This window comes from Oncorhynchus keta, chromosome 17 (assembly GCF_023373465.1).
Source record: "Oncorhynchus keta strain PuntledgeMale-10-30-2019 chromosome 17, Oket_V2, whole genome shotgun sequence".
Classification (NCBI taxonomy): Eukaryota; Metazoa; Chordata; class Actinopteri; order Salmoniformes; family Salmonidae; genus Oncorhynchus; species Oncorhynchus keta.
Genome location: NC_068437.1, coordinates 45,567,081 through 45,639,169, shown reverse-complemented (window position 1 = coordinate 45,639,169; position 72,089 = coordinate 45,567,081). Strand labels below are relative to the sequence as shown.

Genomic DNA, 72,089 nt, shown 5'->3' with positions numbered 1-72,089 from the left:
AGATGTTTGATGTTTATACATTGTACATTGTATGGAAAATATCCAAATCAAAGAGAATGTTTTGGGGAAAATGTTAAGTTAGTTGTCTAAAATTGGATTTGAATCAAATCTAGACCTTGCCTCATTAACTTTGTACGCCCAGAGATTTGCCCTAAAGGCGGTTACGCCCACTTCTGATCCAAGGGTATAAAACCTGTGAGTATAGAATTTACAGGAGGACTACGTGACCCCAGCTCCAGCAAGGTCTAAAAAGTCAACGAACCCAGAACGCAACGCAAGTTTGAGGACAAAGAAATCCTTTTCTACCCAAATTACGGATGAGTAGCTGTGTCTAAGCGGGTGAATTCAAGTCGAACCACCTAGCCTCTATCTTCCATCGAATCGTGGTATCTAAAGGATTTCATTCCTATGCTGTGAGCTCTGAGCTACAGAGCTGTCTGTCCTCAGAAGACCCCTTCCAGAGCAAAGGGTGAGGGAACAGACTCCTAAGCCAAAAAGGACACTTACGGGAGGACTCTCAGAGAGGTGCACGTCATCGAACAGCTGAAAGCCTACGCAGAGAATCCTTGGAGATCATCCCCACATAATTACATCATTATTTTCTGACCTATAAGAGCAGCAGTTTGGGGCAAGGCTAGGGTTAGAATAGCATAGCTGACAAATTCACCCAAATGTATATTTATCTTGTGTACTTTCTGTTTTCTCTCTCTATTGAAATCCCCATCATGGGTAACACATGCCATAGTGTGTTGGCCCGTCATACTAAGTTCTAATCAATATCTTATAATGTGTTTTGTCTATGTGTATCTTTTTTCATCATTTTAGCTTTTTAGTAAATAAATATTCAACTAAGATTGGTGTGGTATGAATTCATTGGTGAGACCCCCGGGTCCGTGCAGATTCACGGGCTATCTGAATGAGATTGGTAGAGGCAACTGGTTAATTAGCGGCTGTTGTAAAATCGATATTCTGATATTCTTTGAGTTCATTTTGGAAATAGAAACTCAATAAAACTAGTTTTCCCATGGTGCCCCAGGTTAATGAGTTAATAATTGCTTGATTCAGTTAATCACACAATTAGAAACTTTAATCATTCGATGAACAACAGTTAATAATAATAATAATATATGCCATTTAGCAGACGCTTTTATCCAAAGCGTCTTACAGTCATGTGTGCATACATTCTACGTATGGGTGGTCCCGGGAATCGAACCCACTACCCTGGCGTTACAAGCGCCATGCTCTACCAACTGAGCTACAGAAGTTGTCACATTAACAATGTCACGACACCACCAAAGGACAATAAATCCACATCGGAGGCCTACTCCCCACCAAACAAGGAGACAGACATGGCAGAAGGCACAGGTAACAATGTGACACTTACAGAACTTACCCGGGCTTTGGGAGAACTACGTGTTGCCTAAGCTGAGGATCTTAAGGCCACTATTGCTGAACTGGACACCAAAATTAAGAGCACCATTCGAACGGTCGCTTAGCAGGGCCAGAGTATTGTGGACCTTGAGAAAGCTTCTGATTTCAACGCTGGTAGGATCGACGAGTTAGAGACGCTATGCACGTCATTGCAGGATAGTGTGCAGAGGCTTTCGGTGAAAGTGGTCGACCTGGAGGGCCGATCCAGACGTAATAACCTTCACGTTGTTGGTCTGGCAGAGGGGGTAGAGGCGGGCTCTCGCCCCACCGACTTCTTCGCCATGCTATTGAAAGATGCAATGGGATCGGATGTTTTGGCTTCGGATCCCCAGCTGGACCGTGCACATCGCGCCCTTGTCCCAGTGCCTGGACCGGGCCAACGTCCTCGCCCAGTAATCATCTGTTGTCAAGACCAAGGATCTTATCCTGTGCGAGGCTCGAATGAGGGGCAACCTGTTACATAAAGGGCACCCCTTCCGTGTCTATGAGGATTATGCGCACGATGTGGCAAAGCACTGCGCCGGCTACAGAGATGTCATGACCAAACTCGACAAACTCCATCTTCGCCCAGCCTTTCTCTTCCCTGCAAGACTAAGAATTACCCCGGTTTCCGGTGAGAAGATTTGGCTCTCCTCGGTTTTGGACGCAGAGAAGTTTATCCGGGAATATACGCCAATCCCCCGTACAGGTTAGAGTGCCTTGTCATTGTGTGTTACGGTCTGCTCATGGACTCGAATCCATACTATACCATAACGGGTGAAACCATATTAAACGTCTCAGCAAGGGCTACCGAACATGTAAGACGCTGAGACAACCAATGGAGGCGGTCAGAGCTCTCATTTAACTTAAGTTCATTTTCATTCCGGCTGTGTTCAGAGAGATGCCTATTTGGGAGGCCTTCCAGGTTTGATCATTGACATTTTCGGTTGGATATACTTACATTCCCCCATTTTTGTTTTGTTAATTATTTTTCAATTCTTACATTATTTTTATTACCATACCATTTATTTATTGCTTGCAGGGGACTGGCGGTGATGGTTGGGAAGGGGCAGACGCAGACACCTGGTTAGCAAGTTGATGTTTTGTGCGGTTCTGCCTTTGTCATAGCCGTGGGCCGCTCTCCCGATTAGATTCCCACCAACCCTCTGTAGTGCTTGTGTCTGTACATATAATTATTATTTGTACTCTATTATTATTTTCTCTTAGCATTTTAGTATTATGTATGTGTATATTTTAAATTAGTGTAGATTATTATTCTGGGGTATGAATATTTGTGTATGTAGATGTAGCTATGTATGTGTATATATGCATATGTTGTCAGGACCCGGTTACGAACCCGGGTCTCCGGAGTGAGAAACAGTCACTTAACCAACTGAGCCACGAATAGTCGGCAGAACCCAGAAGATGAGGCAGACACAGCAGTACTTGAGACAGTGTATTTAATTAAGTAAAAAATTAAGTTCTTCAGGAAAACATGAAACTCCACAACCTCAAAAGGAATTCCACAAGAACAAAGGTAATCCTCCAAGACAAAAAGGTAAATCCACAAGGTGGTAGGTATAGCATAAAAAGCCTCAAAAGATACTCAAAAATAAATAAACAAGAACAAAAAAAAGAATTCCACAAGAGAGTCCACCGGGATCAACAAGAGTTCACAGAATACTCCAGAATACTCCAGTTTCAACTGTTCTGCCTTACTATTATTCGACCATGCTGGTCATTTATGAACATTTGAACATCTTGGCCATGTTCTGTTATAATCTCCACCCGGCACAGCCAGAAGAGGACGGGCCACCCCACATATGCTCTCTCTAATTCTCTCTTTCTTTCTTTCTCTCTCTCGGAGGACCTGAGCCCTAGGACCGTGCCCCAGGACTACCTGACATGATGACTCCTTGCTGTCCCCAGTCCAAAAAAATCGGAGCAGTAGATCTCGACTTGCATTTTGACTCAGAAAGTGATCTTGACTCAGAAAAGGTTGGGGTTAAGTTTTGTATCAGTTCCGATAGTACCAGTTATGTCCTCTGGGTGGAGACTTATTCAAAGGATTGCAGTATTGGTTGGCCTGGGTATTTTGCAAACAGCAATCAGTCAGTATCATGGGTAGCCTACTGGTATTGTTAAAATTGTTTTCTTCTGGTTTGTTTCAGGACCTCAATACGCTAAAGCAGAGTGAATATTAAACAATGAGCACAGCTATATATACATATATCCCTATACATGACCTTATACATGGACAGCACATTTGTTCTGTTTGCAAAAAAGAATACATGCACAGGGGTGTCTGGACCATTTCATTGTTGTGTAGACAATGCCATTCACTCTACCCTTCACTTGCATAGTGCATTTTTAAAATTACATCATACAAAGAAAAGTGCATATCTATTCTATATAGAGAATACAAAGACAGATACTGTATGGACATGCCATATGCATGTGTGTACCGAGCACTCATCCATCAAACTTTACAGCTGTCATTATGCATGGGGCAGGTAGCGTTCTCCTGGCATCCGCCAAACCCAGAATTGTCCATCGGACTGCCAGATGGTGAAGCATGATTCATCACTCCAGAGAACGTGTTTCCACTGCTCCAGAGTCCAATGGCGGTGAGCTTTGCACCACTCCAGCCGATGCTTGGCATTGTGCATGGTGATCTTAGGCTTGTGTGCGGCTGCTCGGCCATGGAAACCCATTTCACAAAGCTCTCAACGAACAGTTCTTGTGCTGACGGTGCTTCCAGATGCAGTTTGGAACTCGGTAGTGAGTGTTGCAACCAAGGACAGACGATTTTCAGCACTCGGCGGATTCTTATTTACAATGACGGCCTACCAAAAGGCAAAAGGCCTCCTGTGGGGATGGGGGCTGAGATTACAAATAAAAATAAATAAAATAAAAATATAGGACAAAACACACAACACAACAAGAGAGACAAGACAACACTACATAAAGAGAGACCTAAGATGACAACATAGCATGGCAGCAACACAACATGACAACAACATGGTAGCAACACAACATGCCAGCAGAACAACATGGTAGCAGCACAAAACAGGGTACAAACATTGTTGGGCACAGACAACAGCACAAAGGGCAAGAAGGTAGAGACAACAATACATCACACAAAGCAGCCACAACTGTCAGTAAGAGGGTCCATGATTGAGATAAAATTGTCCAGTTTGAGTGTTTGTTGCAGCTCGTTCCAGTCTCTAGATGCAGCGAACTGAAAAGACGAGCGACCCAGAGATGTGTGTGCTTTGGGGACCTTTAACAGAATGTGACTGGCAGAACGGGTGTTGTATGTGGAGGATGAGGGCTGCAGTAGATATGTCAGATAGGGGGGAGTGAGGCCTAAGAGGGTTTTTATAACATGATTCCATATATGTTATTTCATAGTTTTGATGCCTTTACTGTTATTCTACAATGTAGAAAATAGTTTAAAAAAAGAAAACCTCTGGAATGAGTAGATGTGGCTACCCAGACGATTTGCATTGCCACCCCCCCACTCCCCTTTTTAACACTGCTGCTACTCTCTGTTATTATCTATGCATAGCCACTTTAATAACTCTACCTACCTGTACATAATTACCTCAATTACCTTGACTAACCAGTGCCCCCGCACATTGACTCTGTACCGGTACCCCCTGTATATAGCCTCGCTATTGTTAAGATTTGATTTGATTTGAAAATAGTACAAATAAGAAAATCCCTTGAATGAGTAGGTGTCCGAACCTTTGACTGGTACTGTATGTACATATATTTTATTTATATATTTGCTAAATATATTTCCCCAATATATTTAAATATATTCATATTTTATTGAAATATTTTATTTTTCGTATGGGCCAGGTTGTAACATCAGATCCATCTCCAGCTCAGATATGAGCCAAGTTCCAGTCAGTATAAACTGTGAGACTGACACCAACCAGCATCCCTTTATGAAACGATGCAGTGTCTGGCTGTCCAATACAGCCATAAGCACATAAATCAATGCTTGTGAGGAAAACAATGGCATTTCAGGGTCTATTGTTTCACCAAGCAGGCCGGGATGCTTTGGATTTAATTATTAGATTTGATGATACATTTCTCTCTGTTTGTACCAGTGACAGTATAATTCACTGTTTGTTCTGAGGCCAGTGTGTACAGTGTGCAATAAAGACAGCTGCGAGAGATGAGTCTCTTATTGGGACTGTTAGCCTGCCAGCTGAGCTACTAATGCAAGCTGCCATTTGAAATGAGATATCAATAATGGGTTATTACTAATAGGGTATAAGTCGTGAGCAGTGCGCAATACTCAAATGTAAACAGTTATAATCAATAACAGCTTTTTCAACTATATTTGTCCCACGTAAACTGTAAGATCTGATATAGATCTTCATCTCATCTTGAGTTAGCTGTCTGTTGAGAGATAATAATAATGATAATAAGCTATTAGTTATGTCAGAGTGGGATGATTTTACATGACAGTTATCAGCTTCTGCCAACTGATGGGGTTAAACCTGTGAAATCAATCAAATCTGATCTCTGGCCAGTCTCTCTGGGTGCTAAAACATTCCCTTTATTATTAACCAGAAATGTCAGACCCATTTTGAAAATGATTGGTGTTAAATTGAATACATTTTATGTTTATGAACACTGTAGGCCAATTGCTAATGGATAAGGCCTTCACCAGAATAAATGTGCACGTTGGTGCTTGCCATCTGTATTCATGGGAGTATTGTGTGTTAATCCAAAACAAAAATCTATCAACAGTTTCTAGTGTGGGCTGTATGAAAAATGTCATGGTCAACTGTTAAGAGAAATGTCAAAGTAATTAGTGCAGTCAATGGGAAGCCATCTTGTCTCTTAGGGCTGTGGTGTCTGATGAGTTATATGCGACAAGCTGAGCGAATCTAAGGCTTTCTTGGCTAGTAAAATTTCTGACTATTAGCACAGCTGGATGAGGAGTTTATCAATGTATAGAGACCATTTTTTTATTATAGGGGAATTAGGTTAGTGTTTGTCATGTGTATTAAAACATGTATGCATTGATATGGCTCTAGCTCTGCATGGCAATGTGAATGGTGTGTCACTCATAAATTGTGAAAACAGACGTACTTTTCCCTGGCAGGGCGATAATTTACTCCAGTTGAGCACATATCTGTGGAGTGCACGTATCTAGGGCTTAGTGTTGTAAACATGGTGGGTTTTAAGACCTGACTGTCAGAGATTGACAGGATAGTATAAACTCCACCGGTCATTTAAAGGAAGCATTTGGTCTTGTTTGTCTTCCTTCCTTTATTTTAATGGCATGATTTACTATGTCACAAACTCCATGTTTACCTTTAAAACAAAACTGTACATTTGGTGAGCATTATGCTAGGAGGAGCTACAAAATACCCTGGGTGTTTAGGTTGGGGAGATGGTTCAATTTGGTATTTTTATAAACAGGAAGACCAACTTGACCAAGGTTGTTGTGTTGTCAGCATCAATATCCAGCTGTCAAATGACATCATCGCTATGGAAACAGAGCTCCTGTGGAATATTTTTCAGAGGGATTATGTGATCATATTTTTTATTATCTTTTCTCACTTTTTTCCAACTCTTTGACCCTTCTGACAGCCAGAAGAGGACTGGCCACCCCACATCGCCTGGTTCCTCTCTAGGTTTCTTCCTAGGTTTTGGCCTTTCTAGGGAGTTTTTCCTAGCCACCGTGCTTCTACACCTGCATTGCTTGCTGTTTGGGGTTTTATGCTGGGTTTCTGTACAGCACTTTGAGATATCAGCTGATGTACGAAGGGCTATATAAATACATTTGATTTGATTTGATTTGACTGCCATCTTAGTCTTTTCAATTTTGTTTAAATAGAACTTTACAGATCTCTTTTGTGCTTCTTGTCCATTCAGATGCAGTGATATTCCAAAGAAAAGCCTGTCACAACCACATTTAACTCCCTTTCTAAACCTCAAGGCCAGATTAGGTTAAATAACTAACATTGTAATCAGCAGAGAGCAGGAAACGTTCTAACAATCCCTTGCATTGTTGCACAAAAAGCATAGGAACATGAAGCAATGAATGATTGAGGATGAAATCAACAAGCTGGGTTCAATACATCTTTCTGTCGACCACATACCTTGTATCACTAATCTGACATCAATGTTTTGAAACATTCATTTTTCTCTCAGCTTTACAATAATTTCTTTCAGAGGAAAATTTGATTTTAGTTTGCTGGAGAGAAGGAACAAATGATTGAATATATTATTAAATTAATAAAATAAATTATTGAATTGAATATATACAGTGCCTTACGAAAGTATTCGGCCCCCATGAACTTTGCAACCTTTTGCCACATTTCAGGCTTCAAACATAAAGATATAAAACTCTATTTTTTTGTGAAGAATCAACAACAAGTGGGACACAATCATGAAGTGGAACGACATTTATTGGATATTTCAAACTTTATTAACAAATCAAAAACTGAAAAATTGGGCGTGCAAAATTATTCAGCCCCTTTACTTTCAGTGCAGCAAACTCTCTCCAGAAGTTCAGTGAGGATCTCTGAATGATCCAATGTTGACCTAAATGACTAATGATGATAAATACAATCCACCTGTGTGTAATCAAGTCTCCGTATAAATGCACCTGCACTGTGATAGTCTCAGACGTCCGTTAAAAGTGCAGAGAGCATCATGAAGAACAAGGAACACACCAGGCAGGTCCGAGATACTGTTGTGAAGAAGTTTAAAGCCGGATTTGGATACAAAAAGATTTCCCAAGCTTTAAACATCCCAAGGAGCACTGTGCAAGCGATAATATTGAAATGGAAGGAGTATCAGACCACTGCAAATCTACCAAGACCTGGCTGTCCCTCTAAACTTTCAGCTCATACAAGGAGAAGACTGATCAGAGATGCAGCCAAGAGGCCCATGATCACTCTGGATGAACTGCAGAGATCTACAGCTGAGGTGGGAGACTCTGTCCATAGGACAACAATCAGTCGTATATTGCACAAATCTGGCCTTTATGGAAGAGTGGCAAGAAGAAGGTATTTTCTTAAAAATATCCATAAAAAGTGTAATTTAAAGTTTGCCACAAGCCACCTGGGAGACACACCAAACATGTGGAAGAAGGTGCTCTGGTCAGATGAAACCAAAATTGAACTTTTTGGCAACAATGCAAAACGTTATGTTTGGCGTAAAAGCAACACAGCTCATCACCCTGAACACACCATCCCCACTGGCAAACATGGTGGTGGCAGCATCATGGTTTGGGCCTGCTTTTCTTCAGCAGGGACAGGGAAGATGGTTAAAATTGATGGGAAGATGGATGGAGCCAAATACAGGACCATTCTGGAAGAAAACCTGATGGAGTCTGCAAAAGACCTGAGACTGGGACGGAGATTTGTCTTCCAACAAGAAAATGATCCAAAACATAAAGCAAAATCTACAATGGAATGGTTCAAAAATAAACATATCCCGGTGTTAGAATGGCCAAGTCAAAGTCCAGACCTGAATCCAATCGAGAATCTGTGGAAAGAACTGAAAACTGCTGTTCACAAACCTCACTGAGCTCGAGCTGTTTTGCAAGGAGGAATGGGAAAAATTTCAGTCTCTCGATGTGCAAAACTGATAGAGACATACCCCAAGCGACTTACAGCTGTAATCGCAGCAAAAGGTGGCGCTACAAAGTATTAACTTAAGCGGGCTGAATAATTTTGCACGCCCAATTTTTCAGTTTTTGATTTGTTAAAAAAGTTTGAAATAAATGTCGTTGCACTTCATGATTGTGTCCCACTTGTTGTTGATTCTTCACAAAAAAATACAGTTTTATATCTTTATGTTTGAAGCCTGAAATGTGGCAAAAGGTCGCAAAGTTCAAGGGGGCCGAATACTTTCGCAAGGCACTGTATATATATATATGTGTGTGTGTGTTATTTTACTCCACCTAAGAATAACTCAGACACTTTCCTTCTGAGAACTTTGTGAGACAATAAGAGATTAGGGTTTGACGGCTGCACCTTTCAGAAGAGAAGGGGGACAGAACAAGAAACCTTAACTTTTGAAAAGCAATGGAACCTAAAGGATTCTGCCTGTCATAGTTGAGGAAGGGGAAATATGGGGGAAATGTACAAAAATAATAGAATATTTCAGTCATCCAGTCTTCAAAATGAATGATTGTCCATATTTGTTTATTAAATGTAATGGTTTGTAATGGTTTGGTGTTCAAGGGATGTCTATAGGGAACAGTGTTGACCACCACCAAGAAATTCCACTTAAAACTTTTACCTCAGTATTCAGCACTTAGGCCAAAAATGCATCCTTACATAAAAGCATAATGACTCAAGACATTGTTGTCTGTTTCTAATGTTGATTCATACACTGGCTCAAAGTTGTACCTGGCGCATACAAAGGCAGCCTGCACAGCGTTGGTCACAGGAAGGTAGCTAAGGTGGGCAAGAAACTGTTTTTTGTTGTTTACACGACTCACTGTGCTGTAACCGTTTGGCCCCTGAGTCTGTTGCTAAGGCCCTGGGGCCTGGGATGTTTGTGTGCTATCAGGCCCCTTCATACCTAATGACGGCAGGTGGGTGAGTCATAGGATGAGGCAAGGAGCACCTGGCACGCTCCCTGTCAGCCCCTACCTGTGAAAAAGGCAGACCAGACAGATATGTATTTGTGTATTTGAGCTGTGAAATGAATCAGACATGACTCAAAGGATCCAGTGGACAGTAATTGTCATGTTCATAGAGCTTCAAAGGGGAGGTGAATTCCAAACCTCTAGGGTAGTTGGTTGACTGACTCAGGTCATCCATGTTTTTGTTCATGAGAACACTGAAAAAAGGTGCCAGTTAATGATAATGTATGGGAATAGTAGGCTTCACAAAAAAATGGAAACAGACTTATAATTTTAACATGAATGAGTTACCAATGAGTGTGATAATCATTGAAACGGTTTCAGCCAATTGATTGCACACACTCACAGACTTTGATGTGTGACATTGCACCAGCAGATAGCCTACACACAATCCCACACTGATCGGTACAAACACTCATACTCACTCTCTTCCGGGACCCTTTCAGTTTTGATACAATAGCTTGGTAACCAATAGCATTGCTGGACTGCATTGATGACTTCAAGTCATGCTGGATACTAGAAACAGACTACAATATCAAACACTTAACAGTGAACTGTTGTGGATCTTAATGTTTTTCCTCATAATCCTGGACTATCGGACCACCATTTTATTACGTTTGCAATTGCAACAAATAATCTGCTCAGACCCCAACCAAGGAGCATCAAAAGTTTTGTTATAAATTCACAACACAAAGATTCCTTGATGCCCTTCCAGACTCCCTCTGCCTACCCAAGGACGTCAGAGGACAAAAATCAGCTAACCACCTAACTGAGGAACTCAATTTAACCTTGCGCAATACCCTAGATGCAGTTGCACCCCTAAAAACTAAAAACATTTCTCATAAGAAACTAGCTCCCTGGTATTCAGAAAACACCCGAGCTCTGAAGCAAGCTTACAGAAAATTGGAACGGAAATGGCGCCACACCAAACTGGAAGTCTTCCGACTAGCTTGGAAAGACAGTACCGTGCAGTATCAAAGAGCCCTCACTGCTGCTCGATCATCCTATTTTTCCAACTTAATTGAGGAAAATAAGAACAATCCGAAATGTATTTTTAATACTGTCGCAAAGCTAACTAAAAAGCAACATTACCCAAGTGAGGATGGCTTTCACTTCAGCAGTAATAAATTCATAAACGTTTTTGAGGAAAAGATCATGATTAGTAGAAAGCAAATTACGGACTCCTCTTTAAATCTGCGTATTCCTTCAAAGTTCAGTTGTCCTGAGTCTGCACAACTCTGCCAGTACCTAGGATCAAGAGAGACACTCAAGTGTTTTAGTACTATATCTCTTGACACAATGATGAACATAATCATGGCCTCTAAACCGTCAAGCTGCATACTGGACCCTATTCCAACTAAACTACTGAAAGAGCTGCTTCCTGTGCTTGGCCCTCCTATGTTGAACATAATAAATGGCTCTCTATCCACGGGATGTGTACCAAACTCACTAAAAGTGGCAGTAATAAAGCCTCTCTTGAAAAAGCCAAACCTTGACCCAGAAAATATAAAAAACTATCGGCCTATATCTAATCTTCCATTCCTCTCTAAATTTTTAGAAAAGGCTGTTGCGCAGCAACTCACTGCCTTCCTGAAGACAAATAATGTATACGAAATGCTTCAGTTTGGTTTTAGAACCCATCATAGCACTGAGACTGCTCTTGTGAAGGTGGTAAATGACCTTTTAATGGCATCAGACTGAGGCTCTGCATCTGTCCTCGTGCTCCTAGACCTTAGTGCTGCTTTTGATACCATCGATCGATCACCACATTCTTTTGGAGAGATTGGAAACCCAAATTGGTCTACACGGACAAGTTCTGGCCTGGTTTAGATCTAATCTGTCGGAAAGATATCAGTTTGTCTCTGTGAATGGTTTGTCCTCTGACAAATCAACTGTAAATTCCAGTGTTCCTCAAGGTTCCGTTTTAGGACCACTATTGTTTTCCATATATGTTTTACCTCTTGGGGATGTAATTCGAAAACATAATGTTAACTTTCACTGCTATGTGGATGACACACAGCTGTGCACTTCAATGAAACACGGTGAAGCCCCAAAATTGCCCACGCTAGAAGTCTGTGTTTCAGACATAAGGAAGTGGATGGCTGCAAACTTTCTACTTTTAAACTCGGACAAAACAGAGATGCTTGTTCTAGGTCCCAAGAAACAAAGAGATCTTCTGTTGAATCTGACAATTAATCTTAATGGTGAAGGACTGTGAAGGACCTTGGCGTTACTCTGGACCCTGATCTCTCTTTTGACGAACATATCAAGACTGTTTCAAGGACAGCTTTTTTTTCCATCTACGTAACATTGCAAAAATCTGAAACTTTTTGACCAAAAATGAAGCAGAAAAATGAGTCCATGCTTTTGTTACTTCTAGGTTAGACTACTGCAATTCTCTACTTTCCGGCTACCTGGATAAAAAACTAAATAAACTTCAGTTAGTGCTAAATACGGCTGCTAGAATCCTGACTAGAACCCCAAAAATGTGATCATATTACTCCAGTGCTAGCATCCCTATCCTGGCTTCTTGTTAAGGCAAGGGCTGATTTCAAGGTTTTACTGCTAACCTACAAAGCATTACATGGGCTTGCTCCTACCTATCTCCCTGATTTGGTCCTGTCGTACATACCTACACGTACGCTACGGTCACAAGACGCAGGCCTCCTAATTGTCCCTAGAATTTCTAAGCAAACAGCTGGAGGCAGGGCTTTCTCCTATAGAGCTCCATTTTTATGGAATGGTCTGCCTACCCATGTGAGAGACGCAGACTCGGTCTCAACCTTTAAGTCTTTACTGGAGACTCATCTCTTCAGTGGGTCATATGATTGAGTGTAGTCTGGCCCAGGAGTGTGAAGGTGAACGGAAAGGCTCTGGAGCAACGAATCGCCCTTGCTGTCTCTGCCTGGCCGGTTCCCCTCTTTCCACTGGAATTCTCTGCCTCTAACCCTATTACAGGGGCTGAGTCACTGGCTTACTGGTGCTCTTTCATGCCGTTCCTAGGAGGGGTGCGTCACTTGAGTGGGTTGAGTCACTGATGTGATTTTCCTGTCTGGGTTGGCGTCCCCCCTTGGGTTGTGCCGTGGCGGAGATCTTTGTAGGCTATACTCGGCCTTGTCTCGGGAAGGTAAGTTGGTGGTTGAAGATATCCCTCTAGTGGTGTGGGGGCTGTGCTTTGGCAAAGTGGGTGGGGCTATATTCTTCCTGTTTTGCCCTGTCTGGGGGTATCATTGGATGGGGCCACAGTGTCTCCTGACCCCTCCTGTCTCAGCCTCCAGTATTTATGCTGTAGTAGTTTGTGTCGGGGGGCTAGGGTCAGTTTGTTATATCTGGAGTACTTCTCCTGTCTTATCCGGTGTCCTGTGTGAATTTAAGTATGCTCTCTCTAATTCTCTCTTTCTTTCTTTCTCTTTCTTTCTCTCTCCCGGAGGACCTGAGCCCTATGACCATGCCTCAGGACTGCCTGGCATGAAGACTCCTTGCTGTCCCCAGTCCAACTGGCCGTGCTGCTGCTCCAGTTTCAACTGTTCTGTCTGCGGCTATGGAATCCTGCCCTGTTCACCGGACGTGCTACCTGTCCCAGACCTGCTGTTTTCAACTCTCTAGAGACAGCAGGAGTGGTAGAGATACTCTTAATGATCGGCTATGAAAAGCCAACTGACCCCTACAACTCATCCAGAACGCCGCAGCCCGTCTGGTGTTCAACCTTCCCAAGTTCTCTCACGTCACCCTGCTCCTCCGCTCTCTCCACTGGCTTCCAGTTGAAGCTCGCATCCGCTACAAGACCATGGTGCTTGCCTACGGAGCTGTGAGGGGAACGGCACCTCAGTACCTCCAGGCTCTGATCAGGCCCTACACCCAAACAAGGGCACTGCGTTCATCCACCTCTGGCCTGCTCGCCTCCCTACCACTGAGGAAGCACAGTTCCCGCTCAGCCCAGTCAAAACTGTTCGCTGCTCTGGCCCCCCAATGGTGGAACAAACTCCCTCACGACGCCAGGACAGCGGAGTCAATCACCACCTTCCGGAGACACCTGAAACCCCACCTCTTTAAGGAATACCTAGGATAGGATAAGTAATCCTTCTCACCCCCCTTTTAAGATTTAGATGCACTATTGTAAAGTGACTGTTCCACTGGATGTCATAAGGTGTATGCACCAATTTGTAAGTCGCTCTGGATAAGAGCGTCTGCTAAATGACTTAAATGTAATGTAAATGTAAATTTACTCCTGAGGTGCTGACTTGCTGCACCCTCGACAACTACTGTGATTATTATTATTTGACCATGCTGGTCATTTATGAACATTTGAACATCTTGGCCATGTTCTGTTATAATCTCCACCTGGCACAGCCAGAAGAGGACTGGCCACCCCACATAGCCTGGTTCCTCTCTAGGTTTCTTCCTCGGTTTTAGCCTTTCCAGGGACTTTTCCCTAGCCACCGTGCTTCTACACCTGTATTGCTTGCTGTTTGAGTTTTTAGGCTGGGTTTCTGTACAGCACTTTGAGATATCAGCTGATGTACGAAGGACTATATAAATAAATTTCATTTGAACACAATAACTTATTTTTAAGTACTTGTTATGAGCTTTCGAGTTTCAAGTGATTTAATTGAATGTAAGATATACATTTCAGTATTATCAACATAATTTCAATAAAACGGTGACGTTTGTTACATTTCCAAATATATTTATTCACTTTTTCCAAGGATTGGACAGTTGGAATATGGACACTACCCACAGCGGATTGCCTTGACATACACTGTAAATGTGCGCGCGTCGTCAACTCTGCGCGCGCTGTCAAGTGCCGTCTCCTCCACGAAAGAGAAAACGGTGGTGCGCGCTCTGTCAGCTGGCAATAACTACTACAGAGTTCATTGAACACAACAAACTGTATGAATGGATTCACCTTCCATAACTCCGAACTTCCGAAGCATATTTCTTTTGACATTTTCTCTTCTGTCTGAATTGATGTGTGGAACTGGGACATCATCATGTCGCGCAGGAAACAAGCAAAGCCTCAACATGTACAGTCGGATCATAATTTGGCTTTATCGGAACGCATTGGTAAGTTTGGGACGAAACTGTAGTCTAAATGGTTATATGGGAACATATGATGCAATTGAAAAATGTGAAGATAATGTAATAGTTGTGTGCAATTCTGTACTAGGTTTAGGGCAATTTTAGGCTTACAGAAATTGCAAATGATTACTTTTTGCATTGTGTGATGATTGACAATGGAGGCTTCATTTTTTTTAAATGTCAAATATTATTGTTAGTCTAATTGTCCATAGCCTTCATTTTATTACTAATAATGTCTCAAAAACAGTCATCACAATTCAATTTTCATGTCAGACATGAAATATGTGTGTCTGCCCCTTTCAATTGAACAGAAATGATGTAGTCATAAATTACGAGTTAACACTTTCTACTATTCCTGGCTAAATAGGTAATACATATTTTTTTATAGTCAATAATTCATTGCAATTGCAGTACTATTTATTGGTGGAAAAAGTACCCAATTGTCATACTTGAGTAAAAGTAAAGATACCTTAATAGAAAATGACGCAAGTAAAAGTGAAAGTTACCCAGTAAAATCTACTTGACTCTAAAAGTATTTGGTTTAAATATACTTAAGTATCAAAAGTAAATGTAATTTCTCAAATATACAGTACCAGTCAAAAGTTTGGACACACCTACTCATTCCAGGGTTTTTCTTTATTTTTGCTGTTTTCTACAATGTAGAATAATAGTGAAGATATCAAAACTATGAAATAACACATATGGAATCACGTAGTAAGCAAAAAAGTGTTAAACTAATCAAAATATATTTTATATTTGAGATTCTTCAAAGTAGCCACCCTTTGCCTTGATGACAGCTTTGTACACTTCTTGGCATTCTCTCAACCAGCTTCATGAGGTGGAATGGAATGCATTTCAATTAACAGGTGTGTCTTGTTAAAAGTTAATTTGTGGAATTTCATTCCTTCTTAATGCGTTTGAGACAGTCAGTTGTGTTGTGACAAGGTAGGGGTGGTATACAGAAGATAGTCCTATTTGGTAAAAGACCAAGTCCATATTTTGGCAAGAACAGCTCAAATAATTGAAGAGAAATGACAGTCCATCATTACTTTAAGACATGAAGTGAGTTACCAGCCTCAGAAATTGCAGCCCAAATAAATGCTTCACAGAGTTCAAGTAACAGACATCTCAACATCAACTGTTCAAAGGAGAATGTGTGAATCAGGCCTTCATGGTCAAATTGCTGCAAAGAAACCACCACTAAAAGGACACCAATAATAAGAAGAGACTTCCTTGGGCCAAGAAACACGAGCAATGGACATTAGACCGGTGGAAATCTGTCCTTTGGTCTGATGAGTCCAGCGGCCGAGTCTTTGTAAGACGCAGAGTAAGTGAACGGATGATCTCCGCATGGGTGGCTCCCACCGTGAAGCATGGAGGAGGAGGTTTGATGGTGTGGGGGTGCTTTAATGGTGACACTGTCTGGGATTTATTTAGAATTCAAGGCACACCTAACCAGCATGGCTACCACAGCATTCTGCAGCGATACACCATCCCATCTGATTTGTGCTTAGTGGGACTATCATTTGATTTTCAACAGGACAATGACCCAACACACCTCCAGGCTGTGTATTGGTTATTTGACCAAGAAGGAGAGTGATGGAGTGCTGCATCAGATGACCTGGCCTCCACAATCATCCGACCTCAACCCAATTGAGATGGTTGAGTTGGACCGCAGAGTGAAAGAAAAGCAGCCAACAAGTGCTCAGCATATGTGGGAACTCCTTCAAGGCTGTTGGCAAAGCATTCCTCATGCAGAATGCCAAAAGTGTGTGAAGCTATCATCAAGGCAAAGGGTGGCAACTTAAAAAAAAATGTGTTTAACACTTTTAGGTTACTACATGATTCCATATGTGTTATTTCATCGTTTTGAAGTCTTCACTATTATTCTACAATGTAGAAAATAGTACCAATAAAGAAAAAACCTTGAATGAGTAGGTGTGTCCAAATGTTTTACTGGTACTGTATATATATAAATAACCTTTACCTCCTTCTTGTCTGTTTCAGGGGCCACCTATGACAGTTTAGCGACTCCCCCCATTTTGGTCTCTTGTACTCATGTCTGCAGCAGATGCTGTGCTGCGTTTGTTGAACTATCAGATCTGGAACTACATGTCAGGGATTGCTCTCCCAATCATTTAGTCCTGATCGTCAATGATAATGAAGATCCAGTGTCGTCTGCTGAAATATTCCATCTAGCCTTGTCGCCTCGTAAAGCAGTGGAACCAGGCGAAACAGTCAACAACTCTGAAATGGAGGAGTGCGGCGATCTGTCGGAGGAGAAGTCAGAAGTGAAGGAAGAATCCATGAATGTTTCAAGAACTAACAATAGCCATTTCCGGCTAGATAGCCCCAGTAGCATCAGTAGCAGCCGGAAAAGCAGTACTGACAGCAAGACTGACATTGTTTCATGTACCTCAGTTCTCCCAATTTCACTACCTCAACCTGGCAGCGATCTGTTGGAACATCAGGGGACATTCTCATGGTTCAACAGCAATGTCATCATTGAAAACCTAGAAAGCACTAAAGTGGCAGTGGCCCAGTTTCCCCAGCAGAGCCGATCAGACAACGGCAGCAGTGGCAGCGGTAAGATGGCTGTCTCTTCTCTGATGGAACAACTCCTGGCCTTGCAGCTGCATCAGATTCACCAGCTGCAGCTGATTGATCAGATTCGTCACCAGGTCTTACTATTTGCTTCCCAGAGGTCTGAGGTATCAGAGACACTGACACAAACACCCATCAGCTGCCCTCAGGTTAGTCTAGCATCAACGCAGGCCAGCCAGTTGACAACCCTCAGTTCCCATCTCTCCCAGCAGCTAGCTGCAGCTGCTGGGTTAGCCCAGAGTCTCGCCAGCCAGTCTGCCAGCATCGGACACTTTAAGCGATTAACAGCAAAAGTACAATTACCACAGAGCCCCTTTGGAAGGAGTATTGTACACTCTAGCACTGAACCCTTGCAAAGTATACGTAAACACATAGCTTCAGCAGTTAGCAAGCCCCACTCTAGAAAGAAGTACACTCATGCTAGCGGTCTGTACCCTCAACTCAATTTTTCAGCCCAAACCATAAGTAACTCACCGGCACTTGGCACAGGTAGCTTGTTAAACCGATCAAATACACCACATCTACCTCAGCCACCACCCAGCAATCAAATACTCTCTAGCGCTGGACCAAGCATTGGCACAATTGTGCAGGACCTGAATCCCTTAAAGGCGCTGGCCGGACAAAGGAAAGGAAAACCATCCAATGTGACTTCTTTCGAACCCAAAAGCTCTTCCAAAGAGGCCTTCTTTAAACATGAATGCAGGTTTTGCACTAAGGTTTTTGGGAGTGACAGTGCCTTACAGATCCATTTGCGATCCCACACTGGGGAGAGGCCATACAAGTGCAACATCTGCGGGAATCGTTTCTCCACCCGTGGGAACTTGAAGGTACACTTCCAGCGGCACAAAGAGAGGTTCCCCCATACCCAAATGAACCCTTACCCTGTTCCAGAACACCTGGACAACATCCCAACCAGCACAGGAATCCCTTATGGCATGTCTATACCACCAGAAAAAAAAGTTACATGCTGGCAGGATACTAAACCATCCCTAGCCACCTTGACTACTTCTGTAGGCCTGTTGCTCCAAACTGGATCACCCAACTTACCCTTTCTCATCAAGAAAGAGGAGCAGCCTGTTTCAATAACTGCATATTCCAGTCCAGTTGTACGTGATTCATCGAGTGCAGTGAAGAGCGTAGACTTGATAGAGGCTGGAAAAGTCCCAAAGTTCCACACCATGAATCTGAAAACAGACAACGTTATACCTCCCTTGACCTTTAGCTCGAAGATGAGCTCCACAACAGAAAGATCAGCTGACTATGTATCTGTCAATGTCACTTCCATCAGCACAAATCCCATCAAGTTGGAGCAGTTCAAGACCAAACATCCCTTCAGAGGAGGAGTCCTTGATCCCATGCAGACATCAGAGACCTTGAAACTCCAGCAGCTGGTTGAGAACATTGACAAGAAGGTGACAGACCCCAATGAGTGTGTCATTTGCAACCGCAAACTCAGTTGTCAGAGCGCCCTCAAGATGCACTACCGCACCCACACAGGAGAGCGGCCCTTCAGATGTAAAGTGTGCGGACGGGCGTTCTCCACCAAAGGGAACCTGAAGACGCACCATGCGGTTCATCGCACCACACCGCCACTGAGGGTCCACCATTCCTGCCCTATCTGCCAGAGGAAGTTCACTAACGCTGTTGTCCTTCAGCAGCACATCCGTATGCATATGGGTTGCCAGATTCCCAACACCCCTCTCTCTGAACAGAACTACCCAATGTCAATGGAGTCTGATGGAGGTTCAATAGATGAGACGAAATTAGAAAAGTTGGAGAACCCTTCTGATGATTTAGACTTCAATGACAGTGAGATCGCAGGCATGTCTAGGTTTAATAACTCCTCGTCCAGCAGCATGTCTTCCTCTCCATCTGATAGTACAGGAGCAGGCTCCTCTGATCCCGAAAGGACAACTAACTATCATAAGCCAGTGGAGGAGAAGCAGGTCAACTGGTTTAAGACGAAGGTCTATGACTCGTCATCTCTTGGAGGTGATCGAAGTGGTGGGAGCCTTGCTGTTTCTGAGAATACCGTTGACAAGCAGTCTCTTTCCCAAAGCAAGGGTGTTCCAGTATGTTCTAGCCCCACAAGCTTTGAGGAAATGTACCAGAAAGCTTTATCCCAGGCACATATCAATCCAAACCTTTTGCAGTTCACTGGCACTGGTCCACTGGTGTCCCTTGACCATCTAAACTCTTTAAACCCACTGAAGGATCCCACTAACATGGTCTACACTTTCCGTGAACAACTAGGCATATTCAAGAACACTGAATGTGATATTTGTGGTAAGACCTTTGCCTGCCAAAGTGCCTTGGACATCCATTATCGAAGCCATACCAGGGAGAGACCATTTATTTGTACAGCTTGCAACAGAGGGTTTTCCACCAAGGGGAACCTCAAGCAGCACATGCTAACACATCAGATGAGGGACCTGCCATCCAAGTTGTTTGAGCCCACCACTCCCAGCATTGCCTCATGCCCCGACAACTCTCTACATCCTCTGAGCACCCAAATGATCAAGAAAGAAGTGAACAGATTCCTGGGTAGTGCCCGCTATGGGGTACCAAGGGATCTTCTAGGCAGTTTGCATTTGAGGACGTCCTCTGCCTCTTCCTCCCCAGCGCTTGCCTCCCCGCCACCTCGACGGACTCCCAAGCAGCATTACTGCCACACTTGTGGGAAAACCTTCTCTTCTTCTAGTGCCCTGCAAATCCACGAGAGGACTCACACTGGGGAGAAGCCGTTTGCCTGCACTGTCTGTGGTCGGGCATTCACCACCAAAGGAAATCTGAAGGTACATTCCACTTTTACACTTATGAGATAGGGTTTAGAGAGATTGTCAAGAAACAAAATGTGAAAACTGTGAAAGAGATGGACACTTGATATAAAATCATGCCAAGTGCAGCTTTTTTTTCTTCATTAATTCAGTATATATAATTTCGAAAACCCAGAACGGAAATCTTGCGCCAGTTACTTGATTCAAGTCTATGGGCCAAATGTCCCCTCCCGTTCTGAATTTCAAAAGATGCTCACACCTGCAAAATCTTGATTTTTCCAACTAATCAGTGGCGAAAAAAACAGTTCACCGGAACAACTGTTGCTTGTTAGTCTTCTGACAGATGTTACGATACCATTTATGTTACGTACTCTGTCCACGAGAAATGTAGTATATCGAACCATTTGTCTTCATTAAAGGAGTGTGACTCACCATTGCTCTCTTCCCAATGTAGGTCCATATGGGAACTCACATGTGGTGTAGCACCCCCACCAGGCGAGGACGCAGACTGTCTGTGGACGGACCATTGATGTTTATGGGAACTCATCATGTGAAGCTACCAGAGCCTCCCCAGAGGCCAGACATTAGGTCCAGTAATGGAGACTCCTTTTTTATCTGGAACCACTGTACAACAAACTCCTTCTCTAAGAACTTGGCCATGAGGACCAGTGATATCTCAGTCGTAGGTGGGCCTCACCTCTCTGGACCAATGGGGCATGGGGCCAGCTCACCCATAGGGGGCGTAAATGTTGGTCAGGACAAATTTCACCATACAGAACACAATGCTGCTCTTGCTCTGCCTGGTAAAGATGATACCAAAAGAGCGACTCACTTCTGTTTCACTCGTTTGATAGAAGAGAGGAAGGAAATGATTACAAATTAAAGAGTCTGAATATTATCTTAGGAGGAAATTAACTGCGATGTTGGAATAAACAGAGTTCTTTGGAGTTTGTATATAAATGATAATAACCTTATTTGGAGTCAAGTGGCTAGGAAAGTCTCTCTGATTTTCAGTGTGCTTATTAGAGTTGGACTCAATTTTTATTACCTATTCACATGGGTAGAGTAGCCTACTGGTTGTGTACAGTAGCCTACTGGTTGTGTACAAATGGGACTCCCTACAGCTTTCTCAGTTTATTACCAATCCCACAAGGTATGACTCCAAACACCCAGAAAAGGCTACTCTCCTTGATGTTATCTTGACAAATAATCATGATAGGTATCAGTTTGGTGTTTTCTGTAATGACCTTAGTGGTCACTGTTTTACAGCCTGTGTTCGTAATGGCTGCTCAGTGAAACGACCTGTCCTAATTTGTCATAGACGCTTGCTAAAAAACTTCCAGCATGACCTGTCCTGGTACAGAATCAGCTTGATCCCCTCTATCGAAAACGATTGGACCTTATTTTTTTATATTTTCAGTGATATTGTTAACAAACATGCCTCTATACAGAAAATGATAATTAAAAACAGGTTCAGCCCCTGGTTCGACCTTGATCTTGCAGAGTTACTTCACCTCAAGGCTTGGCACATGCATACACAGGCTGACTGGCTCTCTTTCAGGCAAATGAGAAATAAGTGCACTCAGGCCTTCCGGAAGGACAAAGTTAGTTACTTTAAGCAGCAGTTCTCTCTCTGTGGATCTAACCTCAAGAAGTTCTGGAAAACCTGGAGACCTGGAGAATAAACCCTCCTCCTTACAGCTGCCAATGTCTCTTAAAGTTGAAGATGTGGTTGTTACTGACAAGAAGCACATGGCTGAGCTTTTTAATCACCACTTCATTAAGTCAGGATTCATATTTGACTTAGTCATGCCTCCTTGCCCTTTTCCTCATCTCCCACCCCTTCTAATGTGACTAGCCCCGATGCTCCTCCCTCTTTTTCGCTCCCGCCCCGCGACAAAGCTTCTGCCTGCAGGCGGTCACTGAGTCCAAGGTGCTAAAGGAGCTCCTTAAATTTGACCCCCAAAAACATCTGGGTGTAGATTGTTTAGACCCTTTCTTCTTTAAGGTTGCTGCACCTATAATCGCCAAGCCTATCTCTGACCTTTTTAACCTGCCTCTCCTCTCTGTGGAGGTTCCTATTGCTTGGAAGGCAGCTACGATTCGTCTTTTATTTAGAGGGGAGATCAAGCTGATCCTAACTGTTATAAGCCTATTTCTATTTTGCCCTGTGTATCAAAAGTGTTGGAAAAACTTGGCAATAATCAACTGACTAGTATACAATCAGGTTTCCGCTCAGGTTATGGATGTGTCACTGCAACCTTAAAGATCTTCAATGATGTCACCATTGCCCTTGATTCTAAGCAATGTTGTGCTGCTATTGACTTGGCCAAAGCTTTTGATACGGTAGACCATTCAATTCTTGTGGGCCGGCTAAGGAGTATTGGTGTCTCTGAGGGTTCTTTAGCCTGGTTTGCTAACTACCTCTCTCAAAGAATGCAGTGTATAAAGTCAGAACATCTGCTGTCTCAGCCACTGCCTGTCACCAAGGGTGTACCCCAAGGCTTGATCCTAGGCCCCACGCTCTTCTCAATTTACATCAACAACATAGCTCAGGCAGTAGGAAGCTCTCTCATCCATTTATATGCAGATGATAGAGTATTATACTCAGCTGGCCCCTCCCCGTATTTTGTGTTAAGCGCTCCACAACAAAGATTTCTTAGTGTCGAACAAGCTTTCTCTGCCCTTAACCTTGTTCTGAACACTGCCAAAACAAAGGTCATGTGGTTTGGTAAGAAGAATGCCCCTCTCCCCAAAGGTGTGATTACTACTGCTGAGGGTTTAGAGCTTTTGAGGTAGTCACCTCATACAAGAACTTGGGAGTATGGCTAGATGGTACAATGTCCTTCTCTCAGCACATATCAAAGCTGCAGGATAAAGTTAAATCTAGACTTGGTTTCCTCTATCGTAATCTCTCCTCTTTCACCCAAGCTGTCAAACTAACCCTGTTTCAGATGACCGTCCTCCCATGCTAGATTACGGTGACATAATTTATAGATCGGCAGGTAAGGGTGCTTTCGAGTGGCTAGATGTTCTTTACCATTTGGCCATCAGATTTGCCACCAATGCTCCTTATGGGACACATCACTGCACTCTTTACTCTTCTGTAAACTGGTCATCTCTGTATACCCTTCGCAAGGGTTGATGCTTATTTATAAAACCCTTTTAGGCCTCACTCCCCCCTATCTGAGACATCTACTGCAGCCCTCATCCTCAATATACAACACCCGTTCTGCCAGTCACATACTGTTAAAAGGTCCCCAAAACACACACATCCTTGGGTGGCTCGTCCTTTCAGTTCACTGCAGCTAGCGACTGGAACAAGCTGCAACAAATACTCAAACTGGACAGTTTTATCTCAATCTTTTCATTCAGACTCAATCATGGACACTCCTACTAACAGTTGTGGGTGCTTTGCGTGATGTATTGTTGTCTCCATGTTTGTAAACTGTGCTGCTGCCATATTGTGCTGCTACCATGTTGTTGTCATGTTGTGTTGCTACCATGCTGTGTTGTCATGTATTGCTGCCATGCTATGTTGTTGTCTTAGGTCTCTCTTTATGTAGTGATTTTGATTTAGATTTTTAACTGACTTGCCTATTTAAATAAAGGTTAAATAAATTAAATTAAACGTTTTTTAAAAGTCTGACATTTTAAAGTGGAAATTACAAACTTTAGAAGCGCTTTATAAAACATTGAATACACTACAAGTTTGCGTTTCCTGCTGAGCAGGAGCATTCTCAGCAACAAAAGGGTGATCAAATTAAAATCCTATAATCTGTAATTATGTTTTTTTTTATCGTTGAGGTATTGATGTTATTGAAGAGGAATTCAACTTGTAATATATAGTATCTTTTGTCATATCTTTGTAAAATACATGGATAGATAATTTATGTGTGTCAATATCAATGTTCTATTGTAATTCGTGTTAGTTTGATATTTCTCAAAACAACAACATATGAATAGTATGTAATAATGATGTTCAACATAAAATAAGGAGGCAACATATAATGTACATGTAGATTAACTGTAAACTGTTACTTAAGGTGCTGTAATATATTGTAAATCACTTTTCCATTGGTTTTCAGAAAATGAGTGGCATTATAGAACAATATTATTTCACAACTTCTGTACCTCAGTGGTTGTTGAATCCTATTCTATGATATGCTGTGGACACTTATCGCAATACCCCTGTTCAGTAACAATTGATATACAGGTTAACGGTAAAGCTGCACCTCAAATTAACATTTTTGAGATTGAGATGGGATATAGCTTTAAATTATTGTCCTTCTAGATGCTCCTTCTAGATGCCCCTATTTCTGTCCTGAGGTGTATGGTCACCACATTCAGAATTCAGGTGTGTGTGTGTGTGTGCTTGCACACCCGCATCTGATGCCCTCTGCTGAAGATACTCTGTGTTCATTTGTTATGACATATCACTTTCCAGGTAACAGCTAATGCAGACATGCTGCCCTAAAGCAGATGAATTTTCAAAGTGACTTGTTGTCTTTCCTGTTGTGTGCTACACCGTGTCACTGTTAAATTGGAGACAATGCGATGTCAGTCACTCGGGATATTATGTGTGGTTATCTTGACACCTGGACTCAACATTGTCTTGCTATCATATTGTCAATTTGTCAGTGTTTAAACGAAGACCAATGACCGTATTATGGCTTTATTTTTTCAAACATTGCTGCAAGTTTAATTTCACATTTTCAATAAATTCTGAAACGTTTTCTGTTTGAATATTTTCATGTTGATACAATAACTCATCAAATGTAGATTTGAGCCAGGACTGTTGTCTCCTGTTCTACACTAGGGAGTAAACCTGTTATAAAATGCACCACCAGTCTGACTTCCCACTGGTTGTGAAACACTACCCCATTGAGTCATCTATGCAGCCTGTATGGCTGTAGCAGGAGCCCAGTGAAAAGCTGAACGAAATGCACAACACCTCTGACTAATAATGGCCACTAATATGTCCATTGACAGTAACCACATTCATCCCACATATCAAATCTCCTGTGAAAGAGACATGGTCCCTGTGCCACTGTCACAACCTATTGCACATATGTCACAGTCCCACTGACCAGCTGACAGGGCTGAAACCTTAAACCAGCCCTCTGTCATTAGCATTAGAACATGAGTAATCAACTGGAATGAACCATCGCAGAGCCCTAAACAAAGGCCAGTTGGTCTGAAGCTTTTCAAAGATATATATCTGATAGAGACAGAGATGAATCAGTCACACGCATGCGGACACACACACACGCACACACACACACCATACAATTTGTTCAAGTGTGTTATCACTTGAGATATAACTGAAGTCATAAGCCATGTTAAAATTTGGAGAATTTTGATGTTCTCTTTCTGAGAAATTAGATACTGGCAAGCTGAAAGGTTTTCAACAATATGTATTGATTGTCAGACTGAGTTTGCCCGTGACTTGCCAAAAAATAACAGGTAAAGTCGAAACAGTTGGTTAACTAGTTCACATTTTATAATCTTCTGAATGTGAGTCTGACACCGCAGAAAATATCTCTGGTGATATCAATCTTACAAATGAATGGTTTGTGTGGGTGTGAGTGAGTGTATGTGCTTCACAGTGGAATAATGTCCTTGGTGTTGACTCGTTCCACAATAGAACCATAGAATACTCTGGACTACATTACAAAATGATTATATCTCTGTCCAGGTTTCCAGTGGATTTTTTAAATATTTTCAGTGTTTTTCAGAATACATTGAAGTGGAACAGACAGAGGAGTAAGGCAGGTTGGGGTTTCAGAAGCCGCACACAATGAACCCAACAGTGAACTTTTTAAACTCATCGCAGGAAAACAAACGTGCCTTTCTAATCATTGCATATTTCACTTCAAAACTGCAGAGGTCAGCATGCTGTTTGCAAGATGGCATTTCCTTTGTAAGCATTTGAACAGTGATCATCACACTTTTGTTGCAGTGACAATGGAAATATTCAATAACAGAAGACCTGCCAAATCTCCGGCAGGGTGAAAATCTAACACCCCCCCTTCCCCGAACCAGAGCGTTGTCAACATTGTTCTTATGCTTTTGTGTCTATCTGACGTGCCTATTGCACAGATCATTTCTGATCATAAACTTGCATGGGTCAACTGTTTCATGGTGACCCGGCCGGGCCGGCACTGTTTATGCCTGTGTTTCTAGAGCGAGGTTGGCAGCAGGCAGCTTAGGCCTGGTACATATTTGTCAACCTTCTGATAGCTCCAAGCTCATAGCTGGCTTAGTTCTGTCACCTAGTACTGTATAGCCTCTCAATTTGAACATCACAAGAATTGTGTTATTATCTGAATAGAGTTATAGGCCCCACTTTAAATTAACTGCAACTCGTGAATGCCATCTTTACAGGCATTAAGGGTCTATGAAGGTTTAGTGTGGCTTCATGAAGCCTTAACAGTATTACTTTGTTGAAAGTATGACTAGAAGGGTGATTCCATACTAATAATAATCAGTTATTTAAAATGACTTGGTGGGCTACTTTTTTGTAAATGTTTTCTGTTAGCTGCACTTTGCATTTTTCTACAAATAACCTCATGTATGAAATCTTTAATGAATGAAGCTGTTCTTCCATCCAGACATTTCTCTTCTCGTCCATTAGTAAGGGCTGGGGCCTCATAACTGACACTTAACGTTAACATAATCTTTCAAGTCTGCTTGATTTTATACAGGTATGTATTTATCAGTCACTGCCTGAATCCATAAAACCACATTGTGTGGATTTAGTTAGTTAACAGTGACAAATAGCATTGTGTTGATGCGTCTGTCATCAGTCATACTGTATGATCATTTCTTCTTCCATTATCAACGAATCACACCATTGCCCTCATCATAGGATAACAGCTCATGTCTGTGATATTAGTAGATATGGATTTAGTGGTGTGTCAGTAATACTATTGTTTGTGTCCTCACTCCTCTCACTGCTGTAAGCTGCCCTCTCCCTTTACAAGCTCACTGTTGATCATACCTGTATTAAATCAATCAATATATCTCATCTCTCAATGTTGCATTGAGGCATATGCCAAAAACAGAGAGCCAACATCCAAAATACCTTTCTTATTCAGTATGTCCTATACAGTGGGGTAAGCTCTACTTTGAGTGACATTGTATCAGGTGTAGCGGTGTATAAGTTATCCTTCCCTCAGGGTTGGCTAGTTCTCTGTCTATCCTAATATCACTCAGCACCTGTCATCTTAACCTCATATCCTCACTAAACACCTGATCTCCACTTTGTCACACACAGCATCCGCCTGCTTATATGTTTTCATTCATTATTATGGTAGCCTGTGGCTAGGAGAGTCTGCACCTGGGCTGCATTCCTCTAGGGCTACTGGATTGCGTTTGTTTTCTAGTAATCTTGTATCTTTTCGACCCAGTTGATGTACAAAAGACATGACAGTATTTCATTCTGACCAGCAGGCCTCTGACCTCCAATACATGGGATGTGTCCCAAATTGCACTCTATTCCCTATATAGTGCATTACTTGGAGTTTTAGAAAAATGTTTCAAGTTGATGATTGACAGGGACAGATAGCCCTTTAAAAATCCTGCTGAGAGATGGGTAACCCTAAAAACAACCATTGGATGCGCCCCAAGTGTAGCCTAGTGGTTAGAGTGTTGGACTAGTAACCGGAAGGTTGCGAGTTCAAACCCCCGAGCTGACAAGGTACGAATCTGTCGTTCTGCCCCTGAACAGGCAGTTAACCCACTGTTCCTAGGCCGTCATTGAAAATAAGAATATGTTCTTAACTGACTTGCCTGGTTAAATAAAGGTAAAATTAAAAAAAATATATATTTTATTTTTAAATGGCACCCTAGTCCCTGTATAGTGCACCACATTTGACCAGAGCCCTATGACAGCAGCGCTAGTGTGGTGTTTCATTCAGTGAGAGAGCAGTGTGCTTTCTGAATAGTAATAGCTGGGTGCTGCTGTGGTGTCTGTGTCACAGAGGAGAGATGAAGGATTTGAGCAGGGTTGTGGGGGTGAGGGTGGACATGGAAGAAGATAGTGAGAGAGGTGAAACATTGCCGTTCACAAGGTTTTGATCCACCCAAGAGGAGCAAGAGAGAGATCACCTGAGCTTCACTGAGATTAGTAGGGGGAGAACGGGGAAGGAGAGGATAGAGAAGAGAGAGAGAGAGAGAGAGAGAGAGAGAGAGAGAGAGAGAGAGAGAGAGAGAGAGAGAGAGAGAGAGAGAGAGAGAGAGATACAGCATATATCTCCCCATTCACTCCCTATTCTGCTCTTTAACTTGACACATAGTAGAGGAAACTGTCATTGTAAATAACAGCATTACCCATGCATTGTGAATAATGCCTGTATAATAATTATTAAAACCTGATAGGGTATAGCCTACTGGATCCATCTGAAAATCTTAGTATGAATCCTGTGTTGTCCAAGCAAGTGGTTAATACCAGTTCAGTTAAGGTGAATGACAAACACATGCATCTCCTACTATCTGCAGCTATACCTTTTATCAGTAACCTATAATATAAATATGCAAATTTACTGCTCAGTCATTACAATCTTCACTAGAGGCTATTCACCTCCTTATAGAGTTCATTTGCATTGGTAGAGGGACCATGCATCATTGCGTGACACTTTTGAAACCAAATATTAATCAACTGTGAGACTGAGGCCTGAATTGGCCCAAATCTGGCAGGCTGATGTACAAACAGCAAGGCTATGGACTTTTATCAAATCAAATCTTATTGGTCACATATATAATATGTGGAAAAAGGGAAGGGGTCTAAATGCTTTCCGAATGCACTGTACATCGTATCTGTTCTTGTAGTGCTGAGTCACACACACACACACGTTGTTTTACTGTCCTTGTGGGGACCAAACAATTGATACCCATTAAAAATCCTATCCAATTGATACCCATTCAAAAGCCTCCCGGATGGAGCAGTGGTCTAGGGCACTGCATAGCAGTGCTAGCTGTGCCACCAGAGACTCTGGGTTTGCGCCAAGGCTCTGTCTTAGCCGGCCGCGACTGGGAGGTCTGTGGGGCGACGCACAATTGGCCTAGTGTCGTCCGGGTTTGGCCGGTAGGGATAACCTTGTCTCATTGCGCATCGCGCTCATCGCGCACTAGCGACACCTGTGGCGGGCTGTGGCGGGCTGGGCGCAGTGCACGTTAACCAGGTCGCCAGACACATTGGTGCGGCTGGCTTACGGGTTGGATACGCGCTGTGTTAAGAAGCAGTGCGGCTTGGTTGGGTTGTGTTTTGGAGGACGCATGGCTTTCGACCTTGGTCTCTCCCGAGCCCGTACGGGAGTTGTGGCGATGAGACAAGATAGTAACTACTAACAATTGGATACCACGAAATTGGGGAGAAAAGGGAGTAAAATGTTAAAAAATATATATATCCTAACTGTAACCCCAAAATCTTACCCGAATTGTAACCCTTAGGCCTAAAATGCCTTTTTCCTTGCGGGGACTATCCTTGAAGGACTTCTGGTCCCCACAAGGATAGTAAAACCAGAAACACACACACAGATAAACACAAACAATGGCTCATCAGTTACTCTCGATTATCATATCAGCCAGCTGCCCTGAGACATAATTTGTGAACAATGGTGTACCAGCATGTCCAGGCGGGCAGCGTGCCATGCTTGGCGGACAGAATTCATAGTCATATTCAGTACCAGTCAATCCAGTTGTTGTACAGTCAGTGGGTGCGTCCCAAATGGTACCCTATGCCCTATATAGTGCACTACTTTTGATAAGGGGCCATAGGTAGTGCAATATATGACACTGTCCAGACCACTGTAACACAGCTGGCCTGGACAGTGTCATTTTCTCATGATGTCAGCACAGAAAAGACCAATGAAACAGAAATAGAATGATAGGCCTCTAATGGCAATACTAACAGATTGCAGACAAATGATTTCAAATCAGGTGCGTGCTCAGTCCCCTCCTTTACTCCTGTGTTCACTCATGACTGCACGGCCAGGCAGGACTCGACTCCAACACTATCATTAAATTTGCCGATGACACAACAGTGGTAGTCCTGATCACAGACACTGTCGAAATAGCCGTTAGGGAGGATGTCCTGGCCGTGTGGTTCCAGGACAACAACCTATCCCTCAACGTGACCAAGACAAAGGAGATGATTGTGGACTACAGGAAAAAGAGGACCGAGCACACCCCCATTCTCATCGACGGGGCTGCCGTGGAGCAGGTTGAGAGCTTCAAGTTCCTTGGTGTCCACATCACCAACAAACTAACATGGTCCAAGCATACCAAGACAGTTGTGAAGAGGGCCTGACAAAACCTATTCCCCCTCAGGAGACTGAAAGGATTTGGCATGGGTCCTCAGATCCTCAAAAGGTTCCACAGCTGCACCATCAAGAGCACCCTGACTGGTTGCATCACTGCCTGGTATTGCAACTCCTTGGCCTCCGACTGCAAGGCACTACAGAGGGTAGTGCGAACGGCCCAGTACATTACTGGGGCCAAGCTTCCTGCCATCCAGGTCCTCTATACCAGGCGGTGTCAGAGAAAGGCCCTAAAAATTGTTAAAGACTCCAGCCACCCTAGTCGTAGACTGTTCTCTCTGCTACCGCACTGCAAGCGGTACCGGAACGCCAAGTCTAGGTCCAAGAGGCTTCTAAACAGCTTCTATCCCCAAGCCATAAGACTGCTGAACATCTAATCAAATGGCTACCAAGACTATTTGCATTACCACCACTCTCTTTATACCGTTGCTACTCTCTGTTGTTGTCATCTATGCATAGTTACGTCAATAACTCTACCTACATGTACATACTACCTCAACTAACCGGTACCCGCCTGTATATAGTCTCACTATTGTTGTTTTACTGCTTCTCTTTAATTACTTGTTACTTTTGTCTCTTATTCTTGTCCGGATTTTTTAAAACTGCATTGTTGGTTGTGGGCTCTTCACTGTACCTGTTGTATTCGGTGCATGTGACTAACACAATTTGATTTGATATGGTCCCACATTTGTCAGAGCAAAAACAAAGCCATAAGGCCTGAAGGAATTGTCCGTGGAGCTCTGAGACAGGATTGTGTCGAGGCACAGATCTGGGGAAGGGTACTTAAAAATGTCTGCAGCATTGAACGTCCCCCAGTGGCCTCCATCATTCTTAAATGGAAATAGTTTGGAACCACCAAGACTCTTCCTAGAGCTGGCCGCCCGGCCAAACTGAGCAATCCACGGAGAAGGGCCTTGATCAGGGAGATGACCAAGAACCCGATGGTCACTCTGACAGAGCTCCGGAGTTCCTCTGTTGAGATGGGAGAACCTTCCAGAATAACAGCCATCTCTGCAGCCCTCCACCAATCAGGCCTTTATGGTAGTGGCCAGATGGAAACCACTCCTCAGTAAAATGAACATGACAGACTGCTTGGAGTTTGCCAAAAGGCACCTAAATGACTCTCAGACTATGAGAAACAAGATTTGAGAGATTGAGGGAAAGATGAACAGAGCAAAGTACAGGAGGAGCAGGAGTGGCTTCGGGACAAGTCTTTGAATGTCCTTGAATGTGCCCAGCCAGAGCCCGAACTTGCACCCGATCGAACATCTCTGTGCAGCAAAGTTCCTATCCAACCTGACAGAGCTTGAGAGGATTTGCAGAGAAGAATTGTAGAAACTCCCAAAATACAGGTGTGCCAAGCTTTTAGCGTCATACCCAAGAAGACTCAAGGCTGAAATCGCTGCCAAAGGTGCTTCAACAAAGTACTGAGTAAATGGTCTGAATGCTTATGTAAATATGATATTTCATCTTCAATCTACACCTTATTTCGCTTTTTCATTGTGGGGTACTGTGTGTAGATTGATGAGGGGGGAAAACTACAATTTAATACATTTTAGAACAAGTAACTTAACAAAATGTGAAAAAAAGGGAAGGGGTCTGAATAATTTCCAAATGCACTGTATCCTACCGCTAAACCCAATTAGCATTTCCCCCTTCAATTTCTCCAAGGGTTATTGAAATTTGTAATACTGTACTTTACAATGGACTGCATTAGTAATAATTTCAACAAGCAATGGGTCTTTTATGTTGATTTCTTTTCTATACTGAGTTTCTATTTAAGCTGCCATTCCTAATGATGTAGGATCTTAATTTGATCAGTCTTTTGTTGTTGAGAATTTTACTGCCTGTCAGGGAATGCAGATGAGCTTCCTGATTTACATAAATTCACTGAAAACCCACACTAACATATGTTTATATACACTGCTCAAAAAAATAAAGGGAACACTTAAACAACACAATGTAACTCCAAGTCAATCACACTTCTGTGAAATCAAACTGTCCACTTAGGAAGCAACACTGATTGACAATAAATGTCACATGCTGTTGTGCAAATGGAATAGACAACAGGTGGTATTTATAGCTCAGTTGGTACAGCATGGCGCTTGTAACGCCAGGGTAGTGGGTTCGATTCCCGGGACCACCCATACGTAGAATGTATGCACACATGACTGTAAGTCGCTTTGGATAAAAGCGTCTGCTAAATGGCATATTATTTATATTTATTATATAGGCAATTAGCAAGACACCCCCAATAAAGGAGTGGTTCTGCAGGTGGTGACCACAGACCACTTCTCAGTTCCTATGCTTCCTGGCTGATGTTTTGGTCACTTTTGAATGCTGGCGGTGCTTTCACTCTAGTGGTAGCATGAGACGGAGTCTACAACCCACACAAGTGGCTCAGGTAGTGCAGCTCATCCAGGATGGCACATCAATGCGAGCTGTGGCAAGAAGGTTTGCTGTGTCTGTCAGCGTAGTGTCCAGAGCATGGAGGCGCTACCAGGAGACAGGCCAGTACATCAGGAGACGTGGAGGAGGCCGTAAGAGGGCAACAACCCAGCAGCATGACCGCTAACTCCGCCATTGTGCAAGGAGGAGCAGGAGGAGCACTGCCAGAGCCCTGCAAAATGACCTCCAGCAGGCCACAAATGTGCATGTGTCTGCTCAAACGGTCAGAAACAGACTCCATGAGGGTGGTATGAGGGCCCGATGTCCACAGGTGGGGGTTGTGCTTACAGCCCAACACCGTGCAGGACATTTGGCATTTGCCAGAGAACACCAAGATTGGCAAATTCGCCACTGGCTCTTCACAGATGAAAGCAGGTTCACACTGAGCACGTGACAGACGTGACAGAGTCTGGAGACGCTGTGGAGAACGCTCTGCTGCCTGCAACATCCTCCAGCATGACCGGTTTGGCGGTGGGTCAGTCATGGTGTGGGGTGGCATTTCTTTGGGGGGCCGCACAGCCCTCCATGTGCTCGCCAGAGGTAGCCTGACTGCCATTAGGTACCGAGATGAGATCCTCAGACACCTTGTGAGACCATATGCTGGTGCGGTTGGCCCTGGGTTCCTCCTAATGCAAGACAATGCTGGACCTCATGTGGCTGGAGTGTGTCAGCAGTTCCTGCAAGAGGAAGGCATTGATGCTATGGACTGGCCCGCCCGCCTCATCAGGAGTATGCCCAGGCGTTGTAGGTAGGTCATACAGGCACGTGGAGGCCACACACACTACTGAGCCTCATTTTGACTTGTTTTAAGGACATTGCATCAAAGTTGGATCAGCCTGTAGAGTGGTTTTCCACTTTAATTTGGAGAGTGACTCCAAATCCAGACCTCCATGGGTTGATACATTTGATTTCCATTGATCATTTTTGTGTGATTTTGTTGTCAGCACATTCAACTATGTAAAGAAAAAAGTATTTAATAAGAATATTTCATTCATTCAGATCTAGGATGTTTTTTTAGTGATGCCTTTATTTTTTGAGCAGTGTATATTAATAGTATTGCACGTTTCATGTAGGCTACTTTTGGCCAGATAGTAGCCCAGGGGTATTAAACTCCCACCCTACGACAGGCCTGGACAATTCCAGTCCTCGGGGGCCTGATTGGTGTCACACTTCTCCCCCAACCTAGCATTCATACCTGATTTAAACAAATTGAATTTTTAACTGAAGATCATGATTAGTTGATGGAGTCAGGTGTGTTAGCTGGGGCTGGGGCAAAAGTGTGACACCAATCAGGCCTCCGAGGACTGGAGATGCCCAGACCTGCCCTACGAGGTCTGGAGCCTGCTGGTTTTCTGTTCTACCTGATAACTAATGGCACACACCTGGAGTCCCAGGTAAAACTGCAGTGGAACTGGGTTCGAGGTCCAGAGTTGAGTTTGTAGGTAATAGCCTAACCACTGATCATGCACCATTATAGACTAAACAAAAATCCAGTTGCTACAGGAATATTTATTTTTTTACATCTGTATAACAGACACATCAAATCCATAGAGGGAGCGATGCTATGTACAAATGTATTTAAAAGGTGAATATCAACATTAAAATATAAGGATGAGAGTGCCGTCGCTCTGTGACACTCACAACCTCATGCAAATAACATTTTGTAGCACAGTGGCAGGTGCATTTTGAGTGCCAAAAGGTATCTGACTTGATTTGAAGACACCAAAGGGTCTGGAAGGACATGGAGAATTAAGAGAGACATCTTGCCTGAGTTTAGGTCACAGTAGTACAGTAGGAGCAAAAACAGCATGATGCTTTTTTACCATGAGCCAATCATGTCTTACTATCACTCTTCAGGAAGTACATAGGGCCATTGACAAATCTCCATCACATTCTGTTCTGGGCAGTCTTCTCCAGCTCGCTCCACCCTATGCCGGTTTTCTTAGTATCTGCCTCAAACTGACGCCTCCATGTGTTTCTTGGCCTATTCCCTTGTGGGTTTCAGGTTAAGGCTTGACAGCATGGAGTAAAGGCAAACAAAAAGTGTACTAATTTAATAAATGATTGGGCGTCATTTAGACAGTTCACCTTTTGAGTAGGAGCAATTAATTACCTGACCCCAGAAAAAAACCTTAAAACATATCTTAGAAAAGAAGCCAAAGGCACGGGAGGTAGAGCTTTCGTGTTCTTTCAGGAAGCACCCAGCTTCAGTGGTGGAGAAGCATAGCCCAGGAGTCTTTTTGGTTGTTGTTGTTGCTCATTTCTCCTCAACTGACCAATAAACCATGAAATGAATAAGCTTCTTTTCCAATCACAACTTTATATAAGAGCCAACACTTTGTCTCCAACATATTTGGTTACATATTCTGCTCCAGCCACCCCCAGAACCACCAATTGAGGGAAAACTGGATCTACTCCACATCTGCCCACTAAAAGACCAATATCAGAAATGGGCTGCCTGTGTAAACACAGCATTAGTGGCCCAGATCCTGCCAAATGTAAAAAGGTGGAAAACTGAAGCAGCAGCATGAAGTAGAAGCTAACACAAAAGAGTACACATTTAATAAATAATAGAATGGTTTATACAGTTGTTCACCTCTCAGCCGGGGAAATGATCTGAACACATTCACACATTCTCAGAAACAAGCATTTAATAAACCATGCAAATAAAACGGTTCAAAAGAAAATAAGTGAAAAGCACAGGAAGTGGTGCAGCCCAGGAAGTGGTGCAGCCCAGGAAGTGGTGCAGCCCAGGAAGTGGTGCAGCCCAGGAAGTGGTGCAGCCCAGGAAGCGGTGCAGCCCAGGAAGTGGTGCAGCCCAGGAAGCGGTGCAGCCCAGGAAGTGGTGCAGCCCAGGAAGTGGTGCAGCCCAGGAAGTGGTGCAGCCCAGGAAGCAGCTGTCTGCTTTCCTTGTAGTTTTTTTGTCTGTCAAATACATTCACCACTTTCTCAACAAGACAGAACAAAAGGTTAAATATAGTACAAATGACCACTTAAATAGTCAATGAATTAATTTAAATTATATGCAATTAGTTACATCTGTGACATAGCCATAGCCATAGCCATTTTGTTGTGTGAATGCCTTTTAGTTGGGTTTATTGAATGTATCTTTTACCCAGGTATCTTTGCTGTGGACAGAGCTTTGTCAAAGTCACAACATAACACACCACTGTCCCTGTTGTGATTATCGTAACCGTGACATATTTCAGGTCAAGAGCAGGAACAGGTTGCTTTGTATTCTGTACCATTGAAGTTAAGAGATGGGATCATGGCACATTGCTTATTTACATTTGAGTAATTTAGCAGACATTCTTACCCAGAGCGACTTACAGGAGCAATTAGGGTTAATTGACCTTGCTCAAGGGCACATCGACCAAATTTTCACCTAGTCAGCTCGTGGATTCAAAACAGCAACCTTTTGGTTACTGACCCAACGCTCTTAATCGCTATGCTCCCTGCTGCTTATGACCTAGTCAGGTTTCAGCCCTGGCTATGTTCAACAGCTGCGGTCGGACTGTCCCCCTTACAAATCAGATGTTATGTAGAGAAAATGCTTATTATTATGATCTGATAAACTATTGGCTCATGGTATTCCCAGACAAAAGCACTAGCAACACAAGAGAAGGAACAACATTGACATATGTACATGTGGAGACGGTTGAATGCCGAATTGAAAAGTAACAACAAAGACTTTCACATAAAGCACAATCCCTGTCCTCCTGTATACTCCTCACACATTATAGAAGTCTACAATTACAGACAATACAGATTACTTGAATGGCCCATTTGGCACGAGCCACTGATCTATGGTGTTGACATAGTGATTCTGTACTTTATAAAGACCTCAGGTCTTCTCACCATAGTATTTTACTACTGGATATACATACAACACCATCTAGTGGTGAGCTTACTGACAATCACAAACATAACATCTTGTGATGAATTAAGGGCACTTATGTATGGTTCCTAAGTAGATATTTTTTTCTCCAAAGGATGATTCTTTTTAAAGGAAAGACAATTTAAACAAAGACATGTACAAGTACTACATCGCTTAAATTAATTGCTTCAGAAATGGATAAAGGCACTAATCACACTGCCTACGATAAAATAATATGCTTTATTTTTTATTTATTTTACAACAATGTTCAGACAAAAGACATTTGCCATGACTTTTAAGTTGCTGATCAACAAAACGATAACATGCCATTGTGACTATCAACACAATTATAAAATGTATTGGATACTAAAAGTATTACCTTATAATTAATGGAAGCTACATGAGACAGAAAACAAATATTGTTGTCAGTGATTCTACTGTCATTGTCATTGGAAAAATGGAAAGTTACTGTTTTTTGCTAACATACCTAAAGTTAGAAAAATAGCATAAGTATGTTACAGCGGCAGGTAGGCTAGTGGTTAGAGCGTTGGACTAGTAACCGAAAGGTTGCAAGATCAAATCCCTGAGCTGACAAGGTAAAAAGGTGTTGTTCTGCCCCTGAACAAGGTAGTTAACCCACTGTTCCTAAGCTGTCATTGAAAATAAGAATTTGTTCTTAACTGACCTGCCTAGCTAAACAATTATACACAAAAAAATAAAACTAAGCTCAAAAGACTTTGGAAAAGAAACCCGGCAGAGTTAACAACACCATGTCATCTTCTCTGGTGTTACAAAAGCTTTAAAAATACGTATTTGAAATGCTTCATGTACTCAAGGCCAAACAATGTACAAAATATTTTAAGAACATGGTCATTGTTAAGTGCTTTCTTCTATTCTGACGCAACTCAATAAAAAAACTAATCTTATAAACTTCTGAGATATGAAATCCTAAATACATACTGAATATGAGTGTAATGATGGATTTTGTCTCAAGAAGAATATCAAAACACTGAAAGGAATTCATTCATAGTATATTGAACAGCTAAATTGTGGGCATGAGCAAGTTAGTAACACTGAGAGATTACACTTCAAAATGCATGTGATTTTGAATTATTCTCCACCATATACACAAACTTGCAAAGCTCCACACCAATGGCAGTCCATTCTGTAATTGCTGTGTATTCTAGACAAAATAAATTCATTTGACTCTGGACATACACAGTGTACAAAACATTAAGAACACCTGCTCTTTCCATGACATAGACTGACCAGGTGAATCCAGGTGAAAGCTATGATCCGTTATTGATGTTAAATCCACTTCAATGTCCACTTCAATGTTGATGAAGAGGAGGAGACAGGTTAAAGAAGGATTTTTAAGCATTGAGACAATTGAGACGTGGATTGAAGTGCCTTTGAGCGGGTTATGGTAGTAGATGCCAGGCGCACCACTTTGAGTGTGTCAAGAACTGCAACGCCACCGGGATTTTCACTCTCAAGTTTCCTGTGTGTATCAAGAATGGTCCACCATCCAAAGGACATCCAGCCAACTTGATACAACTGTGGGGAGCATTGGAGGCAACATCAGCCAGCATCCCTTTGGAATGCTTTCGACACCTTGTAGTCCATGCCCCAATGAATTGAGACTGTTTTGAGGGCAAAATGGGGGGTGCAATTCAACATTAGGAGGTGTTCCTAATATTTTGTGCACTCGGTGTATATAGAAAAACATGGTGTTAAGGGACACAATCTGGCCATGCTAGAATAGACGGAAGTAACATAAAATCTGTGTAACATAAAATGTTTAACTACCAACCACTAGGATAACTCTGAAATTAAACCATCACACTAACCTTAGACTAGAAGATCTTATCCTTTATGAAAAACAAATGTATCCTCATCAATTTTTGATATTGATGATGTTGCCATGGTGACTACAGACTTCAGTCAGTGGTGTGTTCTGAAAGGGGTGTGTTCAACCTTAGTGGGAGGAGCTACGATCGTTGGCCACGTCTTGTAGCCTGCGGAAGAGGGCTGTCTGGTTGTCCGGACACAACCTCTTGGGAGATGGCTCCTCCTCCAGCTGCATACTGCGTTTCTTGGTGGGCGTCTCCCCGGTGCGGATCATACTGTTGATCTCCGCCAGGCGCTGCACATTAAGAGATAGAGGTCAAAGAAACAGGTTAGGGAGGTTCATCATCATCATCACAGGTCAGGTACGGTTCCAGAAACAGTTAGGGTTTTTAGATTAAGGACACTAGTACGAGGCGCCATCAAAACCTGGTCCTGAAGCTCCACTATAGGGTGTGTAGGCTTTTGTTCTACCCCAGCATTAACACACCTGATTCAATTAATCAATTAGCCACTTTAAGGCTTTGAAAAATACTGTGCTGAACCAGTGTACATTGTGTGCATGAGTAATGTATGTGTGTGTACTTGTGACTCACGTTGGCTGGGCCGCTGCAGATGTAGTAGAATATCTTGTCCTGTGCGGTAGCGGTGGGGGGGCTGTCACTAGCCTTATGGGGGGAGATATAGATGGAGTGGTTGTGGGACAGGAGGACCCTGCGAGGGGAGCTGGTCCTCAGGGAGGGGTACAGGCACAGGGGAGGAGACTCTCGCTGTCAAGGATAAACACACGCAGCAGAGTTAGTTTTAAAAAAAAAAGACAATGCAAAAAGTGAAAGGTTTGCAGAATAGAGGCTAGTTTGTAAACATAACTTCCTTCTTTTCTCTCTCTCGCTCACCCCTGCAGAGGATGAGCTGGGCGAGTAGCGCAGGGCAAAGTGGCGCATCTGTTTGATGTAGACCCGGTTGTAGAAGTGGATGAGGTCTCCTCGCTCCTCCACCCTCCCCCCCACCACCACTCCCCCTTCATCATCCTGCTGCTGGGAGGGAGGGAGGGATGAGGATGTAGAGAGGAAGGTGGAGGGGGACAGGGTGGGGGTGGATGGGGTGCTGCCAGGCTGAGGGGTGGGTAGGGTGCTGGTGGAACACATGGGTACGGGGCTGCTGTCTCCACTTCCTAAGGGGCGTAGAGAGAAAGGGAGATGGAAAATAGCGTTTGTGTGTGTGTGTGTGTGTGTTTGTGTTCCTACCCTCATGGCTGGTCTCTGTAGGAGAGCTCTGTCCATTTCTCTCACTGCTTCCTGAGTGACGTCTCTTTCTCCCAGAGATTAACACACTCCTGTAGACCTGGTAAACAAAATCAGACAGCTGGTGGTCCAATGATAGCTTTGCCACTATTCCTTCCAACTGACAATACTTCAGTGTCTATAAGGGAAAAACAATGACGCTGCCACAGTACAATAGGCTCAAACTAGGGCCTGGAGTTATTACTGGTCAGGTCAGGAAAATCTCCTGACCCTAGCCATAAGGCCCTACTACATTACTCACACTGCTGCTAGCCTGGGGCTGAGAGCGGTAACACTTCATGATGTTCTGGAAGGACTTGTCCTCTTTGGTCACCTTAACAACGGAAGGAAACACAAATACAAGTCTTTAGGAAGAGGACACACAAACAATCTGCATGCTACACATAAACTGCATGGTACAGTACCTTATGCACACGCACACCCCCATAACCCCCACCCCATGCAAACATCCAACACACACACTCTAACCTACCTTGGTCATGACGTACACAGCACACATGAGGAGCTGGTCTAGGTGTCGGTCCATCATGAGCTCTGTGTAGTGCACCAGAGAGTACTCGAAACACGTCCAGATCTTCCTCCGCAGCTCACTAGAGATGTCCAGCTTGGCACACATGTCTCTGAGACGCACACTGGCCAGGTGGTACACCTGTTGGCACAGCACAGTGGCTTTAAGTCTTTAAACTCAATCAAAAATCTATAATTTATGGTATGAAGCGCTATAGTTGTATGGTTCTTAAAGCTAGGGCAGACTACTAGGACAGATCCAAACGAATTTCTCCATATCCAAAAGATGAGTTAGATTTGTAACATGCCTGAATTATCCCTTTAAATTCTGTGCCAGATGAATATGGTGTTTGTGTTCCCTTACCTTGCGGAAGAACAGCGAGAGGGAACTCTTTTTCTGAGGCCCGTTATTGGACGGGCCCTGGGCTGCCGGCTTCTCGATTGGCTTGCCGGCGGCGTGGCTGCCCTGGAGAGTGGGACTTTTCAGGGTGGTGGTCTGTGGTTGGCTGGTCAAAGTGCCAGTCAGGGACTGGGCAGACAGGGGCTGGAGCGTACCTTGTCCCGTCACACTTACCTTGACAGGGATGAAGGTGATGCCTCCGTTCTCATTGGCTATTCCTAAAAAGATCAGAGGGCATGATATTGCTAATTTATAATATGTAATAATTGTATAGGATTTATCATAGTGTAGTAACCTGCATGCTGCATTGGAGTCAGAAATCTCCCTATATAATGCATATAGGAGTCACACAGTAATTTGGCTGAAGGGGCATAAGGTGTACAAGAAAACACAATGACATACTGTACAGTAATTAATCTGCAAATGTCACCTTGCACAGGTATGGTGACAGTCTGTCCGTTGTTAGCGGTAACTGTGGCCGTTGCCATGGTGACCACAGTCTGTCCAGCAGGGATGGCCTGGGAGGTCCTGAGGTTGGTAGTGAGGTTGGTGGTGGAGGGGTCTGAGGGGGCGTCGCAGGACACATCCACAAACAGCCGTCTCCTGGCCGAGCCCGTGGTGGGGCAGCTGTAGCGGTCCAACATGGTGGTGATGGAGGTGGACACACCTGGGAGGGAGAGGAAAGGGAGGAGTGACATGGTTAACTTGACTGAGTAACCAACTGACTGTAACCCATTGACTGACTGACTATTTTAATTTATTACACAACAGACTGATAAATTGACTGCCTGACTGGATGACTGATGGCTGGGAATAGCAGCAAGATGGCGCCAACAGAGATGGTTGCCTCGCTTCGAGTCCTTAGGAAACTATGCAGTATTTAGTTTTTTTATGTATTACTTCTTACATTGTTATCTCAGGAAGTCTAATTACATACAGCCGGAAATAACTATTCGATATAAGAGCGACGTCAACTGACCAACATTATGACCAGGAATACCACTTTCCCAAAGCGGATCCTCTGATTGGACCACCACCCAGGACTATGGACCTAATCCCAGAAGCCGACCCAAAACAAAGGCACTGCAGAAGGGGCAGTTGGAGTGGCCTCTTGGTCTGGCACCGTGGACGTGCACATCGCCCACCGCTCCTGAGTATACTACTCGCTAATGTCCAGTCTCTTGACAACAAGGTAGATGAAATTCGAGCAAAGGTTACCTTCCAGAGAGACATCAGAGATTGTAACATTCTCTGTTTCACAGAAACATGGCTCTCTCTGCATATGTTGACGGAATCGGTTCAGCCACCGGGCTTCTCCAGCCATCACGCAGACAGAGGTAAACTCCTCTCTGGGAAGAGGAAGGGCGGGGGTGTATGCTTCATGATTAATGACTCATGGTGTAATCATAACAACATACAGGAACTTAAGTCCTTCTGCTCACCAGACCTAGAATTCCTTACAATCAAATGCCAGCCATTTATCTCCCAAGGGAATTATTGTAAATTATCGTCACAGCTGTGTACATTCCCCCTCAAGCAGACACCACGACGGCCCTCAAGGAACGTCACTGGACTCTATGTAAACTGGTAACCATATATCCTGAAGCTGCATTTATTGTAGCTGGGGATTTTAACAAAGCAAGTTTGAGAACAAGGCTACCTAAATTCTATCAGCATATTGATTGCACTACGCGTGGGTGTAATACACTCAATCATGCATACAAACAGCAAAATGTCGGTATAGAGACAAAGTGAAGTCGAAATTCAACGGCTCAGACATGAGACATATGTGGCAGGGTCTACAGGAAATCACGGACTACAAAAAGAAAACCAGCCACGCTTCCAGACAAACTAAACACTTTCTTTGCCCGCTTTGAGGATAATACAGTGCCATCGTCGCGGCCCACTAACAAGGACTGCCCCCCCCCCCCTCTCTTTCTCTGTGGCCGACATGAGTAAAATATTTAAATGTGTTAACCCTCGCAAGGCTGCCGGCCCAGACAGCATCCCTAGCCGCGTCCTCAGAGCACACGCAGACCAGCTGGCTAGTGTGTTTACAGACATATTCAAAAGCTCCCTATCCCAGGCTGCTGTCCCCACATGCTTCAAGATGGCCACCATTGTTCCTGTACCCAAGAAGGCCAAGATAACTGAACTAAATGACTAGCACTCACTTCTGTCATCATGAAGTGCTTTGAGAGACTAGTCAAGGATCATCTCACCTCCACCTTACTGGCCACCCTAAACCCACTTCAGTTTGCATTACTCCCCAACAGGTCCAGAGACAATGCAATCGCCATTACAATGCACACTGCCCTATCCCATCTGGACAAGACAAGAGGAATACCTTTGTAAGAATGATGTTCATTGACTAGAGCTCAGTACCCTCCAAGCTCATCATCAAGCTGGTGGCCCTGGGACTCAACCCTACCCTATGCAATTGGGTCCTGGATTTTCTGACGGGCCGCCCCAGGTGGTGAAGGTAGGGAACAACATCTCCACTTCGCTGACCCTCAACACTGGGGCCCCACAAGGGTGCATGCTCAGCCCCCTCCTGTACTCCCTGTTCACCCATGACTGCGTGGCCATGCACGCCTCCAACTCAATCATCATGTTTGCAGACGACACAACAGTAGTGGGCTTGATTACCAACAACGATGGGACAGGGAGGAGGTGAGGGCCCCCGGAGTGTGGTGTCAGGAAAACAACCTCTCACTCAACGTCAACAAAACAAAGATGAACGTGGACTTCAGGATACAGCAGAGGGAGCACCCCCTACTCATATCGAAGGGACAGCAGTGGAGAAGGTGTAAAGTTTTAAGTTCCTCGGCATACACATCACGAACAAACTGAAATGGCCCACCCATTCAAGACTAGTCATTCAACTGAGACTGCTCTTCTCTGTATCACGGAGGCGCTCCGCACTGCTAAAGCTAACTCTCTCTCCTCTGCTCTCATCCTTCTAGACCAGGGGTGTCAAAGTCAAATGGACGGAGGGCCAAATAAAAAATTTAGCTACAAGCCGAGGGCCGGACTGTTCGAATGTTCATTGAAAATTTTTTAAATGACGCATATAGTCTAGTGAACCTAATTGAACCTACTGAAAACCTAACAAATATATTCCAATATGATCAGATAAATAAAGCAATATTTTCTTATGGCTCTGTCAGTAATCTTTAATTTTCAACAGACACAAAAGACAAATTTCCTTTATATAAAAATCCCCATAACATGAACATTAAATGAAAGAAACCGGTATTCAAGGCACCATCAGTAGCCTATATTTTCTATTTTAGCAAAAGTGGGCTAAATTTACTTCAAAGAAAAAAACAATAATAGCAATTTTCTATCATCCACTCAACTGAAATATTTTAAAAATATAATTGGATTGAAATACAATAAAATAAAGTGCAAAAATCTATTAATCAAAAACAACACTTTGTTTAAGGAGAAGTAACATGCAGTGAAAACAAATATTAAACTTTAACTTTTAAACTTGAACTGAGTAAAAACTCTAAATATGTGATTGCACAGTAATGTTCACTTGTTTGAGGTTGAGGGTGATACTTGGTGGTGTCCCATCTTTTCCACAAGTTCATCAATGTTCGGGGTAAGGCTCTGAGCTGAGGAAATCCTCAGAATTGAGTGGAGGTGTTCAGCAGTAAGTCGACTTCTGTGTGATGTTTTGTTCAAGTTCATCAAAGAAAACAGTTGTTCACACAGGTATGTGCTGCCAAACATAGACAACGTTTGAGCAGCCTGGATGCGCAGCTGGGGCATTGTGTCGGGAGGAAACGGGCGAACTCCGCAGCACCCACTGCCGCATATTTTGCCCTCAGTGCATCATTGCATTGGAGGTCAATCAACTCCATTTGGAGGTTTGGTGGTGAGCTTTCCACGTCAACAGCAAATGGGTTACCGAGCAGTTCCAACCTGCTTTTTCGTGCTTCAAAGTCAGCAAATCGGCGTCGAAAGTCAGCGGCAAGCATACCTATTTTATCAGCCAACTGTGCGCTCGGGAACGCACTGGTAGAGAGCTTCTCTTTCATGGTCTGGCAGCTGGGAAAGTGGCTCAAATTTTCTTTCCGCATCTGCGTCTCCCACAGAGTCAGTTTGGTTTTAAATGCCTTCACTGTACTGTACATATCAGAGATGACACGATCCCGACCCTGCAGCTGCAAGTTCATTGCATTCAGATGACTCGTAATGTCACACAGAAAAGCCATTTCACACAGAAACATTTCGTCTCGGAGTTGTGTTGTGTCTTTCCCTTTGCTGTCCAAGAACAGACAAATCTCCTCACGAAGCTCGAAACATCTTTGAAGCAACTTTCCTGGCTTAGCCATCGCACCTCTGTGTGATAAGGCAAATCACCATGCTCCGTTTCTAACTCCGTCAGAAATGCCTTGAACTGGCGGTGATTCAAACCTTTGGCTCTGATAAAGTTAACTGTGCGCGTGATGATGCTCATTACATGCTCCATTTTCAAGGCTTTACCGCACAACGCTTCCTGGTGTATGATACAATGATAAGCTGTCAGCTCACCTGTCGCGTTTTCCTCTTGCATCTTTTCCCGTATCTTCGCCACCAGTCCGCTCCTGTGTCCACACATCGCAGGTGCTCCGTCGGTTGTCAAACCCACGAGTTTTTCCCAAGGCAGCTCCATCTCATTTACACATCTTGACACCTCTTCATACAAATCATGCCCCGTAGTTGTGCCATGCATAGGACGTAAAGCCAAAAACTCCTCTGTCACGCTTAGGCTGGAGTCCACTCCGCGGATGAAAATTGACAACTGGGCAATGTCAGAAATGTCGGTGCTCTCATCCACAGCCAAGGAATATGCAATGAAATCTTTTCCCTTTTTCACAAGCTGCTCTTTTAGATTGATGGACAACTGGTCTACTCTCGGCAATGGTGTTTCTGCTCAGACTCACATTTAAAAAGAGTTGCCTTTTTTCTGGGCAAACTTCGTCACAAACTTTAATCATGCAGTTTTTGATGAAATCCTCCGTAAATGGCCGGGCTGATTTAGCGATCTCTTCTGCCAAAATAAAACTGGCCTTGACAGCAGCCTGGCCTTGTGATTTGGCTTTTTTGAACAGAGCCTGTCGAGATTTGAGGCCTCGTTTTAATTCCTCTGCCTTTTGTAGCCTTTGTTCCATGTCCATATTCTTGTTTTTGTCCGCGTGTTTCGTTTCATAATGTCGTCTCAGATTATACTCTTTCAGTACCGCCACACTTTCTCCACACAGAAGACACACAGGTTTTCCAGCTACCTCCGTGAACAAATACTCCGACTCCCACCTTGTTTGAAACCCCGGTTCTCAGTGTCCACCTTCCGTTTTGCCATTTTTGATGGGTATCTGAAAGTTAATTTTACTGTGATGCTGACAACTGCTGTGCCAATAAATATTGAAATGAAGCAGCCTACTGCTCGGTGCGTCACCGTTGCATTGTGGGAAATGTAGTATTGGTGCGTGTAAAAGATCTGCGGGCTGCCGGCTTGCTGCGGTCTGCGGGCCGGTTCTAATAATAAATCAAGATCATCCCAGGGGCCGTAAAAAACCTTCTCGCGGGCCGGATGTGGCCCGCGGGCCTTGACTCTGACATATGTGTTCTAGACCTATCGGCTGCCTTCGATACTGTGAACCATCAGATCCTCCTCTCCACCCTCTCCGAGTTGGGCATCTCCGGCGCGGCCCACGCTTGGATTGCGTCCTACCTGACAGGTCGCTCCTACCAGGTGGCGTGGCGAGAATCTGTCTCCTCACCACGCGCTCTCACCACTGGTGTCCCCCAGGGCTCTGTTCTAGGCCCTCTCCTATTCTCGCTATACACCAAGTCACTTGGCTCTGTCATAACCTCACATGGTCTCTCCTATCATTGCTATGCAGACGACACACAATTAATCTTCTCCTTTCCCCCTTCTGATGACCAGGTGGCGAATCGCATCTCTGCATGTCTGGCAGACATATCAGTGTGGATGACGGATCACCACCTCAAGCTGAACCTCGGCAAGACGGAGCTGCTCTTCCTCCCGGGGAAGGACTGCCCGTTCCATGATCTCACCATCACGGTTGACAACTCCATCGTGTCCTCCTCCCAGAGCGCTAAGAACCTTGGCGTGATCCTGGACAACACCCTGTCGTTCTCAACTAACATCAAGGCGGTGGCCCGTTCCTGTAGGTTCATGCTCTACAACATCCGCAGAGTACGACCCTACCTCACACAGGAAGCGGCGCAGGTCCTAATCCAGGCACTTGTCATCTCCCGTCTGGATTACTGCAACTCGCTGTTGGCTGGGCTCCCTGCCTGTGCCATTAAACCCCTACAACTCATCCAGAACGCCGCAGCCCGTCTGGTGTTCAACCTTCCCAAGTTCTCTCACGTCACCCCGCTCCTCCGCTCTCTCCACTGGCTTCCAGTTGAAGCTCGCATCCGCTACAAGACCATGGTGCTTGCCTACGGAGCTGTGAGGGGAACGGCACCTCAGTACCTCCAGGCTCTGATCAGGCCCTACACCCAAACAAGGGCACTGCGTTCATCCACCTCTGGCCTGCTCGCCTCCCTACCACTGAGGAAGTACAGTTCCCGCTCAGCCCAGTCAAAACTGTTCGCTGCTCTGGCCCCCAATGGTGGAACAAACTCCCTCACGACGCCAGGACAGCGGAGTCAATCACCACCTTCCGGAGACACCTGAAACCCCACCTCTTTAAGGAATACCTAGGATAGGATAAAGTAATCCTTCTCACCCCCCCCCCCTTAAAAGATTCAGATGCACTATTGTAAAGTGGCTGTTCCACTGGATGTCATAAGGTGAATGCACCAATTTGTAAGTCGCTCTGGATAAGAGCGTCTGCTAAATGACTTAAATGTAAATGTAAATACAGACAGCATGGTGGAGAAGATGCAACAGCGCCTCTTCAACCTCAAGAGGCTGAAGAAATTTGGCTTGTCACCCAATTGAGAGCATCCTGTCGGGCTGTATCACAGCCTGGTACGGCAACCGCACTGCCTTCAACCGCAAAGCTCTCCAGAGGTTGGTGCGGTCTGCACAACACATTACCGGAGGCAAACTACCTGCCCTCCATGATACCTACAGCACCCAATGTCACAGGAAGGCCAAAAAGATAATCAAGGACATCAACCACCCGAGCCACTGCCTGTTCACCCCGCTTCCATCCAGAAGGCAATGTCAGTATAGGTGCATCAAAGCTGGGACCGAGAGACTGAAAAATTCAAGGCCATCAGACTGCTAAACAGCAATCACTAACTCAGAGAGGCTGCTGCCTACATGGAGAACCAATCACTGGCCACTAATAAATGCATCACTAGTCACTTTAAACAATGCCACTTAAATAATGCCACTTTAAAAATGTTTACATATCTTACATTATTCATATCACATGAATATACTGTATTTTATACCATCTATTGCACCTTGCCTTTGCTGCTTGGCCATGGCTCAACCATATATTTATTAATTCAGCAAAAAAAGAAATATTCATTTTTCAGGACCCTGTCTTTCAAAGATAATTCGTAAGAATCAAAATAACTTCACAGATCTTCACTGTAAAGGGTTTAACTTCTTGGTAACAGGGGGGCAGTATTCAGTAGCTTGGATGAATAAGGTGCCCAGAGTAAACTGCCTGCTACTCTGTCCCAGATGCTAATATATGCATATTATTAGTAGTATTGGATAGAAACACACTTAAGTTTCTAAAACTGTTTGAATGATGTCTGTGAGTATAACAGAACTCTGGCAGACAAAAACCTGAGACAAATCCAACCAGGAAGTGGGAAATCTGAGGTTTGTGGTTTCATTTAAGTGATTGCCTATCCAATGTGCTGTGTCTATGGGGCCAGATTGCACATACCAAGGCTTACAGTAGATGTCAACAGTCTTTGGAAAGTTGTTTGAGGCTTCTATTGTGGAAGGGTGTCGAATAAGAGCTGTTTCAACAAGTGGACTAGGCTGAGGCCAATCAGTTGTTCTATCTATATTTCTGCTTTTTGTGACACCTCTCTTTGGTTGGAAAATGGCTGAAGGCTTTCTGTGACTAGTTGCTGACCTAACATAATGATATGTTCCGCTTTCGCCGAAAAGCCTTTTTGAATTTGGCGCCCTGCACTTTCACTGGCTGTTGGCGAGGTTAAACACTGTTTCCCATGCTTGTTCAATGAACCATAAACAATTAATGAACATGCACCTGTGGAACGGTTGTTAAGACACTAACATCTTACAAAAGGTAGGCAATTACGGTCACAGTTATGAAAACATAGGACACTAAAAGAGGCCTTTCTACTGACTCTGAAAAACACCAAAAGAAAGATGCCCAGGGTCCCTGCTCATCTGCATGAACGTGCCTTAGGCATGCTGCAAGGAGGCATGAGGACTGCAGATGTGGCCTGGACAATAAATTGCAATGTCTGTACTGTGACATGCCTAAAACAGCGCTATAGGGAGACAGGACGGACAGCTGATCGTCCTCGCAGTGGCAGACAACGGGTAACAACACCTGCACCGGATCGGTACATCTGAACATCACACCTGCAGGACAGGTATAGGATGGCAACAACAACTGCCAGTGTTACACCAGGAACGCACAATCCCTCCATCAGTGCTCAGACTGTCCGCAATAGGCTAGGAGAGGCTGGACTGAGGGCTTGTAGGCCTGTTGTAAGGCAGGTCCTCACCAGACATCAGCGGAAACAACGTCGGCTATGGGCACAAACCCACCGTCACTGGACCAGAAAGGACTGGCAAAAAGTGCTCTTCACTAACAAGTTGTGGTTTTGTCTCACCAGTGATGATGGTCGGATTCGCTTTTATCGTCAAAGGAATGAGCATTACACCGAGGTCTGTACTCTGGAGTGGGATCGATTTGGAGCTGGAAGGTCCGTCATAGTCTGGGGTGGTGTGTCACAGCATCATCGGACTGAGCTTGTTGTCATTGCAGGCTATCTCAACGCTGTGCGTTACAGGGGAGACATCCTTCTCCCTCATGTGGTATCCTTCCTGCAGGCTCATCCTGACATGACCCTCCAGCATGACAATACCACCAGCCATACTGCTCGTTCTGCGCGTGATTTCCTGCAAGACAGGAATGTCAGTGTTCTGCCATGGCCAGCGAAGAGCCCGGATCTCAAATCCATTGAGCAAGTCTGGGACATGTCTGTGGAACTTGTTCAGTTTACGTCTCAGTTGTTGAATCTTGTTATGTTCATACAAATACTTATGCATGTTAAATTTGCTGAAAATAAACGCAGTTGACAGTGAGAGGACGTTACTTTTTTTGCAGAGTTTATGTACATATTCTCATTCACCCCTCTAGATTTGTGTGTATTAGGTAGTTGTTGGGAAATTGTTTGATTACTTTTTATTACTGCATTGTCGGAACTAGAAGCACAAGCATTTTGCTGCACTCGCATTAACATTTGCTAACCATGTGTATGTGACCAATAAAATTTGATTTGATTTTGAGCTAAATGACAAACTGACTTTCTGAATAGAAAGCTAACTGACTAACATTTCCCACCATGGTTGGCGCCCAGGTCAGTGCCATGGTTGCTGGGGGTGAGAGGGGCAGCTCCGTCCCCATCCTCCAGATGCTGTGGTGGCATCACCTGAACATCAATGAGAAAAATTATTATTAAGTACTAATTTCAGTCCAGTCCATCTTTTTCAAGACATTGAATTCAGTATTCCTTTGGGTTCACATGCTTCAGCATGTGGGTGAGAAGTGAGACTTGGCATAATTTTCCTGTCTGTTAAAGTGATGAGGGATTGGGAGGGATACTGTGGATGTCTTACCTCCTGGCAGGAGGGTGGTTGGTTCTTGGCCCCCCTGACGCTGTCCCACAGCGGGGATCCCCCCCTCCAGGCCAGGCTCTCCAGAACCTGCTCCTCCACCTGGTTCAGATGCTTCACCACCTTCCTGAACAGACCCTGCTCCACCCGCACCAGCACCTCGATCACCTGAGATACATTACACAGATATGATATATAAACACATGGAAGCACTCAGACAGGGGTTACATACAGTCTAATCAATTTCTCGTGACTAGAACAGTCAACACATACAGTATATGTGATGATTCCAAGATGGCGTAGCAGACGTCTTTGTCCTGTCGTGTCCCTTGTATATCTTTTTACATATTTTCTTTGCATATCTTTTAAAAATATTTTCCTAAACCTCAACTTATAAATACTATCCTGCAACCCGCCTCACCCAATGCGGCGTGGATCTGTTTTTTTCTAAAGTATTTCTATTTACTTTGGATCTGGAATCCCTCAACTGAAGCTAGCCAGCTAACTAGCTACCAGCTATCAGTCAGCAAACCACTGCTAGCGGTCATCAGCTAACCTTTAGCTCGGAAAGCTCTAGCCAGTTCGTACAACGTGACTCAAACAACAGCATAATGGATCTATTTTTCTCTCCATATCCCCGGATTCCTACCGCAAACTCTGAACCTTTTCACCTGGATCTTCGCAACGAACTAACCTCAATCCCGGGTGACTACTCCTGGCTAGCGTTTCCATCCCGGAGCAAGCACCAATTAGCCTGAAGCTAGCCCGGCTAGGGCTCCTAATTAGCCTGAAGCTAGCCCGGCTAGGGCTCCTGGGCTACCACCGAAGCCCACTCCTGGGCTACAATATCCAGACCCCTTCTACAGTCGGTACGGGGCACAGAACCCCGCCGATCCTCTACGACTGGAATAGCGACATAATCTGCCCGGGGATTCCAACAGGCCCCTTAGGCGCGACGTCCGCTGAAGGCCCATTCTGCTAACCGTGGCCTGCTAGCTATCTAGAGCTACTTGGAACCCTACTAATCTACGACTGGAGGCAAAAATAGACTTACCTCCATCGTGACGTCCCCCAAAGGACCTTCTGCTAACTTACTAGCCATGGTCTAGTAACTGCTAGCTTGCTAGCCCCGGTCTGCTAACTGCTAGCTTGTTAGCCCCGGCCTACTAAATGCTAGCTTGTTAGCACCGGCCTGCTAACTGTTTGAATCGCCGTGTCCCCAGCCAGCCCAACCACAGCCAGCCCAACCACTCACTGGACCCATATGATCACTTGGCTATGCATGCCTCTCTATAATATCAATATGCCTCGTCCATTACTGTCCTGGTTAGTGATTACTGTCTTATTTCACTGTAGAGCCTCTAGCCCTGCTCAATATGCCTTAACCAACCATGTTGTTCCACCTCCTATATATGCAATGACATCACCTGGTTTAAACATCTCTAGAGACTATATCTCTCTCATCATTACTCAATGCCTAAGTTAACCTCCAATGTACTTACATCCTACCTTACCTTTGTCTGTACACTATGCCTTGAATCTATGCTTTCGTGCCCAGAAACCTGCTCCTTTTACTCTCTGTTCTGAACGTGCTAGACGGACAGTTCGTATAGTCTTTAGCCATACCCTTATCCTACCTCTCCTCTGTTCCTCTGGTGATGTAGAGGTTAATCCAGGCCCTGCAGTGCCTAGCTCCACTCCCACTCCTCGGGTGCTCTCATTTGTTGACTTCTATAACCGTAAAAGCCTTGGTTTCATGCATGTTAACATTAGAAGCCTACTCCCTAAGTTTGTTTTACTCACTGCTTTAGCACACTCTGCCAACACCGTTGCTGCTTGCTATAGACCACCCCGGCCATCCTACAATCTAAGCTTGATGCCCTCAATCTCACACCAATTATCAATGAACCTACCAGGTACAACTCCAAATCCATAAACACGGGCACCGTCATAGATATCATCCTAACTAATTTGCCCTCCAAATACACCTCTGCTGTTTTCAATCAAGATCTCAGCGATCACTGCCTCATTGCCTGCATCCGTAATGTGTCTGCGACCAAACGACCACCCCTCATCACTGTCAAACGCTCCCTAAAACACTTCTGCGAGCAAGCCTTTCTAATCGACCTGGCCGGGGTATCCTGGAATGATATTGACCTCATCCCATCAGTAGATTTTTTGCCGTAGGCAAGTCAGTTAAGAAATAAGAAATTCTTATTTTCAATGACGGCCTAGGAACAGTGGGTTAACTGCCTGTTCAGGGGCAGAACGACAGATTTGTACCTTGTCAGCTTTGGGGGTTTGAACTTGCAACCTTCCGGTTTCTAGTCCAATACTCTAACCACTAGGCTACCCTGCCACCCCAATAAGCATGATCCATTCAAAAAATATAGAACTATAAATAGATATAGTCCTTGGTTCACTCCAGACCTGTCTGCCCTTGACCAGCACAAAAACATCCTGTGGCATTCTGCATTAGCATCGAATAGCCCCCGTGATATGCAAACTTTCAGGGAAGTTAGTAACAAGTATACACGGGCAGTTAGGAAAGCTAAGGATAGCTTTTTCAAACAGAAATTTGCATCCTGTTGTACAAACTCCAAAAAGTTCTGGGACACTGTAAAGTCGATGGAGAATAAGAGCACCTCCTCCCAGATGCCCACTCCTCTGAGGCTAGGAAATACTGTTACCACCGATAAATCCACTATAATTGAGAATTTCAAGAAGCATTTCTCCACGGCTGGCCATACTTTCCACCTGGCTCCCCCTACCCCGGTCAACTGCCCGGCACCCTCCACAGCAACCCGCCCAAGCCCCCAACATTTCTCCTTCACCCAAATCCAGATAGTTGATGTTCTGAAAGAGCTACAAAATCTGTACCCCTACAAATTAGCTGGGCTAGACAATCTGGACCCTCTCTTTCTAAAATTATCTGCCAAAATTGTTGCATCCCCTATTACTAGTCTGTTCAACCTCTCTTTTGTATCGTCTGAGATTCCCAAAGATTGGAAAGCTGCTGCAGTCATCCCCCTCTTCAAAGGGGGTGACACTCGAGACCCAAACTGCTACAGACCTATATCTATCCTACCCTGTATTTCTAAGGTCTTCGAAACCAATTTAACTAACAGATTACCGACCATTTTGAATCCCACCGTACCTTCTGCGCTATGCTATCTGGTTTCAGGGCTGGTCATGGGTGCACCTCAGCCATGCTCAAGGTCCTAAACAATATCATAACCGCCATCGATAAGAGACATTACTGTGCAGCCATATTCATCAACATGGCCAAGGCTTTCGAATCAGTCAATCACCACACTCTTATTGGCAGACTCGACAGCCTTGGTTTGCCTCGCCTGGTTTACCAACTACTTCTCTGATAGAGTTCATTGTGTCAAATCGGAGGGCCTGTTGTCCGGACCTCTGGCAGTCTCTATGGGGGTGCCACAGGGTTCAATTCTCAGTCCGACTCTTTTCTCTGTATACATCAATGATGCCACTCTTGCTGCTGGTGATTCTCTGATCCACCTCTACGCAGACGACACCATTCTGTATACTTCTGGCCCCTCTTTGGACACTGTGTTAACTAACCTCCAGACAAGCTTCAATGCCATACAATTCTCCTTCTGTGACCCCCAACTGCTCTTAAATGCAAGTAAAACTAAATGCATACTGTTCAATCGATCACTGTCCAAACCCGCCCGCCCGTCCAGCATCACTACACTGGACTAGAGGTCGACCGATATCGGCTTCCTATATCGCAACAAAGCATCCTTCACACATGCTGCCAAACATACCCTCGTAAAACTGACCATCCTACCGATCCTCGACTTCGGCGATGTCATCTATAAAATAGCCTCCAACACTCTACTCAACAAATTGAATGCAGTCTATCACAGTGCGATCCGTTTTGTCACCAAAGCCCCATACACTACCCACAACTGCGACCTGTACGCTCTCGTTGGTTGGCTTTCATACTCATCGCCAAACCCACTGGCTATAGGTTATCTACAAGTCTCTGTTAGGTAAAGCCCTGCCTTATCTCAGCTCACTGGTCACCATAGCAGCACCCACTCGTATCACGCGCTCCAGCAGGTATATCTTACTGGTCACCCCCAAAGCCAATTCCTCCTTTGGTCGCCTTTCCTTCCAGTTCTCTTTTGCCAATGACTGGAACGAACTGCAAAAATCACTGAATCTGGAGACTCATATCTCCCTCACTAGCTTTAAGCACTAGCTGTCAGAGCAGCTCACAGATCACTGCACCTTTACATAGCCCACCTGCAAACAGCCCATCTATCTATCTCATCCCCATACTGTATTTATTTATTTATTTATCTTGCTCCTTCACAACCCAGTATCTCTACTTGCACATTCATCTTTTGCATATCTACCATTCCAGTGTTTAGTTGCTATATTGTAATTACATCACCACCATGGCCTATTTATTTCCTTAACTCTCTTATCTTACCTCATTTGCACTCACTGTATATAGACTTTTTGTTTTATTTTTTCTACTGTATTATTGACTGTATGTTTTGTTTATTCCATGTGTAACTCTGTGTTGTTGTATGTGTCGAATTGCTATGCTTTATCTTGGCCAGGTCACAGTTGCAAATGAGAACTTGTTCTCAACTAGCCTACCGGCTTAAATAAAGGTCAAATAAAAATATAAAGTACAAATACAGATATAAGTACAAGTATGTACCTTATAAAAGTGGTATGCAGGGAGCTGGAAAATGTGTATGATTCGTGGGAAGTCCCCTGGGGGTCGGTAGGAGAAGATGACAATCTCCAGACAGCAGGCCAGCAGAGAGCGCTGTAACACATCCTGTTCCAGAATACCCTAAGGACAGACACCAGAACACAGGGTTGATTGTTCATATTTTACAAGCAAGACTGGCAGGGACAACGGTGTCAAAGGTGTCATAACATGCAATATCTCAACATATGGATCAATTTAAACACATCTGTGAACCAAAAACACAAGAGCGTAACTTGGACCTTTCCATAAATCATGCTTTGACGTCAATGGGAAACCTCTGTGAAATTTCTAGTTAGTTACAGCAAACTGAGCTAAGCTAGTTGGGCAGGTGAGACTCACAGAGAGATCCAAGTTGCCCAGTCTCTTCTTCTCCTGGTCAATGACGGCCTCCAGGGTTTTATAGTAGAGCGCCTCTGCCAGGCAGAAGTACACTGCGATGTCTTTCCCCAGTCCTGCGTTCTCTTCCCAGTTGCCCTCATAGTGCTGGCAGAAGAGATGACACATGTCCTTCAGCCTAGTGGAGATGACCTCACTGGGGTCTCTGGCACACGACCTGACACAAGACAACACAGATTAATGTACTCTTACTACACCACTGCTGTTACAACACCACTGCTGTTACAACACCACTGCTGTTACTACACCACTGCTGTTACTACACCACTGCTGTTACTACACCACTGCTGTTACAACACCACTGCTGTTACAACACCAGTGCTGCTACTACACTACTGCTGTTACTACACCACTGCTGTTACAACACCAGTGCTGTTACTACACCAATGCTGTTACAACACCACTGCTGTTACAACACCCACGCTGTTACAACACCCAAGCTGTTACTACATCACTGCTGTTACAACACCACTGCTGTTACTACACCACTGCTGTTACAACACCACTGCTGTTACAACACCAGTGCTGTTACAACACCACTGCTGTTACTACACCACTGCTGTTACTACACCACTGCTGTTACAACACCAGTGCTGTTACAACACCAGTGCTGTTACTACACCAATGCTGTTACAACACCACTGCTGTTACAACACCCACGCTGTTACAACACCCAAGCTGTTACTACATCACTGCTGTTACAACACCAGTGCTGTTACTACACCACTGCTGTTACAACACCAGTGCTGTTACTACACCACTGCTGTTACTACACCAGTACTGTTACAACACCAGTGCTGTTACAACACCAGTGCTGTTACTACACCAATGCTGTTACTACACCAATGCTGTTACAACACCACTGCTGTTACAACACCCAAGCTGTTACAACACCCAAGCTGTTACAACACCCCTGCTGTTATATTGTAGTTCCTGAAAAAACAACACTACTTGACTAACTGTCTGCCTCATGCACAGCTAAGCCAGTGTTTGCAATGATGATGAAAAGAGAACATTCAATCGCTGTTTAGACTACATGTCTGTGTCTTGCTGCGTTCCACCTCTGGGCAGACGAACATTCTAAGCAGCCATAGCTATATCACAGGCCATATATGCAGATATACAGCTGAAGTCGGAAGTTTACATACACCTTTGCCAAATACATTTAAACTCAGTTATTCACAATTCCTGACATTTAATCCTAGTAAACATTCCCTGTCTTAGGTCAGTTAGGATCACCACTTTATTTAAGAATGTGAAATGTCAGAATAATAATAGAGATAATTATTTATTTCAGCTTTTATTTATTTCATCACATTCCCAGTGGGTCAGAAATTTACATACACTCAATTAGTACTTGGTAGCATTGCCTTTAAATAGTTTAATTTGGGTCAAACATTTAGGGTATCCTTCCACAAGCTTCCCACAATAAGTTGGGTGAATTTTGACCCATTACTCCTGACAGAGCTGGTGTAACTGAGTCAGGTTTGTAGGTCTCCTTGCTCATACACACTTTTTCAGTTCTGCCCACAAATTTTCTATGGGATTGAGGTCAGGGCTTTGTGATGGCCACTCCAATACCTTGACTTTGTTGTCCTTAAGCCATTTTGGAAGTATGCCACTTTGGAAGTATGCTTGGGGTCGTTGTCCATTTGGAAGACCCATTTGCGACCAAGCATTAACTTCCTGACTGAGATATTGCTTCAATATATCCACATCATTTTCCATCTTCATGATGCCATCTATTTTGTGAAGTGCACCAATCCCTCCTGCAGCAAAGCATCCCCACAATATGATGCTGCCACCCCCGTGCTTCAAGGTTGGGATGGTGATCTTCAGCTTGCAAGCCTCCCCCTTTTTCCTCCAAACACAATGATGGTCAATATGGCCAAACAGTTGTATTTTTGTTTCATCAGACCAGAGGACATTTCTCCAAAAAGTACGATCTTTGTCCCCATGTGCAGCTGCAATCCGTAGTCTGGCTTTTTAATGGCGGTTTTGAAGCAGTGGCTTCTTCCTTGCGGAGCAGCCTTTCAGGTTATGTCGATATAGGACTTGTTTTACTGTGGATATAGATAATTTTGTACCTGTTTCGTCCAGCATCTTCACAAGGTCCTTTTTCTGTTGTCTGGGATTGATTTGCACTTTTCGCGCCAAAGTACGTTCATCTCTAGAAGACAGAATGTTAGAGCCGATTTGGACATATTTGTATAAAAGACCGAACATATGTAGCTCCATGTATATTTGTGTAAATATATTAAATATTAATGTAAATGATGAAATATTAGGTACGTACCTTTATGATTTATATTTACTTGATTGAGATATATTCATTTGTTGTTAGTGTAACTCGGCCATTTGGCCCCCCTCTTGCCTGTTCATTGTATTGTGGTAAGTGTGTTAGGATAAAGGCAGGAAATTGGGCCTTCGGGAGGGGGAGTCCTTGCTAGATGCGGGAGCGGTATAGTTTTTTGACCATACAGACATACAGACATACAGACATGTCATAATATGTATTTTCCATATAAAGTCATCTATGCTTTAAGTTGATTGGAGAATAATTTATTTGTTAGATATAAGAAGAATAAACATTTTTGTTGCACCATATCCCTGGATGTCATGGAATGTTTGGCCGTTTGGAAACCTTGAGTGTGGACTGTATGCGTACCAAACAACCCCGCTTCAGGCTTGGGCAGTGGCTATGGTAAAGACGAAAGGAAGCCACTACACAGAACGTGTCTCCTTCCTGAGCGGTATGACGGCTGCGTGGTCCCATGGTGTTTATACTTGCGTACTATTGTTTGTACAGATGAACGTGGTACCTTCAGGCGTTTGAAAATTGCTCCCAAGGATGAACCAGACTTGTGGAGGTCTATACATTTTTTTTCTGAGGTCATTGCTGATTTATTTTGATTTCTCCATGATGTCAAGCAAAGAGGCACTGAGTTTGAAGGTAGGCCTTGAAATACATCCACAGGTACACCTCCAATTGACTCAAATTATGTCAATTAGCCTATCAGAAGCTTCTAAAGTCATGACATCATTTTCGGAAATTTTCCAAGCTGTTTCAAGGCACAGTCAACTTAATGTATGTAAACTTCTGACCCACTGGAATTGTGATACAGTGAATTACAAGTGAAATAATCTGTCTGTAAACAATTGTTGGAAAAATGACTTGTGTCATGCACAAAGTAGATGTCCTAACCTACTTGCCAAAACTATAGTTTGTTAACAAGAAATTTGTGGAGTGGTTGAAAAACAAGTTTTAATGACTCCAACCTAAGTGTATGTAAACTTCTGACTTCAACTGTGGCTGCATGTAACTCAGCAGCTAAGAAGATCATGCAATCGCCAGACTGCCTGTTTGTGTTGTGCTTATGTTTGCAATACTGACAACAAAGTTTATACGAACATGTCGATAATGTATTTTGTGTAAAACATGTAAATAGCTGCATGTAGCCTACCCCATCCTGAAAAAGGAACATGAAATGGTGCTTTTGCTTACTGAGACAGGGAACGCAATAGTGAGAACAGTTTTGGGTACAACATGACGTTTTTAGGCTACACCAGCGACCAGACAAAGGCGATGAAGGAAGGGGGAGAGGCAGCTCAGCACTCAGCACAGCAGCTACATTGGCAGCGGAGTGGGCACTCAGCTAAATAAAAAACAATCCTGCTCATGCACAGAAATATCAGTCATTTTTGCCTGGGCAAATTGTGATAGAGAAACTCCGTATCCGTAGCCACTCTGTAAATGTATTATTTGTATGGTGTGCAATACCTCAGTAAGTCTTTGAGTCTCCGGCTGGGGCCGCGCTTCAGTCCAGTGAGCAGGCTGTGTAGTCGACCAACACTCTGCATGGCAGTAGAGACCGGCATACACAGACTGTTGTCCTGGACATAATTACGACCCGTAAAGGAAGTGGACACCTTCAGGACTGAGGCCTACAGTGCACACACAGGAGACATAACACAGGGATTACTGTACATATGATTGAATTCAGACTCAAAGACACAAGTAACGGATGTGTGTGTGTGTGTCTTACAGTCTGACTGTTGTAGAGTCTGTATGCTGAGGCGTCCTGGTTCTCACAGAGACAGGGACCTGGGGTGCCCTCTCCCAAAAATATCCTATCATCCAGACCTCCAGTGGCCAGAACATGCTCCTCATACACACGGCCTATGGACACACTACACAAACAAATGTATACACAAATATATGAGTAATGTCACTCAAAAGACTATCAATATAGTCTTATAGGATTGACACATACGAACTGTCTCCAAAATTCATAGGATCTAAGAAGCCAGTCAAGCTCTCTTCTTTCCCTTTGAGAATCTGTTGAGGACACAGAATATCCAAGATGAGGCAGAGCATACAAGTAGGACTGAGGCGCGCGTGTGTGTGTGTATGTGTGTGTGTGTGTACGTGCCTGTGCGTGTGTTTGAGTGCATCTGTATGTGTGTCTGTGTGACCCATGTGTGTGTGTGTGTGTTTGCCTAACCTTCTTATGGAAGAGTCTACTGATGAAGGGTTTCCAGAAGTGTTCCTTCACCCCTTTGGCCTCCAGCACCAGGCCATCATGCAGTTCACACAGCTGCTCTATGAAGCAGTAAGGCCCTGCAGTGGGCTTGTAGTCCTTACTGCTGAAGTCCTCAGGAAGGCCTGGGGATCAGAGGAGACATAATAGCTTCCTGCATTAGATGCGTGATAAGGTATTTCAGTAACTATGCATATTTGTATACACAAACGTACCATAGATTTAACATACTCTACATACGCAGGGTAGCGTATACTAGAGGTCGGCATGGCCGATTAATTAGGGCCGATTTCAAGTTTTGAAAACAATCGGTAATCTGCATTTTTGGACGCCGATTACATTGCAATTCATGAGGAGACTGCGTGGCAGGCTGACCACCTGTTACACGAGTGCAGCAAGGAGCCAAGGTAAGTTGCTGGCTAGAATTAAACTTATCTTATAAAAATAAAAAAATCTTAACATAATCACTAGTTAACTACACATGGTTGATGATATTACTAGTTTAACTAGCTTGTCCTGTGTTGCATATAATCAATGCGGTGCCTGTTAATTTATCATAGAATCATAGCCTACTTCGCCAAACGGTTGATGATTTAACAAAAGCGCATTCGCGTCAGGGTTTATGCAGCAGTTTGGGCTGCCTGGCTCGTTGCAAACTGTGTGAAGACGTAATTAATTTGCCAGAATTGTACATAATTATGTCATAACATTGAAGGTTGTGCAATGTAACAGCAATATTTAGACTTAGGGTTGCCACACATTCGATAAAATACGTAACGGTTCCATATTAAACTGAAAGAATAAACGTTTTGTTTTCTAAATGATAGTTTCCGGATTTGACCATATTAATGACCTAAGGCTCGTATTTCTGTGTGTTATTATATTATAATTAAGTCTATGATTTGATAGAGCAGTCTGACTGAGCGGTGGAAGGCAGCAGCAGGCTCGTAAGAATTCATTTAAACAGCACTTTCCTGTGTTTGCCAACAGCTCTTCGCAATGCTTGAAGCACAGCGCTGTTTATGACTTCAAGCCTATCAACTCCCAAGATTAGGCCGGCAATAGTATAGTGCCTATAAGAACATCCAATAGTCAAAGGTATATGAAATACAAATGGTTTAGAGAGAAATAAAAGTGTTCATTCAGTATTGTTGTAATTGTCATTATTACAAATATATATATAAAAATCATCCGATTAATCAGTATTGACTTTTTTGGTCCTCCAATAATCGGTATCCGCGTTTAAAAATCATAATCGGTCGACCTCTAGTGTGTACGGCCCAGTTCATCACTGGGGCCAAGATCCCTGCCACCCAGGACCTCTACACCAGGCGTGTCAGAGGAAGGCCCTAAAGATTGTCAAAGACTCCAGCCACCCAAGTCATAGACTGTTCTCTCTGCTACTGCATGGCAAGCAGTACGGATGCACCAAGTCTAAACACCAATAGGACCCTGAACAGCTTCTGCCTCAAGCTATAAGACTGCTAAATAGTTAGTTAAATAGTTAACCAATAGCTAACCAATAGCTACATGGAGTATCTGCATTGATCCTGTTTTTCACAAAAATTTGACTCATCACCTATGCTGCATTTCCTGTTTATTATCTATCCCGCTGCCTAGTCACTTTATCCCGACCTTCAGTGCATTTGGAAAGCATTCAGACCCCTTCCCTTTTCCACATTTTGTTATGTTACTACAGCCTTATTCAAAAAATGAAAAATAATAATACAAATAAATCCTCATCAATCTACACACAATAACCCATAATGACAAAGTGAAAACAAGTTTTAGAAATTTTAGCAAATGCATTAAAAATAAAAACGGAAATAACTTATTTACATAAGTATTCAGACCCTTTGCTATGAGACTCGAAATTGAGCTCAGGTGCATCCTGTTTCCATTGCTCATCCTTGAGATGTTTCTACAACTTGACTGAAGTCCACCTGTGGTAAATTCAATTGATTGGGCATGATTTGCAAAGGGCATGATTTGCAAAGGCACACACTTGTCTATATAAGGTCTCACAGTTGACAGTGCATGTCAGAGCAAAAACCAAGCCATAAGGTTGAAGGAATTGTCCGTAGAGCTCCGTAACAGGATTGTGTCGAGGCACAGATCTGGGGAAGTCCACCAAAAAATGTCTGCAGCATTGAAGGTCCCCAAGAACACAGTGGCTTCCATCATTCTTAGATGGAAGAAGTTTGGAACCACCAAGGCGCCCGGCCAAACTGAGCAATCGGGGGAGATGGGCCTTGGTCAGGGAGGTGACCAAGAACCCGACGGTTAATCTGACAGAGCTCCTGAGTTCCTCTGTGGAGATGGGAGAACCATGACAACCATCTCTGCAGCACTCCTCCAATCAGGCCTTTATGGTAGAGTAGCCAGATGGAAGCCACTCCTCAGTAAAAGACACAGGACAGTCCACTTGGAGTTAGCCTAAAGGCACCTAAAGACTATCAGGCCATGAGAAACAATATTCCCTGGTCTGATGAAACCAAGATTGAACTCTTTGGCCTGAATGCCAAGTGTCACATCTGGAGGAAACCTGGCACCAAACCTATGGTGAAGCATGGTGGTGGCAGCATCATGCTGTGGGAATGTTTTTCTGTGGCAGGAACTGGGAGACTAGTCAGGATCAAGGGAAAGATAAATGAAGCAAAGTAAAGAGAGATCCTTGATTAAAACCTGCTCCAGAGCGCTCAGTACCTCAGACTACGTCGAAGGTTCACCTTCCAACAGGACAAAGACCCTAAGCACACTGCCAAGACAAGGTTCACCTTCCAACAGGACAAAGACCCTAAGCACACTGCCAAGACAAGGTTCACATTCCAACAGGACAAAGACCCTAAGCACACTGCCAAGACAAGGTTCACCTTCCAACAGGACAAAGACCCTAAGCACACTGCCAAGACAAGGTTCACCTTCCAACAGGACAAAGACCCTAAGCACACTGCCAAAACAACGCAGGAGTGGCTTCGGGAGAAGTCTCTGAATGTCCTTGAGTGGCGCGGCCAGAGCCTGGACTTGAACCCGATCAAACATCTTTGGAGAGACCTGACAATAGCTGTGCAGCGACGCTCCTCATCCAACCGGACAGAGCTTGAGAGAATCTCCAAAGAATGGGAGAAACTCCCCAAATACTTATGTAAATGTCATATTTCCGTTTTAATTTTTCATACATTTTCCAACCTTTCCAAAAACCTGTTTTTACTTTGTCATTATGGGGGGAACAATTTCATAAAATGTTACAATAAGGCTGCAACGTAACAAAATGTGGAAAAAATAAAGGGGTCTGAATACTTTCTGAATGCACTGTATGTACATATCTACCTCAATTACCTTGTACCCCTGCACATTGCCTCGGTACTGGTACCCCGTGTAAATAGCGAAGTTCTTACTCAATTTGTATTTATTCCTTATTTTTTATTCCACTATTTTTTTCTACTGTTTCAAAAAACATTCTCTCTGCATTGTTGGGATATAGGCCAATGAAGGGGATATAGGCCTATGAAGGGGATATAGGCCAACGTAGGGGATATAGGCCTATGAAGGGGATATAGGCCAACGAAGGGGATATAGGCCAACGAAGGGGATATAGGCCTATGAAGGGGATATAGGCCTATGAAGGGGATATAGGCCTATGAAGGGGATATAGGCCAACGAAGGGGATATAGGCCTATGAAGGGGATATAGGCCTATGAAGGGGATATAGGCCTATGAAGGGGATATAGGCCAACGAAGGGGATATAGGCCAACGAAGGGGATATAGGCCAACGAAGGGGATATAGGCCAACGAAGGGGATATAGGCCAACGAAGGGGATATAGACCTATGAAGGGGATATAGGCCTAGGGAGGGGATATAGGCCTAGGGGGGGATATAGGCCTAGGGGGGATATAGGCCTAGGGAGGGGATATAGGCCTAGGGAGGGGATATAGGCCTACGAAGGGGATATAGGTCCTCAAAGGGGATATAAGCCTATGGAGGGGATATAGGCCTACGGAGAGGATGCAGGCCTACGGATGGGATGCAGTCCTATGAGGGGGATGCGGACCTACGAAGGGGATGTAGGCCTACAGAGGGGATGTAGGCCTATGGAGGGGATATAGGCGTGGGCTGGGAGTGCACCTTTGAAGTTGGGGTTGAGCAGCTCCTTCCTGGTATTACAGAGCAGGGCGTTGGAGAAGACCAGGTCCAGAGCACACAGAAGGAGATGGTACGAGTTCACTAGGTCATCACTGATCATAGGGAAGTTTCCTGGCAGAGGGAGAGAGAGAGAAGCGACAAGTCAGAGAAATGTAGGAGACATAATCATACATAGGATTTTATTGTGCTTTTCTAAAGACTTTTCTAAAGACGCTTTGACACAACGGACAATGGAATCCCCCTCAATGATCTGGTCATTCCAATAAAGCTTGTTGAATAGAATTCATCTGAAGGATTGAGGTCTTGTATTGACTGCAGTAGTGCTGGTAGCCTCAAACATTGATTTTGCTCGCTGCAATTAGCGTACCAAAATGTCACCGCAAATGTATCTATCTGAATGTAGCAATCACTGGCTTCCAAGCTAAATAGGCTGCTCTGTCGTATTGCCAACTATTATAAACACATGTGCCTGCTGGCAGTGCTAAATCCAAGCTGTGACACAGGCAAGTCCTGACCTGCCCCAATGCAATATGTTGCCAAGATAATGGATACACCCTGAAGGATCTGACTGTGTGTGTTCGTGTGTTATTATTAATGATTAAAGAGATATAAAAAGGACACATCTACAGTATTTGCCTTTGCACCTGGTCTCCTGCTGATGTCAAGACATTAGTGCAGGCCTTGGCATGCCCAGTGTAGAGTACCTAGCCCTTGTCTCTGACTTATACTTTGACTGTAACCAAGCAGCGAACACTTCAAATACAATCAAACCAGCCTTTTCTCCTTCGAAGTACCCCACTGAGCCCTAGCCCTTTCCCTCTGTCCTCCCCTCCTTTCCTGCATTTTACAATGAACAAAACAGACGTACTCACCTTTAGCGTGGACAAACAGAATCCAGCAGAAGTTGAAGACTTCAGCAACGGTGCAGGGATGGCGTCTAAATCAGAATAAGTCCATTCATAAATTAAATCAGAATAAATCCATACATAAGATTAATCAGAATGCTTAAGCCTGGTCAAGCAGACTGACCGTATTGATCAGAGATATTGCACGATCAGGCTGGCACCAGGAAAGAAACCCCTTGGCTTTTTCAAGAGTGGCCAAACTACAGTATAAAATAGTAAAGCATCAGAAGTTCATATCTATCTACAGCATCAACAACTGACTCACCTCTGTTTGCGGCTCCTGTGGACTCTGGGCGGTTCATCCGAGGGCGCCTTAAAGATGGCTTTGAAGATGGGGACGTATTTCTTGAAGATGACGGCGGAAACTGTGAAATTTCTCTCCAGCTTCTCCGTGCTGTGGCGGAAGTCCTGAGGAAGACTGGCCATATCCTGCCATTTCTTTATCTTGTTGAAGAACTCAATGAGGCTGGAATCAGAGAACAGGGCAACTGTTAACTGGTAATTCCATTAGTACTGTATATTACTGTTCTTTAAATTATACATTACAACAAATAGATATGATTAGTTGATGTGTGGTCATTTGTTCAGCATTTTTAAACATTAATACATAATTTATTGCACAAAGAACCAGGCTGGAACAAGAATCTAAGATCTGGCCAAGATACCATATAGACATGTATGAAAGTCAATGATGAATTTGGATGAGGATTTGGGTCCTACAGTAAATTGTGTACTGTATGATGTGGGATACCTTTAGGGCCAGGTTCCTGGACACAGAATAACACTGTTTTGTTGAGGATTTCGCTTAATCTGAATTTGGCAAACCAGACCATTTAGATAAGTGCATGGGCGTACGTACCTTTGTTCTGAACAGCGGAGTATTCGGGTCAGGGAGACGTAGTTTCCCTCTGCAGTACCCTTATCCACTGTTGGTACTGGTGTTCTACAGGCCACATAAATGGCACAGGCCAGCCAGTGTAGGTCACTGCCCTGTGTGTGTGTATGCGTGAACGACAGTGTGAGAGAGGTTCAATGATTGTTCTGTCACAGGTTCTCTCTCAATAGTAAGTCAGAGCTGATGGGGCCAGGGACTAGAGTTGTCATGTTGGAAATTCTCCCCTCAAGGGGTTTCTTATTTTCTTCATATTACCTTATGCAACCAAAATAAACCATTAACATGTACACAAATATATATACACATAGTGATTATAATGACTACTATTACCATTCGCTGCTGTGGTGATTATTACCATTAGTAATTATCCTGCTACCAGCCACTTTCTACCCCTGTTCAATTATTATGATTATCATTATTGCCATTGGTATTTATACTGCTACTACTAGTCACTTTTATCACACTTCACATGTTCATACCTACCTCAATCACTCCAGTACCCCTGCAAATTATATTAATGGTACTGGCACTGACCGTACTGACCACTGACCGTATTTCATGTGTTTTTTTCTTCTGAGCTATATTATTACCTTTATTCTGCATTGCAGAGAATGAGCTCGCAAGTTAAGCATTTCACTGTATTGTACACCTGCTGTATCCTGTGCATGTGACAATAAAACGTTGAAACTTGAAATAGGCACACCACTGCATATCCCTACGGACATTTTTTAATTAGGCCAATGTAAAATGCACACTGTCATTTGAATTTAGAGGTTGCGGACTATATTATAACAATATATTATAGAACATTTCAACAACATAATAGGCTAAAAACTGAATTATGTTAAACGTTTGATCATACTCAGTGTTAGTCCTAGCCTAGTCCTATTCTAGACCCTGAGATTGGTCCGCCTCCAAACCTGACCAACACCGGAAAACTCCTCCCCTTTCCATAGACAAATATTAGCAATAACGCCGTTTTATGATATATTTATGCAAATCTACAAAGAATATTAGAAGCTGCGTCTTTAAATAGAAAATGTCACGATTTAACATATGTGTCATATAAGGTAGAGGCGAGGCAGACTACACGTGAACTACTGCTAAACCGGTTGCCAAAATAGGAACAATTATAATATATTGTACAATATACAATACAACAGACATAATTAGGCATACCTCTAATGTGTATTTTTTTCTTATGCTTTCGTAACTCCTCCATGCTTCGTTGCTCGCCTCCAAGTCCATACTCAAAGCTCGACAGAGTTCTTCAAACCCCAGCCTTATTTTCTGCAAAAAGTCTTCCTCCTCGTTCATTTCAAATGTGTGTCAAAAACGTCGGGGCAAATAGATTCGTGTACAAATAACAATGAGGTTGCAGAACAGAGTCGACTCAAGCGCGGTTTGTTACAAAGTACATGGAAACAATGTTACTATTCGTACATTTTGAGCACCGATATACAGTGCTGTACAGTGTAGCCATTTAAATGTCATTTGAGTGAAAGCTACTGTCGTGCGTAGAAGACTACGCCAAATGCTAGCGTACAGTACAACGTCACATTTTGGATGGTATGTTGTTTGGTGAATGCAACATCATGCGTACAGGAGGTTTCCTCCCACAAAAAAATGCGTTCGGGTGTTTATACTCAACATTCCACGATCAACAACGTATGCCAGCCACTACATACTAAAATATATCTGATAACTTTGATACTTTCCTTTTTAGATGGATATTTAGACAAATGTCCCATTCTGGCCACTATAGGGTGTAACTTTGTAGCAACCACCACCCACGTGCCTGCCAGTCAACGTTCAAGTGCTGTGCAGGAAACTTGGTTGCAACTATGGAACAACTTGCATTTTAGCCCAATCGGCCGCCAGATGTCGCTATTATTCGTTTTACATCGCTTGTCATCTGCAGTAATAGTGCCATCATGCGGACGGTTGGGCTACTTGCGGCAATATGCAGATTGAAATTATACAATGTAAAACGTGAAAATCCTTGTCAGGCAACTCATTGTTGAAAAACACAACAATGTTTATCAGCACAAAGGAATGTCCCACTAGATTAGATTGTTATGCAATGAGTGGCATGGGAAGGGACAAGCATTTTTAATTTGTATTGTATTTAAATAAAGGTATTTGACTAGGCAAGTCAATTAAGAACAAATTCTTATTTACAATGACGGCCTACCTGGCCAAACTCTAACCCGGATGACACTGGGCAAATTGTGCACCACCTCTATGGGACTCCCAATCACAGCCAGTTGTGATACAGCCTGGAATCAAACCAGGGTCTGTAGTGATGCCTCTAGCACTGAGATGCAGTGCCTTAGACCACTGTGCCACTCGGGAGCCCCTGAGTTTTGATAAAGTTCTCAAATGGTGTAACAAAGCTTATACAATGGCATCGTTGAATACTTGTTTCTCATTTGCTTGAAGGGCATTCTAGAGCTTACATTATTTTCATATACCGCACAGAATTCATGGGTTACGTGTATCGTCACAATGGTTTTTTGAACATTCAGTTGCTTGGAAATACAATACCATTCAAAAGGAGGCAAATAAAAAAGTACTTAAGTAAAAATATGTATTACTTAAGGTGTTTTTTGGGGTACAGTGCCTTGCAAAAGTAGTCTTCCCCCTTGGTGTTTTTTACTATTTTGTTCCATTACAACCTGTAATTTAAATGGATTTTATTTGGAGAAGTGAAGAAAAAAAAAAGAATACAAAAATAACGGAAAAATGGTGCGTGCATATGTATTCACCCGCTTTGCTATGAAGCCCCTAAATAAGATCTGGGGCAACCAATTACCTTCAGAAGTCACATAATTAGATTAATAAAGTCCACCTGTGTGCAATCTAAGTGTCACATGATCTGTCACATGATCTCAGTATATATATATATATATATATATATATATATATATATATATATATATATATATATATATACAGTGCCTTGCGAAAGTATTCGGCCCCCTTGAACTTTGCGACCTTTTGCCACATTTCAGGCTTCAAACATAAAGATATAACATAAAGATATAACATTTTTCAGTTTTTGATTTGTTAAAAAAGTTTGAAATATCCAATAAATGTCGTTCCACTTCATGATTGTGTCCCACTTGTTGTTGATGCTTCACAAAAAGTTCAAGGGGGCTGAATACTTTCGCAAGGCACTGTATATATATATATATATATATATATATATATATATATATATATATATATATATACACACATCTGTTCTGAAAGGCCCCAGAGTCTGCAACGCCACTAAGCAAGGGGAACCACCAAGCAAGTGGCACCATGAAGACCAAGGAGCTCTCAAACAGGTCAGGGACAAAGTTGTGGAGAAGTAAAGATCAGGGTTGGGTTACAAAATAATATCCAACATTTTGAACATCCCACGGAGCACCATTAAATCCATTATTACAAAATGGAAAGAATATGGCACCACAGCAAACCTGCCAAGAGAGGGCCACCCACAAAAACTCATGGACCAGGCAAGGAGGGCATTAATCAGAGGCAACAAGGAGACCAAAGATAACCCTGAAGGAGCTGCAAAGTTACACAGTGGAGATTGGAATATCTGTCCATAGGACCACTTTAATCCATACACTCCACAGAGCTGGGCTTTACGGAGGAGTGGCCAGAAAAAAAAGCCATTGCTTAAATAAAATAAGAAGCAAACATGTTTGGTGTTTGCCAAAAGGCATGTGGGAGACTCCCCAAACATATGGAAGAAAGTACTCTGGTCAGATGAGACTAAAATTGAGCTTTTTGGCCATCAAGGAAAACGCTATGTCTGGCACAAACCCAACACCTCTCATCACCCCGAGAAAACAATACTCACAGTGAAGCATGGTGGTGGTAGCATCATTCTGTGGGAATGTTTTTCATCGGCAGCGACTGGGTAAATGGTCAGAATGGAAGGAATGATGGATGGTGCTAAATACAGGGAAACCTGTTTCAGTCTTCCAGAGATTTGATACTGGGACGGGGTTTCACCTTCCAGTAGGACAATGACCATAAGCATACTGTTAAAGCAACAAGAAAATCCCAGTGGCTAGATGTGCCAAGCTTATAGAGACATACCCCAAGAGACTTGCAGCTGTAATTGCTGCAAAGGGTGGCTCTACAAAGTATTGACTTTGGGGGGTTAATAGTTATGCACGCTCAAGTTTAGTTTTTTTGTCTTATTTCTTGTTTGTTTCACAATAAAAAAATATTTTCTATCTTCAAAATGGTAGGTATGTTGTGTAAATTGAATGATACAAACCCCCTTTTAATTCCAGGTTGTAAGGCAACAAAATAGCAAAAATGCCAAGGGGGTGAGTACTTTCACAAGCCACTGTATCTGTATTTTACTATCTATATATTTCACAACTTTTACTTTACTACATCCCTAAAGAAAATAATATAATATTTTCTCCATACATATTTCCTGACACCCAAAAGTTAAATTTTAATTAGCAGGACAGAAAAATGATCCAATTTACACGCATATCAAGATAACATCCCTGGTCATCCTACTGTCTCTGATCTAGCATACTCACTAAACGCACATGCTTCATTTGTAAATGATGTCTGAGTGTTGGAGTGTTCCCCTGGCTATCTGTCAATAAAATAACAAGAACATGGCGCTGTCCGGTTTGCTAAATATAAGGAATTTGAAATGATTTATACTTTTACTTTTGATACTTAAGTATATTTTATTATTTACATTTACTTTTTGCTATCATTTTGATACAGCCAGATTGACTTTAGATGCAGTATAAAGTTACTCCACCTCAAGAATTCCATTTGGCGAAGGGCTCAGCACACGCATACTCAGAATGGCAAATGAAAAATAAGTGCACTCAGGCTATCCGGAAGGCCAAAGTTAGTTACTTTAAGGAGCAGTTCTCTCTCTGTGGGTCTAACCCCAAGAAGTTCTGGAAAATGGTTAAAGACCTGGAGAATAAACCCTCCCCCTCACAGCTGCCCATGTCCTTGAATGTTGTGATGATGTGGTTGTTACTGACAAGGAGCACATGGTTGAGCTTGTTAATCACCACTTCCTTAAGTCAGGATTCCTATTTGACTCAGCCAGGCCTCCTTGCCCGTCAAACATTTCCTCATCTCCCACCCCTTCTAATGCGACTAGCCCCAAAGCTCCTCCCGCTTTTTCTCCTGCCCCGTTACAAAGCTTCTCCCTGCAGGTGGTCACTGAGTCCGAGGTGCTAAAGGAGCTCCTTAAACTTGACCCCAAAAAAACATCTGTGTCAGATGATTTAGACCCTTTCTTCTTCAAGGTTGCTGCCCCTATCATCGCCAAGCCCGTCTCTCCTCTCTAGGGAGGTTCCCATTGCTTGGAAGGCAGCCACAGTCCTTTATTTAGAGGGGAGATCAAGCTGATCCCAACTGTTATAGGCCTATTT

General features: G+C 43.6%; 2 protein-coding genes across 4 annotated transcripts; one reads left to right on the top strand and one right to left on the bottom strand.

Moving 5' to 3' along the window:
- Window positions 1–15,033: 15,033 nt before the first annotated feature.
- On the top strand, window positions 15,034–23,134 carry LOC118396047 (sal-like protein 1). The gene is made up of 3 exons (XM_035790187.2): window positions 15,034–15,106; window positions 17,129–20,520; window positions 20,957–23,134. Exons 1-3 carry the CDS (start codon window positions 15,034–15,036, stop codon window positions 21,383–21,385), a joined length of 3,894 nt encoding a protein of 1,297 aa, XP_035646080.1. The 3' UTR covers window positions 21,386–23,134.
- A 14,236-nt stretch (window positions 23,135–37,370) lies between these two features.
- rbl2 (retinoblastoma-like 2 (p130)) lies at window positions 37,371–68,465 on the bottom strand. 3 transcript variants are annotated; one of them, XM_035790017.2, is made up of 22 exons: window positions 67,846–68,465; window positions 66,631–66,761; window positions 66,037–66,237; window positions 65,739–65,803; window positions 64,849–64,977; window positions 60,686–60,846; window positions 60,455–60,519; window positions 60,227–60,371; window positions 59,962–60,125; window positions 56,124–56,337; window positions 55,728–55,865; window positions 51,026–51,190; window positions 50,742–50,838; window positions 41,639–41,875; window positions 41,383–41,426; window positions 41,173–41,274; window positions 40,774–40,950; window positions 40,543–40,614; window positions 40,245–40,341; window positions 39,894–40,171; window positions 39,594–39,767; window positions 37,371–39,295 (listed from the first exon to the last, which is right to left on the bottom strand). In XM_035790017.2, the coding sequence occupies exons 1-22, from the start codon at window positions 67,981–67,983 to the stop codon at window positions 39,128–39,130; spliced, it is 3,162 nt and encodes a 1,053-aa protein (XP_035645910.1). In that variant the 5' UTR covers window positions 67,984–68,465; the 3' UTR covers window positions 37,371–39,127. The 3 variants fall into 3 exon arrangements, with proteins under 3 accessions (XP_035645910.1, XP_035645908.1, XP_035645909.1); XM_035790015.2 differs by having other exon boundaries at window positions 41,173–41,426; XM_035790016.2 differs by having other exon boundaries at window positions 41,173–41,426; window positions 50,751–50,838; window positions 67,846–68,464.
- Window positions 68,466–72,089: the final 3,624 nt, after the last annotated feature.

Bases quoted from the DNA above. Each gene is read 5' to 3' on its own strand.
- LOC118396047 (XM_035790187.2), top strand. From the start codon at position 15,034: ATGTCGCGCAGGAAACAAGCAAAGCCTCAACATGTACAGTCGGATCAT. The intron at 15,107-17,128 runs GTAAGTTTGGGA...TGTCTGTTTCAG, and splicing joins GGCTTTATCGGAACGCATTG to GGGCCACCTATGACAGTTTA. The intron at 20,521-20,956 runs GTACATTCCACT...TTCCCAATGTAG, and splicing joins CCACCAAAGGAAATCTGAAG to GTCCATATGGGAACTCACAT.
- rbl2 (XM_035790015.2), bottom strand. From the start codon at position 67,983: ATGAACGAGGAGGAAGACTTTTTGCAGAAAATAAGGCTGGGGTTTGAA. The intron at 55,866-56,123 runs GTGAGTCTCACC...GTCTGTCCTTAG, and splicing joins TGGGCAACTTGGATCTCTCT to GGTATTCTGGAACAGGATGT. The intron at 40,615-40,773 runs GTAGGTTAGAGT...TCCGTTGTTAAG, and splicing joins CTGTGTACGTCATGACCAAG to GTGACCAAAGAGGACAAGTC.